The 72,089-nt window shown below is 41.3% G+C and overlaps 1 protein-coding gene across 5 annotated transcripts; it reads left to right on the forward strand.

The window, feature by feature from the left end:
- The first annotated feature begins 11,488 nt into the window (after positions 1-11,488).
- Positions 11,489-42,077, forward strand: Nuf2 (NUF2 component of NDC80 kinetochore complex). Of its 5 annotated transcripts, none has more exons than XM_048421103.3 (15): positions 11,493-11,621; positions 13,129-13,284; positions 16,098-16,235; positions 17,501-17,575; positions 18,553-18,629; positions 19,112-19,173; positions 24,623-24,720; positions 26,594-26,667; positions 28,768-28,864; positions 29,929-29,991; positions 30,675-30,812; positions 34,005-34,145; positions 34,997-35,172; positions 36,039-36,174; positions 41,592-42,077. In XM_048421103.3, the coding sequence occupies exons 3-15, from the start codon at positions 16,113-16,115 to the stop codon at positions 41,748-41,750; spliced, it is 1,419 nt and encodes a 472-aa protein (XP_048277060.1). In that variant the 5' UTR covers positions 11,493-11,621; positions 13,129-13,284; positions 16,098-16,112; the 3' UTR covers positions 41,751-42,077. The 5 variants fall into 5 exon arrangements, with proteins under 5 accessions (XP_048277064.1, XP_048277060.1, XP_048277066.1 ...); XM_048421102.3 differs by having other exon boundaries at positions 11,505-11,625; XM_048421104.3 differs by lacking the exon at positions 11,493-11,621 and adding an exon at positions 11,677-11,821.
- Positions 42,078-72,089: the final 30,012 nt, after the last annotated feature.

Consider the following 72,089-nt stretch of genomic DNA (forward strand, 5'->3'; position numbering starts at 1 on the left):
AAAGCTCACATGGAAGTAAGGATACAGGACTTAGAAATTTTTTTTGGAATATATAGTTAGATTTTATTTAAAATATATAACACTGAAGTATAATATTTGGATATTTTTAAAATTCAAATACCAACTGGAACATACTTGTATCGAAAAATCTTCATACCTTATCTGCGATTGAATTTCACCAGTCCAGTACTATATCTGGCAATTCACCTCTAATATTTTGAAGAATGCATTTCAAATGTGTACTTTCAATATCATCACTGAGAGCACTGTTATCTAAAGATAATACTATGAAAATGGTAATTTATTCCAACTTCTAGTTTTAGTACTGATTGTTTAAGATCTCCAAACAACATGACTAGCTGCTGTTCAACTACCTCATCACCACTAAAGCTGTTTAAACACAAGCATTCCAGGAGAGCTCTTGAAGCTATGAGAGAATGCAGACGCAATGTCCCTCTGCGTGCTCCTGTGCTCGTCTTGAGGCCAGCATCACCAGCTCTGTCAAGTCGTAGCCTACTGGCTGGCACGTACCTCTCTCTACAGGACTGTATATTTTGTTTCAAATTGTAAAGTCTTTACGAGTCAGTGACTGATCTGTTTGGTCACTGCTAAATTTTTCCCACTAAGTGCAACATCAACATTAAAAGGCCTGGTATGCTGGGTGGTGGTGGTGCACACCTTTAATCCCAGCACTTGGAAGGCAGAGGCAGGCGGATCTCTGTGAGTTCAAGGCCAGCCTGGTCTACAAGAGCTAGTTCCAGGACAGGCCCCAAAGTTACAGAGAAACCCTGTCTCGAATCCCCACCCCTAGAAAAAAAAAGCCTGGAATAAACTGATGAGCAGGGAGGGAAGATTGGGCAAAGGGACCTTTATCACTATCTCAATTCTCCACCTTCCAGCAGCGCTTCTCTCCCAGGATGTTCAGTCAAGATCTTTTCTCCAACTTCCTCCTTTCATCATCTACTCATTATGTGGATAAGCAACTGTACGAACAAGACTGAATAAAAGTTTAAAGACTGGCGTGCTTCCCATGGTGCTCCTTTAAAGACTAGTTTGAATGCCCTTAGGGCTTTCTGTAAAGATTCTACTGGCTTCTTGAGGTCAGTCACCCCCTCCTGTGGCTAACCACACTGCATAGACCTTCTAGTACGGTACAGCGGTGCTGCTGTTTATAAATGCACAATACACAAAATACCTCTTTTTGTATTTACACCACAAAAATAAGTATAAATTAGTCAAATAAATATTTCTGTTAGCTTTTAGATAGAGGATTCCTGGGTATTTAACAGCTAGTGCAATAATTGTTGAAGAATTAGAGAGTCAAACACTGGGGATAGTGAATAAGAATATTTTATGTAACAAGAAGCTTCCAACTCTGATAACACTGGATGTGGTGACTCTAGAGCAGTTCATCCTAGCCATTGGGATGCGGAAGCAGGAGGAAGGCTCTGAGTGGAGCCAGCCTGGGCTACATAGAGAGTTCCGGGCCTGACAGAGAGTGAATCCGACTCTGTTTCTAAACACACTATGTCTGGCATTTCACTCTGCTATCTCTCCTGAGATCAGGATGATCAGTTTCAAGAATGTTCACAGTGCACAGAATGTTACCAACCTTGTTTCTTCTAATTAGTCTTTAACTGTGCTACCTTACAGCTCCGACACTCATTTCTGTCATAACATCTTAGGTACCGTGACATTCTGGTCACTTTTAATTGTGAAACACAGGCACGTCTATTTTGAAAGCGATGAGGAAGTACAGCATAGCACCCTCTGCTCTTTCTCAGCCTTCTTTTTTCTGTTAAGCCAGGGGCAGGGAAGAGATGCATTCAACTCAGACCTTGTCACATGACAACATCCACACACTGGTCTGAGGTAGTAAGCACATTTCAGCTTTCAGTGGCTTCATTAATTTTCAATGGTTCCTTTGAGTTTGGTCTCTATAAAAACACAGATCTTGATTCCTTGGGGAGATGTTTACTTCTTAAAGAGGCCTCACTCTATTCCTACCTTCCCCACAGTCCTGTAGCAGTGCTTTTCTAGGTGGAAAATCCCTCTCTTGTCCTGTGGCATCATGAACTGCTCTAGAGATTTCACACCCTACCCTAAACATTACATGCATTCCCAGGGAGCTTTAGGAATGATTAGTTCCCTTTAAAGTATTTTTTTCCAGTAAGCTTCATTATGTATTTTAAAGGCCAATGTGCAGCTATGCTTTATTTTGATGATTTGAAACCCTAAAATTAAGCTATACTGGTAAGTTCCAGCCATCTAAACCAGAGTGAAACATTCCTCCCATACTTACAAACTTGCCCTTCTCCCACATTCTTTTATATATGTGTGTAACATGAGGGCCGATTTGTTGGGGTTTCTGTCCCACCCAGTACCCCACAACCGGCAAGTCCCAAAGAAAATCACACACGGGACTCCATAAGATTATAAACTGATTGGCCCATTAGCTCAGGCTTCTTGTTAACTCTTATAGCTTATATTAACCCATTATTCTGATCTATGTTAGCCATATAGCTTGGTACCTTTTTCAGCTGTCAGCTCACATGTTGCTTCTTCGGTGATCTGAGCAGGAATGCGGAAGGAGCTTCCTGCTTCCCAGAATACTCCTGGTCTCTTTGCTCCACCTCTACTTCCTGTCTAGCTTTCCCACCTATACTTCCTGCCTGGCCAATCAGCATTTTATTAAAATATGATTGACAGAATACAGACAACTCTCCAGCACCATTTCTCCCTCTTTTTTTTTTAACAAAGGAAAATATCAATAGTCCATTTTTGGGAATGTGGGCGTAGTTTTCCAGGCTACTTCCTGCTGATTGGGGGCATTGATAAGCTTATGGGGATCAAAAGAAAATTTAGAGTTATAATCAAGTCCTGACTGGAGTATCCTGTGAATCTTGATCATCTCAGGCTTGAATCTGTTCTGGATGAAGAACTCAGACATCTGGGCCATCTGTTCTTACCGGAGATTTCTCAGGTGGTCTTCCTTGATCAAACTGGATTTTTCTTAACTCAGAATGAATCCACAGCCTCTCATTTCCTGTGGAAAAGAAGCAAATTCTCTTCTCCAAAGTAACATACCTTTTGACTTCAATTTTGAAGCCAAGGTATTTCCAAAATACCTATCTTGGGTTAGTTCAGCAGTATTTATAAACAAATATCTTTTAGCAGCTGTTGCTCCTTCCTCACCATTCAAACAATTCAAAGAGAGCATAATAGCATACAGTATTAAGATTCTCTGTGTATTTTCCATCTTTATGTAGCTTTATTTTAACCTCTATTTCTTTTATTTTTACTTTTACTTTTTGAGACAGGTTCTCTGTATATCTTTGTCCTGGAATAACTCTGTAGACCAGGCTGTCCTTGAACTCACAGAGATCCACCTGTCTCTGTCTCTCCCCCCCAGTACTAGGATAAAAGGTGTGTGTTACCACACCTTGAACTCAGAGATCTGTCTGTCTTTGCCTCCCAGGCATTGGGTTTAAAGGTGTGTACCACCACATCCAACTACTCCCTTTTTTTTTTTACTTTTAAGAACTTTAACCTTTAGCCTGCATGTACTTTTAACACAGTGTAAACCATTTAGAGGTTTTTTTTGACTTTGAATCTCTCTTTACTGTATCTCTCTCTCTCTCTCTTTTTTTTTGACCACATGAATCTAAAACCATGGCTTTGATGGTTGGATCTAGCCCATTCTGTAGCTTTCCAGCCTCATGGCAGAGGTACTGCTGGAGCCATTTTTATTGGCATAACTCTGTGGCATTTCTAGGTTCCTGCCAACAAGCAAGCTACAGCATTCTGCTCACAGACCACACTCAGTTCGACTGCCTGCCTGAAAGAGTCAGAGTTTGCACTGCCAGGACAGCCCAGAAAGCTGGCATTTTAAAACGGTGCAGCTTTTTTCCTACTATGGCTGAAAACAGAAAAGCATGTGTTCAGTTTTTCATCAACACCATTTAAGTGTTTCATGGCAGGACCTCTTAAAAGAGCTGCAAGATTTTGCAGCTAAAGTTGAGTCAGGAAGCCTCTCTAAGATGAGAGCACTTGCTTGCCTCTAGCAAGCAGAGCAGACCTGAGAAATTGCTGCTACCAAGAAACCGAGCACAATGCTGTCCTTTTGTTCTAGAATTACTTCCCAAGCTGTCTCTAGCTTTATGTGGATACAGTTGTCCACACGTTGGCGCCATCTGTAACATGAGAGAATGTTGAGCACCAAAGATACTCCAACTTGAGCCATTCTTCTTGGCAGAACTGGCTTTTGGGTAAAGAAATGTCCATACCTCAACTACTGACAGAGTTACCGAGTATCCGTAAATGGATAAAACAGCACTGTCATATCCTGCCAAGACAGGGTAAGATAGTTTTGAAAAGTTTCTTGCCTTTGAAAATGGTATGTCAGTTACGTTAGGCCTTAGCCAAAGTTGGTTGCTTCAACACTGCAAACATGACTTTGGGTGTTTGCCCAGGTAGCCAGTTGTCTCTGTGATTTGTTACATGTTCTGAAAGTTGTTTGATTGCACTTCCTAATTACTCAGGTAACATTATTTCCCTTCTCAGATCTTCGATGGGGTTGAAGATTATATAAATGTAGTTACTTTCCTCTCATGACTTGGCCAGGTTATTTATTATACAAAACTTAAGCTAGTTAGAATAGGATATTTGTACTTATTCTATATAATTTTGTAGGTTTGCACTTATTGTATATAATTTCATAGTAGCCTTAGAACTCTCTTAGTTAAACAAAAGGGGGAGATGCTGCGGGAGCTCCTTCCGCTCCTTCAGCCAATAGCCGCTGAGATACCAGCCCACTGTGGCGTGGTCTCTCTCTCTTTAAAAAAAGCAGCGGCTATCCTCCATTCTCTCTCTGGCTTCTGGCTCCGCTTCCGGCTTTTAGTCTCCTTTCCTGATCGCACAGAGGGGCTGTTGTCTGGGATGGTAATCTGTAAATTTTTCCCCTTTGAATAAATAACCATTCTATTAATCATAATCCCAAACTGGTGTGGGATTGTTTGTGACTTATGCCTTCATATGTGTATGTTTTTCGAGACAGGGTTTCTCTGTGTAGCTTTGGAACCTGTCCTGGAACTAGCTGTTGTAGACCAGGCTGGCCTCAAACTCACAGAGAAGCACCTACCTCTGCCTCCCAAGTGCTGGGATTAAAGGTGTGCCTTACCACCGCCCAGCCTCTTCTCCATTCTTTGTGAAACTCTCCTCAGAACCTCTTACTGTGCTCCATTAGGAGCTCTGCAATGAGCCTAAAGATCTGGAAGATGAGCAAGGAGGAATATGACAGAGACACCTCTTGTTGGCATCCCTACCTACTAAGATTCTCTTGAATGCACTCCTTGACTTTACTGTCAATCACCTGTTCATAGCTGTAGATACTGGTCTTCCTTAGATCAATGCACAGTGCTACAAAACTGAAGCATATGGGCCCTCCTAGTGCTGCCATGTAAGCACCTCTGTAACCAAAGTGATGAAGAGCTGGCTATACATCTTAAATATGGCTAACTGTAGGATAACTCTTGTGTTATTCGAAGTTTGAGACTTGGGCACATATATTTTTTAACTGTTTCTTAACTGTTAATGCTGGCCCCCCACGTTATATCTGTGTGTTCTCTGTGCAGCTTTCCAATTCACAGCCCCTGCTGGTTAAGTAAGTTAGTAAGAGCCTCCATTTCTGCTGAAGCCTTTAATGTGCATGGGCTGAAGCGCCACTAATTCAATTAATTCCCATTTGTTCTCTTTGAATATGTCCAGACAGTGTTTTTAACGAGTCATTTCTAAGAAACATAAAATGAATCACATCTCCTCGGCATGTCAATGAGTAATTAGTACTCAATTAAAGAGGGAGAGCAAAAATTTGTTCTGTGGGAGGCTGATACATGTGTCCTGGCTTGAACCTTCAGACTATTTAGAGAATCAACCCAAGAAGACCTTTGGCTTATGATGTTGTCAATCATGCTTATAGATTCAACTGCGCCATCCTCAAAGAGACACGTTGGAGTTCTAACCTCCAAACTTTAGCGTTTGATAATACTTGGAAGTAGGGTCTTTGTACATAAAGTAAAAAGAGGTTGTTAGGGTGGTTTATATCTAATATGATTGATGTCTTTTTAAATGGCGAAATTTGGACACAGACACACATAGTGAAAGAATGCCATATGAAGATGAAGGCAGAAATGGAGGTGGTTATCAACAAAGGGATGTCAAAGGTTGGCAGAAACACACAAGAAGATGAAAAATAGGGAAAAGATTCATCCATATAGTTCTCAGGAGTAACTGATACTGTGAGTCAGTACTTCTTGCTGTGGGACAATAAATTAATGTTATTTAAGCCATTAATTAAGAATGCAATAGATGTTAGGATATCTATGACCATGGCCTTTCCCTAATCTATAAAGTTCAAAACCAACTTCAGCCACACAGGAAATTCTAGGTGAGCCTCAAACTTTCCACATTCCTCTTTCCATTTCTCAAGAGTTGGGATTGCAGGGATGCATCACCATGCTTGGTCCTGCATGTTTTCCAGTTCAATGATTTTTTTTTTCATTTGCTCCCTTGAGGGAAAGAATGAGAGACACAAACACCTTAGGAAACTGCTAGAATTTACTGGAAGGTGAGATGACCTTTGCTTCAAAAGTAAAAGTGGGTAGTATCACTGGATTCAATATTGAGACCTAGCCATGAGTTGTGTTCAGCACAGGTTCAGAAGTTCTGTATATGGGACTAGGAAACAGCTTCGTTGGTAAAACACTCACCACATAAGTATGAAGGCATGAACTTCACCCCCAGAACCTACGTAAAAAGCCAGGTGTGGTGACACATGCCTGTAGTTCCAGTGCTGAAAGGGTGAAGACACACAGATCTCTGAGGTTTCTTGGCCAGCCAACCTCGCCTAATCAGCCACTAGATTTACCATGCAAACTCTTTGTGATGTCTGCCATCTCTGGTTGGTTAGAGTGTTAGTTTGAATATCTCAGCTTGGCCTCCTTCCAGCTGTGTGGTTTGTTATTATGATTTCTGTCGAATCTGAAATGACAGCTTAAGAGGGGTGAACTATACTCATGCCCCACATGACTGTACATATGCCTGCTGTGGCCAGGTAAGAAAAGTGATCTAATATCCCGTTGTCAGGATAGGGACATTTGTAGCATAGCAGGCTTATTCCTGTGAAGCTAGATCAAAAATATTGTGATTAAGATCCCTCAGGCAGGGACTGGAGAGATGCTTGTCAGTGCAGAGCATTGCTGCTCTTGAAGGATCAGAACTCAGTTCCCAACACAGTCAGGCAGCTCACAACTGCTTTTAACTACATCCTTTGGGCATCTGTCATCCTCTTCTGGTTTCCATGGACACACACATACACACACAAAGAGACAGACACATAAAGAAAAATGAAATAAAACAACAAAAGTAAAGACAATTTCTTAAAATTAAAAAAACAAGAATTCTTCAAAGAAAACTGGTTTTCATAAGGGAATTATCCTTCCATGTGGAATAAGTGTATTATCATATGTCTTTGTCTCACATACTTTCAGAGAAAAGCTGTAAAGGGACTTTTAATGAATAGAACCAGAAGCAGGCACAGTCAACAAATGGCTAAAGCTGGAATGAGTTTAAGACAAAAACAGAAGTGAGGGAGCCCACAACTTCATTCTCTCTCTCTAGTGATGCTATGTCCTAGAGTAGGGTATGTTTTATATGACAGTCACAGGGATTTTAGGTCATGCATTAAGGTGGACAACGAATGGCTACTAAGGGTATTTAAGATAAACCAAGAAAATCTGGCTCAGAATCTAAAATATTCCAGCCCTGTATAATAAAGAAATTCTAAGACTGGTGGAGGTTACGTCTGTCAGCAGCTCAAAGTTCTCCTCTGGTGCACAGCAAGTTTGAGGCAACCCTAGGGAAAACAGAAAATGAAAGTTACTAATAACTAATACAGAAAGTCATACACTAAACACTTCAGAAGGCACAGGATATCCCTGTGAGTTCACCCAAGAGCCAGTGGAAGAAGAATCCCTTCAACAATATAGGGGAGGGAGATAATTAGATCAAAGGATCCAGTTAAACCCAATCCCCAGCCTATAAGTTCCCAGAATAAAGTACCCCTAAGCTAAAGATTCTACAAAGCTGATTAACTGATTGGAAACTTGTTCATCTTTTAATTTATTTTAAAGGATATAGTCTCATGCAGCTCAGAATGACCTCAAACTGCTGGGTACCAGAGGTTGATCTTAATGTCCCGATCCTCCTGCCTCCCAAGTGCTAGCATAACAGGTATGAGCTCCACACCCAGTCTAGAACTTGGTGATTTTGCAAGCTGGAGATGAGTCTTTTGAAATATAACCACCTCCTGAGGGTAAAGCCTTCATTATTGAGATGAATGGGAAGACCCCTTCCATCATGTAATCACACCCCTAAGAAGGGCCAACTATGAGTAAGGAAGCAGCCCACACCAGACATTGGATTCCCTGGCTGGTTAACCTTAGACTGTCTAGCTTTCAGGGCTAAGAGACTACACTAGCAGTAAGAAATAGAGTACTGTTGTTCACGAGTACACAATTTATAGGTATACAATATACTTTAGCTATAAGAGGTCAGATAAGGTTCACTTGTGAAATTTATGTAATAATTGATTACTCTATTGTTGTTACAATATACATCCTGAATACAAACACTGCCTAAAGCATTTCAAATGTATAACTATATTTCCACAACCTCCAATGAAAACGAACACAGCTGAGGAGGAAAACAGGTTACTAAGCATGGAATGATTAAAGAAAAATAAAATGCAGACACCACTTTGAATTCAATGCCAGTTAACTTCTTGAGCCGGGACGCTAAACATGTACTTTAAAGCCTATAAATTTAGAATCTACTTTTTTTTAATGTTGAACATTGTGTCCGATGTTTATCACTGTAGTTCTGATTGCTTATTTAAAACGAACTGGAATGGAAGGCTCAGTAAGGTTAAAATCAATACAGCAGCGCCACCCAGTGAATGTACTGACCACACAAATACACTACTGGAATTTTTCATGTTAAATTGTGCTGTATTTGTAGCGTAGCTATGCTTCAGCTATTTATATGCAATTACACGCTATAATGCTAATTCAAAAGAATATAACAAGGAAAGTCATGAAAACAAGGGGAGAAATCAACTAATTCAGAATAAAAGCTAAGGAAAGGCTTCTTGACGATCTCTTAAAAAAAGTAAGAATGAAGAGGAGCTTGACTGCCAACAAAGATGAGGAAATGCCTCAGAGTATATTTAAAACAGGGTCATAAATAGGTGGGTAAAATAGAAAAGAGTGGGCAGGTATAATGTCAAAATCATGGAGGTCCTATCACATCAGGCTATAGAGATGAGCTTTATGAAGGAGGGGATTTGGGATAGGATATTGTTTATAAAGTAACAGCAAGAAGAAAGGCTCAAAGGAAAATAAAAGGGTAGGCAGAGTATGTGTGTGGACATAGAGGAAGAGAAAAAAAAAAGCCATGCCAGTCTCATTTACGACTTTTCTATTCTGTAACACCAAAAAAATCCATTCGATAGAAACGACTTCAAATTTTAAAAGGCACCAATAAGCATGGCAATATTTTCTTTAAATTCTAGGGTGTGACAAAAAGCTACTGCTCCTGGTCAGTCATATGATCAAGGGGACAACAACTGATACTGTGAGGATAGTGTGTTCCTAGATTATGAGGTTTAGTATGTTAAGAGCATCAAACCCACTTATTCAGAATGTGTACTTTTGATTATAGTGATGTAATTCCATCATTTGCCAAGAAGCATCTTGGTACTGGAATTTACAATAGTTAGTGTCTTCATGGTGACAAATGAACCCTAGATAGCACAAGAGCCCTGCAGTTCCATATTTCACCTCAAAAAGACAAGCATTCTTCTGCAGAGTTCGGTCAGTAAAGTAAAAAGGGCTTCACAAGCATGAGGCCTGCGCTAGTTCAACAGTACTCAGAGATGGGGGTACACACTTGAAATGCCAGCACTGGGGAAGGGGAGGTAGGCACCCCTAGAGCTCACTGGTGATGCAGTTTGGTCTGATTGGTGAACTGCAGGCCAATTAGAAAACCTACCTCAAAGAAAGGAGATGGTGTCTCCAAGGATGTCACTCAAGGTTTTCTTCTGCCCTACATATGCTCATGTACATGTGCCTGCACACAGTCATTGGTGTGCACGCGCGCACGCACACACACACACACTTTTTTAAAGAGCCAATATTAGGTAACTAAATTTTGAAAAAAGTTTTATCTTTGTAATTAAGAAATTTGAACAAATCATAAGCTTGTTTTATTAACAGTTTAAATTCTAACATACTACCAACTGCTGAATATATAATAAAAATTATCCCTCAAATAGCTTTGACCACACATTCATCTTCGTTTTCTTCTGAAAAATACTATATAGTCTCTCTATTCTTGGTCTCCGTGTAGTTCATTTGTTTCCTGTTTGGACACATAAATGTTTTAAATATTTTGAGCACTTGTCATTTGTGGTAGGTTTTGTTGTTGTTGTTGTTGTTGCTGTTTTCGTTTTTTGGTTTGTATTTGTTTTTTACTACAAACCATGTACAAATAGATTAAAATACAGCTAATACTTATTGGGCACTCACAATTTTGCCGGACACTTTATTTAGCATGCTCTATGAAATAACTCCCTGAATCTTAACGCGACTCTATGAAGCAGACAGGACTGTTACGTTGGTCTGTAGAAAGCACTTGTGGTCCCTGAGTAGGGATTATTGGAGACAGAAGAAACAAAGATTCAGAGACTTAGTTTTACTCCAGATCATTCCAAATTACTTCTTTCAGAGCAGTGTTCTTAAATGTGAGGGAGGAGCTGATCAGATGAACTATTTATTAGGTACCTCCTATCTCTCCAAGTCTTGCTTACAGAGGACTCTACCCAAATTCCAGCTAGACTACTTTTGAACTACGGTGGGCGGCTTTGGGTCACTTACGCAATCTCTTTAACGTGGAGCGTTCTTTCTAAGGCAAAATAGCAATCCATCCACTCGCGTTCCCATGCCAAGCTTTCATGAATCTTAAGTGAAATGATGTGTACAAATACCCAAGGCAGAACCTGACCCCATCAATGTTTATCGGATAGTGACTCTGTTATTGTTACGCCAGGATTCTTAACAATGCTTTTGATTCAGTTGAGAACAAAACATCCTTTACCGACTGTCATCTCTGATACTACTATATGAGACGGAAATCGCCTGCTCGCTATCCGGGACGCTGGCGATTAAGTTCCGGAGGAAGTCACTAAAAACCGCGTAAACACCTCCCGGAACTACGTCCCCTAGCTGCTGCACTCCACTCCGTCCTTCGGAGTAGCAGTTCCGACTAGAAGCTAGTTCCCTGAATGATAGTTCCGCCAGCCTGGGGCCAAGCTTGCTGCGCAGCAAATCAAGCCCCACCCACTGCGGGTCTTCTGGGCCCTCCGGGTTTCCGTCGCTACGGAAGCGTGCTCTGCGGAAAGGGGCGGGCCTCGCATGCGAAGGCGGCTGATTTGAAAAGTGTCAACGGTTGGTGTGTTTTGGTTGCTTGCTTGTTTTGTATCTGCTCTTCCGGGACCGGCTGGGAAGGTAGGTAAGTGCGAGCGGGCGTCGGAGGACGGCCAGGAAGACTAGGATCGGGGTGCCTGGGCACGCTGACTTAAGCTTATGTGTGTTGATTTGAGACGGGCTGTAATGTATCCCCGGTTGGCTTGGAACCCACCGTGTACCTGAGGCTGGTCTTGAACTCCTAATCCTATTGCTTCCACCTCCAAGTGTTAAAATTACAGGTGTGAGCCACAAGAGTGGTATCAGTGGGACTTGTTTCGTTGTGAATGCTTGCCAGTTTTCTCTGTATCTTCATTGCTCCACCATCTCTTGATTACACCCAGAACCATGCATCGAAAGGCAAAACATCATTCTTAATCCAAAAATCAGTTAGCTGCGTGTATATGGCTCTACTCGTGTATAATACAGGGCCATCCCCGTGGTTTTGAGGAAGTTTTTTTATTTAATTCATTAAAATTGGGAATTGCTTGCTTAGTTTTGTGTTGCAAAACTAGATGTATAAAATTTAAGTTATTCCAGTACACGCTGTGTTTAACATTGTAGTGTTATAAATAAAGGAGAAACAGCCATTAGAAATAATCTGTTCTATTTGAGCTAACATGTCAGAGAGTCATTTTAATAATATATAAAGTACTTTAGTCTGAGCTAAGAGGTCAAACTAAAGGCCTATTCCTCTATCTGTACACACACACACACACACACACACACACACACATATGAGTTGGAACTGAAACTGCACTATGAAAGCCTGAGAATTTGGATATGAGAAGAGGTTATTATACCCACTAATTGCAGGTGTAAGCCTCTTGGTAGGGAATTCAGAAATTCCCAGGCAGGTATAATGAGACATTGGAAGTTTAGGGGAAGTCTTGAAGGGATTGACTTGGACCAGAAAGAGCATTAGATTAAAGGCTCTAGAAACTTCAGTAGAAAAGATTGAAATCTGTGTGGTGCATAAGCCGATTGCACATTTGTGAGGGTTTCATGTCTTATAAGGATTAACCCCCATGGCAGTGTATATAAATAGCATCAGCAGAGGGGTGTGCTAATAATCATGAAGACATTTTATACCCACTCCAGTGTTAAAATGACTAATCTCAGTGTGGCTTGCTTTAGCAAGTACCCTCTTTGTAATGTTCTTATGAGCACTTTAAAAAACTGAGACTTAGATGAAAAATATTGAATGTTTATTTACCTTTTCCCCCTCTGAAAGCATCATTTTAAACCATGAAATAAACTGACCTCAGGATATTGAGAGAAAATCCCCAGAATCTAATATCTGTCTAAACACAAAGGAGGCCTGGACTAGATGATTATAAAGAGATCAATCAGGGGATAGGGGCTTGGGCTTCTGTAGGGAAAGGAAGTGACTGGGGATTTGGAATGCAGACAGAGGAGGTACACAGTGAACGAAGGCTGCCTTGTTCTACCGACAAAGTCTCTTATGTCATTGCCACCTGTAGTGATCAGTACCTGGGCAGGGATCAGAAATACAGCCTTTTCTTATGCAAAGTACTTTCCTCTGCAGAAAAGGAACTGTACTGTGGAGAAGCCTCTGCCGGCATCTACACATTTCTAATGGAAACATCTAGAAACTTCTTTCTACAGAAGGACCTTGCCGAGCCTTTCCTGAATCTGCAGCGGTCTGTCGTTTTTTGAAACACATCAAACAACTATACTTGGGGTAGGATAATTTACTGCCCCATACATTTATAATTTATTCTGAAGTAGATGACTAATGTGTGAGAGGCCCAAATCCAGATTTGAGATGATCTTATCTCTGAAAAAAAAGTTTGTAATTATGAGATTCAGTAGTAGAAAATGAAAATAGTTTAAAGTTTGGGGTTTTTTTTGTTTTTTTTTTGTTTGTTTGTTTTTTCGAGACAGCGTTTCTCTATAGCTTTGGAGGCTGTCCTGTAACTAGCTCTTGTAGTTACAGGCCTCAAACTCACAGAGATCCGCCTGCCTCTGCCTCCCGAGTGCTGGGATTAAAGGCGTGCACCACCACCGCCCGGCTTAGTTTAAAGTTTAAATACTGATGTAAGAAGAGTGTAGGGAAATCCAAACTCATGTAAGTGGGCCACGTTGATGCTCTTAGAGTTTCTTTCACTGGGTCGTAATGCATTTCTACATGAGTGCTACAGTTACCCACAGTCAGTAGAGGTGGTTCCTTGCTGGATTAATTAACACTCTGCCCTAGATTGATTGTATCTGGAGTGTTGAATTCTTTTGGTATTAAGTTTTCAGAAGATATTGACTGTCTGGGGAAACAGCTCAATTAGGAAAGGCAGGACCCAAGTCAACCGCTAGAACCTACATATTTTTCTTTTTGAAGTTCTGGATGTGGTTCAATGGTTCTCAGCATTGTGGAGAGAGACAGGCAAATGCCTGGTGTTAGTCAGTCTAGCCTACTTGGTAACTTCTAGGCCTGTGAGACCATATCTTTAGGTAAATAAATATCATATCTAAATAAATAAGTAAAAAGGTGGATGGCACCTGAGAAACAAAATCATACTGTCCTATTTAAATTACCCCTGAAATATTATTTTGTCTATATGTTCCCTTGTGTTAGTCTATGTTTGTATGTGTGTGGGTCCATGTGGACCAGAGGCAGTTTCTAATTTTGTTTCCAAGTTCCTCCCTTATACTTGGCACTGGTTGTCTCTTCATCTGGTGTTCATCCCTCATAATACCTTCTGGTATTTTCTTAGCCTTAGCTGCTCTAGCAGATGAATCAGATCCAAGGAGGGCATGATAGGAACTCCCGTGTGTAGTATACAATCAGAAGCATAAGTAACACAGCCTGTACTTAGGACTATCATGTCAACGGGGAGCAGTGTGAGGATTAAACCCTCAATCTGTGAGTTGTGATCTTCTTGGCCTGGAAGTAGTGTTAGAACTTTATGATCAGATGCCTAGTGGTGTCCACTACATAATTAATTTTCTGCCTGCTTGATACTTGCCAGTAACCAGTTCCATTTTAGTAACAAATCTGTACTGATTTTTGTTGAAGGAGTGGGAAAAGATGTATTCTTCTCTCTCAAAAATAGTAAGGTTTCCAAAAAATAGTCTCATAAAGTAGTGGTCACATGTAAGGAAGTAGTCTTTAATTGTGTCGCGGAGAAAGCTTAGAAGGGACATCACAGCTTTGCTCCCGGTTTTGGAAGAAATGTCCTGTAAATAGGGATTACTGCATCCTATGCAGTAGTTTTCTCAGTCGCTTGTGCAGATGCCTTCCAGTTATTAGGGACACACTAGACTGAAAGTTCCTGCGCTCTGATGTTCTGAAGGGTTGAGAGCCGGGACGTTATTTAACAGTTGTGTTTTGGGGTGGCATCCTCCATTTACTGGGAGGAGAGGCAAATTGTTGGGGCTTCTTTTTAAGCCGTAATTGTTCGAAGAAACAGTGAGAGCCTAAAGTAGATTTCAAAACTTGTAAATCATTTCAGTTTGTTTGCAAAATTGAATATGTTTACTCTGGGTCTCTGCTCACACTGGGAAGTAGTGACCTCTGGACAGACAACTCTGCGGTGAGAGACCACCCGAAGCATTGCAGGGTATTTGGCAGAATGCCTGGCCCTGGCCATTGCATTCTTGTCCTGACAACTGAAAATATCTCCAAACATTGCCAGCCATGCTCTGGGATGTGTAAGGGAGACAGAATTATGACAAGTGCTATTTTAAGAGGACACTGGTAGGAATAATCTGTTATCTGCACACATTAGGACAAATAGGTTTTTGCTGTTTTATGTGTTTTGAGTTCTTGCTTTGGTGAAAGGGATTCCTGCCTTAAATTAAAACCTCTCTGTACCGCTCTCCCTCTACGTCTTCCCTTCCCTCTGCCCCAGCTCTCACCCCTGCTTGCATCTTAAATCTTATTAGCCTTTTTACTGTGTGTGTTTGAGTGGGATATCAAATCAGAATGCAGCTTTATTTCCTGCCTTGTGTTAGTATTGCTTATATCTAGCTGCTGCTGTCTGTCTGTCTTGTGCTTTGAGAAATAGTTCTCAGCATCTTGTTAAATGCTCTGGCCCTTGTTTAAAAAGAAAACAACATGATTTTCCTCCTGTGTGTTAACTCAAAGCCTCTATTCCTTATGGAATAGGACATTAGGAATATTGGCAAAAATGACTTATTACTTTGTGATAAAAATTATTTTAGGATAAAACATCACCTTTCTTTCAGTGTGTGTTTGTATGTATGTGTGAATAAAATTCATCTTGTTCTGTTTTGAGACAGGACAGAATCAGGTTGACCTTGAATTTTACATGTAGTTGTTACATTGAATTTCTGCCTCCACCTCCTAGAGTTGGGGGTCACCAGTATGCATTACCATGCCTGGCTTAAAATTCTTTGCCTTATTCCCATATTTGATGATCATACTACTGTGAACAGTTCAACCATAGCCTGTTCATTTTTTCCCTATGTATCAATTTCTAGATAATGAGGACTCTTCATTATGCATATTTCTGATCTTCGTTTTTTCTTTCTAACTAGGAGGAGACTCCCATCATGGAAACTTTGTCCTTCCCCAGATACAGTGCAGCTGAGATTGTGGTTCATATCCGCAATAAACTACTAACAGGAGCCGATGGCAAGAACTTCTCCAAGAATGATCTTCATCCGATCCCTAAGGTAAAATGTGGCTCTCTTTACACGGAGACACTGATATTTAAGAATAAAGTAGCTGCTAGGTCTGTAGTGTGGGAAGGAAGGCAGGTGCCTTCATATTTGTTGTAGGCCAGTCATTTTTAATCTAGAGAAAAATTCCTCACCTGGTGTAATTTTAAAATAACATTAAGTTTATATGTAGGGCAACTTCTACAGGCCCAGTGGGAACTCAGTACTTTAATACAGTTGTTTTCCTTAAAAAAAAAAAAAAGCTTTAAACCATAGATATATTAAAGTATATTAAATTTTTATATTACTGAAGTGGTGGTATGAGGGTATCATTTATTGGAGACCTTGACAGGATTTATTCCAAGTGGCTTCCTACACACGCATGCTTAAAAACAGTCTTCTTTGGAAGCACACAGATTAATTTTCTTGCATTATGCCCCAGGCGGGAATTGACTTATTCTGACAAGTGTTATTCTTTATATGTTTGGTTATTAAATGCAAAAATGAGCTATTTATGTGTCTCAGCAAAATCCCAAATCTCCCTCCATTCCCTGTTTTGACCTTGAAGTTATAATATGGGAAGGTTTATTTGATCATATTGAATTAAAAATTGTTTATCTCAGTGTTCTTTGGTTTTTTAAAATGGGAAGAATGGCCTCAGAGCAAATGATTGGTCTTTGAGGTGAGTCATGTAGCTTTAGGTCAGCATTGCCACGTTCTCACCATGTTTCAGGCTTTCTGTTCCCCTAATAGACCTGAATACAGAAGAGCAAACAGATTCCTGGGCCCACATTTGGGATCTACTAATGTAGAAGAAAAGGTTTTTAAATCTTGCTATTTCTCCATTATTTCAAGCATTGCAGCTAAACTGAAATCTGAGGTGACCTTCTGGCCGTAACAGTGGGCTAGTCTGAATGATCTTTCTTCAAAAAGTGAAAGTAAAATCTTGAGGTTTCCAGCATTTCCACATCCCTGGCAGAGTCCTGGAAGACCCGCCCATCTTTCCTATCTGGGCTGGGTTAATTGATTGGGTTGGATTTGGATAAAATAATTCTCATTCATAAGTAACCAATTTCCCTGATTATTCACTACATGTGAGCAAATTATTATGTAACACAAAGTGTCTTAGAATTTGAAGAAAGTATGAGGTATTTTGAGGGAAAGTGGGTGATGTTCTCTCCTTTTCTTTTTTTGCATTCACCGACTGCAGCATTTGATGGTGAGGATGGCAGTGGCTCAGCTCTCTGCATGAGACATTAACAGTTGTTTTTCTGTTGTAGCCTGACGTCTTGTACATGATCTACATGAGAGCCTTGCAAATAGTGTATGGGATGCGGATGGAGCACTTCTACATGGTGAGTTAAGAGCTAAGACAGTGTTTGGTTCCTGTTTGTAAGCAGGTCTGCTCACAGTGCATTCTGCTCAAAGGGTTAAGAAGTGCTTGACTTTATTTCCAGCAAATCTAAAGGATTACAGAAAAATGATCTCACTTACAAAGGAATTTTAGACATCATAATAGCTTACATTAGACTCTTTAGTAAGATGCATATGATAATGAAAGACCAAATGACATTTGGAAATTGCTAATTCTATACAGTTTGTTTACAGGTGTTTGGCTTCAGAGACTTTAATAAACAACTGCCAAGCCTTTAGGAAAAAGATTGTTTTTGTAGGAAGGACTCTAAGATTAAACTCGGAGGTAGTAAGATTGAAGCAATTGAAATGAAACAAGCCACATAGTTCTAGTCAGAAGGACTGCTTTTCTTGACCGTGTTTTGTGATGACATTATCAGGGTCTTATCTGAGGATCCGTGACGATATCATGTCTGTGGGTTCTCATCAGGTTCTTTTTTTTTTTACTGTTTTGACAACCCAGGCTGTCCTCAAACTCATCATCTTCCCGTGTACTTGTGTAATAGACACATGCTGCCACTCTTAGCCTGTGATTGGAGGTTTTTAAAGAGCAAAGATTTTGCCCTCTGTTTTCCTATGGAGCTTTGCAAAGGTTTAGTTTCTTTATGAAATGGGGTATCCCTCTAAAGTAGGGTTGTAGCAGTTAAAGAGAACAACAAAGTCAAGTGCCCAGCATAAGGCCTGGTGTCATTTCCATGTACTTCGGAATCTTCATTAAATGCCCCCTGGGAACTGAGCATCGTGTATGTGTATTCCTGTCAGCTCTGGCTGTGCACTACGAGTTGTGTTGTTTTCAGACTTGGTGGTAATGAACTGATATCGTTAGACCGTTTCCTGTGTTTAAGGTTTCTTATAGTAGAAGATTCTTCTCATTTCGTCTGATTGACTTGATATAGATTTAATGACTTATTTCATGCAGATGCCGGTGAACATAGAAGTCATGTATCCACATTTAATGGAGAGCTTTTTACCAGTCATGAATTTATTACTTCATCTGTGAGTAAAGGGTGATTTTTTTTTTAATCTACATTACATTAAACTTGTCTAATGGTATGGTCTTTGTCCAGAACCGCTCCCTCTACTTTATCTCGTATGTGTTCAGAGTTCTCACATGTATTCAGTCTTCCCCTCTGGCACTTTTCAGGATGCTCTCAGGTGACATTCTAAGGTCCTCTAAGTCTGGAATTGTTTGGTAGCTTTGCATTTTTGAAGAGTCTTAGAATCACCAAGAGTATATGCTGTTTATTATTCTGTAACTACCTTTATACTAAATCAATGTTGTAACGTGTATAAAAACCAGTACTAATGCATTGTAGAAGTAGAGTTCATGCTGCAGGACAGTGCACTGCAGGAGACTGCTGACCTGCCTTGGCCCTGGAACACTGAGCAATGGATTCAGAAACATGTTTGGAACTAAGATCTTTGTGTTCATGGGTTAGCATCTAACGCCCTGCTCTTCACTGTTCTGCATCCCCAAGGGACTCCTTTATGCCCATCTGCCGAGTGAACGACTTTGAGATCACTGATATTCTGTGTCCAAGTAAGTACATTTCCAGTCATTTAATTCGCCATTTTCCCTTTCTGCCAATAAATGTAAAAGAAAATTATAAGAAAAAATTTTTAGAAAGTTATTTCTTTTTTGTCCTTTATATCTTTATAAAGCTGTTTTTAAATTGATTTTTCTTACAATTTCTTATTTTTTAAATATTCCTAAAATTTTGGAAGATAACTTTATTTCTGTGTTAGTATCACTCTGCCAACCCTGGTGGATGCTCCTAAAACTTATGGACTTTTTGTCAGAAATGTGGCAAGCACCAACCCCACTAAGTGACGTAGTACAAGAAGGACAGAGATTTTTCTGCCTGCCTTGGGAAGGTGGGTTACAGTGAGAAACAGACCAGACCCAATTCCCACAGAAGGCTAAAACTACAAAGATGGTTGAGCTGAGGCTGGAGTGTGCTGAGCCCAGCTGCAGGTCTAGGATGCTGGCTGTGAAGGCACGAGCAGAGATAAGAAGGAAAAGGGCCAGGTGATCCAGTTCTAAGCCTATTTTGTCATGAAGACAATGCAACATGAGGTTGCATTTAAAAATTGGAAGTCCATATACAAATGATGCATGGGGCTTATGTTGCATAGTGAGTTAATCTGGCCAAAGATATCAAATTGCCAGTTACGTTTTTATCATGAGAAGCTTGTATTGCAGCACTGATACTCCGCTGCTGTAGCTGTGCATAGCATTTCCATGACCTACAGAAGAGTCTTATGTTCATTTGTAGTCAGTTCCCTGTGGCCGCCGTCTCCGACAGCACTGATGTGTCTTCTGTCACTTTGGCTTTTCATTAGATTTCATATAATAGAGTCATAGAAGAGTACAGTCTTTTCTGTCTGGCTTATTTAAACAGTGCTTTTGAAATTTATTCATATTATCTTAATTTATTAGTCATTTGTTTCTTTTGCTTTTGCAGTATTCTCGTGTATGTGTGTGACCCAATTTTTTCACCTATTAACCAATTAGTAAGCATTTGAATTGCTTCTAATGTTTGGTCATTATTGGCAAGCAGCTGTGAAATGATCATGTTTATAAGTGTGTGGATATGATTTCATTTCTCTGTTGCTGAGGAGTAGAGAATCTGGTTTGTGTGGTGAGTACATGCCTCACTTTTTAAGAAGTGGCCAAACTCTCTCCAAAGTGGCTCTGTCCCCATCAGCAGTATACTGCAGTTTCCACTGAGCCATGTCCACTGTGGTTTGAGTATTATGTCATTTTAATTTTTGCTATTTGCTGGTTGTATAGTGGTTTTAGTTTACTTTTCCTTGATGACTAATAAAACAGCATATCTTTATATGCTTATTTACTGTGGTATGTCTTTTTTGTCAGAGTTCTTTTCAAATCATTTGTCTATTTTTAAATTAAGAATAAATTATTTTATGTGTATGGGTATTTGCCTGTCTGTATACCTGTGTACCGTGCGTGTACATTGCCCAAAGAGTTCAGAAGAGGGCGTCAGATCCCTTGGAACTGGAATAACAGATGGTTGTGAGCTGCCATGTGGGTGCTGGGAATCAAACAGGTCATCTGGAGGAACCATGCTCTTAACCGCTGAGCCATCTTTCCAGCCCCTTGTCTATTTATCTTACGGTGCTTCAGATATTTTTCAAATAAATTGTCAGCTGATTATGCAGGTATGTTCTTCTACTCTGTTATTTGCCTTTTCAATTATATAGTTCTACAAAATAAATTTCAGTTTTGAATATTTTAATTGATTTTTAAAAAATAAATTTGTATGTCTTTTTAAGAAACCTTAGCTTGATTTGCTGAGGTTTGCATCCGAGTGGTTGGGGAGATTTTCTTGCTTGTTTAATGTTTCAATTATTGTATATGGTGTGAGTTGCTGTTCCTGTCTCTCCTTTTGTACATGTTGTTATAATCTTCCACTACTTGTTGAAACATTACCTTTTCCATGTTAAATTAATTTGATAGTTTTTATTTAAAAAAATCAATGGACATACTCCGCATACCTATTAAAACTGACAATATTTCAAGACTCAGCAATCTGAAGGGTCAAGAAGGACTTGGGGCAGCAAGCACCTGAGTTCTTTACTACAACAGTGCACTGGGGTGTCACCATTTTGGCAGTTTCTGACAAAATGAAGTTTGTTCTTACCAGATGATCCAGTAATTGGGCTTCTTGGTATCTATACAAAGAAATTCAAACTATATTCATGCATAACCACATACAGAGAAGCTGATAGTAGCTTTGTTCACAGTTTCTAAACCTTAGACACCATTATGTCTTTCAGTGGGTCAGTAAATAAACTGCATCCAGGCAGTGGAATGGGATTTAGTGCTAAATGGAAATGAGCTGTCAACCTACGAGAAACCACGGAGGAATCACAGTGCATATTATAAAGTAAGGGGAGCCAATCTGAAAGGCTACATAGCTCTATGACATGTCAAAGAAAATGATGGAGACAGGAAAAGACAACGAATCTGTGATTGTGAGGCTTAGTGGAGAAAAAGAAACAATTAACCAGAACAGACAGCTCAGGACAGTGAAGGACTGTGTGCCCTGCAGTGGGATGTGTGTGTTCTCTGCAGTGGCCACAGCGAGCACCTCTAAGTGTGAGTGACAGTGATGTCGCACCCCTAACAAAAGCACCACTCACGCAGACCGGAGAGCGGTCCGGTGGAAGGGATCTTGAGAACTGCTTAGTCCTTACTCTGATTTTGCTGTGAATGGAAAACTACTGAAAAATAAAAATGTGTGGAAGACATCAATTGACCACATTCCTGGGGTTGCTATTCTCTAGACTGTGGATATCCAGTTTCCTGGCACCGTTCATCGAGATGCTTATCTTTACACCAAGTGTACTGCCTTAGGATAAAATCAGGCGTGGTTCACACAGCCAGTTTTCTTCACTCATTCATCTGTTGGCATGCTTGAAGCCGGGGTCCTTATTTTTGAATGTGTGAGATGGACAGCTGGAGCCCTGTGCTGTTTACTTTCTGTCAGCTCCCTTTCTCTTCCTTTGTGCTTTCTGATGCTGTTCTCCTCTCTGGAACAATCTACACTTTGTTATCCCTACTGCTGTTACTCACTGTAGCACATGGCATCCCACAGAGGACACAGTGTCACACTCTGCCACTGTCCAGTGAAGTCTTGTGGTGCATTACTTTCGAGTCTTAGGACCTGCATGTGCATCCACAGGGCCTGCAGTGCTGTTACACAGCATGCATTTGCGTTTCTTCGCTGGGCAGGGCACTCCACAGTTTGCACCAGTTGGTTAGTAACATTCCTTCAGATTTTCTTTCAGTTGCTGTGTTAAATGATTAATAGAGATATTGAAATCTTTTGTGAATTCATTTTCATCCTCACTGCCCTTTAATTGGAGTGCTTAGCTCATTTGTGTTTAATGTTACTGATATGATCAGACTTAAATTTACCTTTAATGTTTTTGTTTCTTCCTTATAATATTTACGTATTTCCATGTTCTCCAATTCTTGCCTTATTTTGGCTACTGAATTTTTTAAAAATAGCTTTTGAAAGATTTATTTATTTTTGTGAGTGTTTTACCTTCATGTATGATATATACCATGTACTTGCCTAGTCCCCTTGGATCCTCTTGTTGGATCCCTGGAGCTGGGGTTACATGTGGTTGTGAGCGCCATATGGCTGCTGGGAGCCAAACTCAGGTCCTCTGCGAGAGCAGCAAGTGCTCTTGGCCTCTGACCCATCTGTCCGGCTCCTTGTTTGTTGTTTTTATAAACAGTATCTTACTATATAGCCCAGGCTGACCTAGAAATTAAAAGCCTCTGGCCTCAGTACCGTGAGTGTTGGTTCCTGGTGTGTCCTGACATGCCTGTTTCCCCTTAGTTTTGAAAGCTAATTTTCTTAATTACCGAGTTCTAAGTTGATGACTTTTCCAGTGCTTTAAAGGCATGCTGGCACTGTTGAAAACAGTATCTACAAGGAGAACCAATAAAGACCAATAATAAAATCCCTTGAAGATACAGAAAAGGAAAAGATTTATTGCTGTCATTATTATATAATTATATGTTGTATATTATATAATGACTTACTTTGTTCCTGATAAGAAAACCTACTCCTATTCTTATCTTTATTCCATCTAATGTGTCCGCTTTATTTTCTTGCCCTTGCTTTTAAATTTTATTACTACTTCCTAGCTACATAAATATATTTTGGGGTTCTGGGGAATTTTTGTTTTGTTTTTCAGCTTAGAGTTATTCACTATTTATGGTTTTTATGAGGTTTAGAATTTACTCTCCTGTTAGGCAAAAAGTAGTTTTTATTCCTCCTTTTTGTGGGATTTCATCACAGTCTTTGGATGCTGTCAATCCTGCCTCTGCTCATAGGTGGGGTGGCTATGCTCCTGCTGGCCTGCATCCCACGAGTTTCTCTGGCTCTGAACTTTTTCTAATCATTCCGGTACAATTTTTTTTTTCAATGTATACATCTGCCTGCATGTAGCCTGCAGGCCAGAAGAGGGCTTCAGATCTCATTACAGATGGTTGTGAACCACCATGTGGTTGCTGGGAATTGAACTCAGGACCTCTGGAAGATCAGCTAGAGCTCTTTACTACCGAGCCATCTCTCCAGCCCCCAGTACAATTCTTATTTCAGATATCTTCTGTTTTCATCTCTTTGAGTTGGAGTTGGATATTTTTAGGAACTGTCTTTATCGTCATAAGACTTTGTTTTTGAACAAATGAGACATTTTCGTGGCCTGTTTTACTGTATTTGTCATTGGTGCTATTTCAAGGTATTTTGGTATTTTTCTTTTTATTGATCATATTCTGGTTTTGCTTTTTATTTTTCTTAGATTACATATTTTATGCCATGTAATACTGATGCTTTTGTTTACTGCTTTAGATATTTCTGTTTTTTCTCTCAGCCTTTATAATTTCTTCATGTCTGCATGCTGATTAGAACCAGCTTCTCTGAGACCGCCAGAATTCTTTAACTCTCCACAGCCTCTGTCTCTGAGTTCTTAGTCTCAGCAATTCTAGTTGCTCTGGCCCCTCCAACTCTAAAATCTTATCATCTTGCCTCCATAAGACCCATGCCTGCTCTTGGCACTCTCTGTTAAGAGCAAGTGCATTCACAGGGCTCCCCTCTTTCCGCTTTGAAGGTGGTTTCTGTCCTATATTGCATGTGCTCTGCTGTCTAAAGGTTTTGCTCCATTCATTCATTCATTCATTCATTCATTCATTCATTCATTCACTTTCTGTTTTAAGATTAGGATCGGTCATGGTCTCTGCTCTCCTCTATAGCTCAAACTAGCTTGCTTTCCTCCTTCTCTCTCCTCCTTTCTAAACACAAAGGTAATTCCAGTCTTAATTAGAACAGATAATTCTGCACCTCGTTAAAGCATACTTTTTCTATGCTGTGAGCCAAGTCATATGGTAAAAATGATATATTTTTGCATTCTGTTGTTTCAACGGTTTACAGTGTTATTTTCTTTTTTAGAATCAAAACGAACAGTTCGGTTTTTAAGTGGCATTATCAACTTTATCCACTTCAGAGAAGCATGCCGGGAGACGTATTCAGAATTTCTTTTGCAAAATGTAAGATTTAAGTATATTTTCTAGATACATACACACCAGATCAGCAATCTCATATACAAATTATGAGTCTGCTTTGAAATTTTGTCACAGGTCAATTATTAGATAATTGTTAAAATTGGATTTTGTTTTATATTTATACAAAGTAGACTTTAGTTTGGGGATGATATTTTGAAATGATATATTCTTTTTAATACAGAAGATAGAATTTTTTTTAATGTTGTAGTTGAGACATTAAGAAATAGGTTTTTTTTCTTTCAAAGTTTGCAAAGGTGCATAGTCTTCAAATAACTGAGATGTTTGAAATTTGCTTGCTTTTTAAGCAAGGTCAGGTTGGACTGTCTGTTATTCTTCTGCCTGGCCTTACAGATGCAGTTCAACACCATCACTTTAACAGATGGATTTTTTTTTTCATTGTACAACTGGTATACCCTGTGGAGATTATGGACGATTATTGGGGGCCTCATTCTCATTGCTCTTTATGTGCGAGTGCTGACCTCTTGGAAAGTACCAGGTAACATGAAACACATCTGAGATTCAGCTACGTGGAACTGGATAGACCCTTAGTTCAAGTAGGCTAAGCTCACCCTCCTGAACCTGAAGACTCTTCAAGCATACACACACACACACACACACACACACACACACACACACAGACACACACAGACACACACGCGCGCACACACACATACACACACACACACACACACACACACACACACACACACAAACACGGGTGCATATACACTCACATCCATGTATACATACACTCACACTTTTGTTTGGCTATTTACTCTCATTTTTTACAGACACAACACAGGCATTTCATTTCTAAGAAACCTGAGGGACTGTCCTTCCTGCCAGCCACTGCCTGTGCTGGGACAGGTGTCCTGGTCTCTGTTCCTATTACATTCAGTGCTTTAGTTAGTTGGTTTCATAGCTTTCCGTTCACGACTGATGGCTCGAAGAAAAAGAACCATGTTCAAGATCAAAAAGATTCTTAAAAATTACCAGCATCTAACAGTGTTTAGCCGTAGTAAGATGTGTCTAGCAGCAATTGTGTCAGGTAAAGAAATTCTTGGGAATAATATGCTCAGAGGTTGTACCTAACATGCACATGACCTTGAGTTTACTGCCCAGCATTTTTAAAAGGAGAGAAAAAACTGTTCCTAACTTGTTTGTCATAAATGCCTAAACTTACTGTTATCTTGTGTGTTGGGGGACAGGTGTATGTGTGTGGTCTTGCTCCTGAGTGTGTGGGTACATGCCCAAGAGGGTGAGGCCAGAGAGCTCATTAGGTGTCTTTCTCAATCATACTGCTAGCCTCTCTAGTTATTTATTTGTTTATGTATTTATTCATTTATTTTGGTCTTTCAAGACAGGGTTTCTTTTTGTAGCTTTGGAGCCTGTCCTGAAACTCACTCTGTAGACCAGGCTGACCTTGAACACACAGAGATCTGCTTGCTTCTGCCTCCTGAGTGCTGGGATTAAAGGCGTGCACCACCACCCCGACTTTCCTCTCTACTTTATTGTTTTGACACAAGGTCTCTCTGTGGATTAGAAGTTTGCAATTTGGGCTAATCTAACTGACTAGAGGGCTCTCTGGATTCTCCTGTGTATGTGTATGCCCACCGGTCCTGAGGTTACAGGCATGTTCAACCTCTAGGTTCTGGGGATGCACACTGAAGTTCCTATCTTATTGTTGCAGATCAAATGCGTCCTGGCTCTAACTTTTTCTTTTTTGTTCTTTCTTTTTTTGTTTTGTTTTGTTTTTTTGGATAGTGCATAAATATTTTGCAGTCTGTTTGTAGTTTTTTTTTTTAATGCTTTCTTACCTGTTAAAAAATGCTGATACAAGATTAAATTGCATTCATAGAAATCCTCTATGGACAAAATGCAGCAGTTGAACAATGTGAACCAGGAAGCCATGATGAAGCTGGAGAAACTCAAGTAAGTGGGAGCTTTACAAATAAGACGAATCCAGTTTCCGGGTGCGAACCAAGCAGTGAGTAGTTGATTTCAGTGCCGCCATCCACAGCCAGTCTCACTGTTGCCTGAGTAAATGGGAGGCTGTTTCAGTCCCCATTTCTAAAAACAAATCTGTGTTTTCCTTCCCTGGCTCTGAGTTGTCATTGGTTCTTTCTCATTAGTGCACTGTCCACCTGCCCCACTGCATACAAGAGTGCACAAAGCTTGCCCTGTGTGGAGGGTTGTTCACTCTCCAGCCAGGAGCTCCAGCAGGGGTCCCAGCATCACCCCTACTGCTCGCTGTGGAAAAGGATCAAGATCGGAAATACAGCCTACTGAGTGTGTGCTGGTTTTCGCTATTGTAGAATTAAGGTGTTCTGTGGAGCCGTCATAGATTGAGGGCTGCCTGCACTGACTGTGAGCAGTCAGATTTGGTTTGCTTGATTCTAGTCTATTTATGTCTTTGAGGTTGTCTGTTTTAAGTCTCTGGTAAAATTGCATTTATAGGCAGCAGTAAACTAAGAGACTGGGAGTGAGGGACACATATTACAATTTAGCATGATAAAAACAAATCCCAAACTAAATCTCGAACAATGACAGCTGGGAGAGAGTGTGTACAGCTTACGACGCAAAGCATTGCTAAGCTGGTGGCAGGGCTCATATTATGTTCCTAGTATGTGAAGAGTTCTTACAGACCGAGAGGATAAATGCTAACTTTATAGAAACACAGGCAAAGGCAGAATCAAAATAAATGACTAAAACTGTTGGCGAGCCTGCTTGTTCGTTCCCGGCTGCTCAGAGCCGAAATAACCACACAGAAACTATATTATTTGTAATATTGTTTGGCCAATAGCTTAAGCATAATTTTAGCAAACTCTTATATCTTAAATTAACTCATTTCTATTAATCTGTATATTGCCACTTGGCTGTGGTTTACTGGGTAAAGTCCTGTCCCTGGTGGGGCTACTTGGCCTCTCACTGACTCCACCTTCTTTCTCCTCTGTGTGCTAGGAACTCCCGCCTTGCCTTATTTTGCTAAGCCACTGGCCAAAAGAGCTTTATTCATTAATCAATAAAAACAACACGTAGACAGGACTTCCCACACCACTTCCCCTTTTTTTGTTTAAATGAAAAGGAAGGTTTTAACTTTAACAAAGTAAAATTATATATAACAAAACAGGTATCATTTCCGCCTAGCTCTACTCTGCCCCATCTCAGGCCAAAGCAGCTTCTTTATTCATTAACTAATAAAAGCAACCCATATACAGCAGGACTTCCCACACCATAATACCTTAGGTAGTCTAAAGTAAAACTTAGACCTTTGGGTATTGTTGTAGTTAGGGTTCCTGTTGCTGCAAGGAAACACCATGACCAAAGAGCAAGTTGGGGGAGGAAAGGGTTTATTTGGCTTACACTTCAGCATTGCTGTTCATCACTGAAGGAATTCAGGACAGGAACTCTTAACAGGGCAAGAACCTGTAGGCAGGAGCTGATGCAGAGGCCTTGGATGGAGTGCTGCTTAATGACCTGCTTCTCATTACTTGATCAGCCCGCCTTCTTACAGAATTCAGGACCAGCAGCCCAGGGATGGCACCACACACCATTGGATGGGTCCTCCCCCAATGATCACTAAATGAAAAAATGCCTTACAACTGGGTGTCAAGGAGGCATTTCCTCAGCTGAGGCTCCTTCCGCTGATGACTTTATAGCTTGTGTCAAGTTAACACAGAAACACTAAGTACAGATATGTAGTTGCTGATGGAAAGGATGGTAGCATAGGAGAGTGGCTGGTCCCACACTGGGAAGGCCCAGGTAGGGAAACTAGCACTGACATCATAGGAATACTGTGGACTTCCTAGTGGGAGGGATGGTGGATGGGTGTGTGCATGTGGGGCCAATGAGATGGCATAAAATTGAAGGCTTTCGTCTGATTATAAAAGTTATCTATTAAATGGTTTTCTTGAAGGTATATAATTCAGAAACAAGGAATCAGACCCTTTAATTATCAAAGGCATAAGTTTTATTTGTACATTTCAAATTTAAGAATGCACACACTTTTTTGATCTGTTTCTTTGTGTTTAGTTCGGTTCCAGTTGAAGAGCAAGAAGAGTTCAAGCAGTATATGGATGACATTCAGGAGCTGCAGTACTTGCTGAACCAGGAGTTTAGGCAGAAAACGGTGTGTGCAGGCCCTTTAACATGTGGCCGGGGAGGGGGGGCACAGCTGGTTTTCAGTTACAGAAGAAGCCATCAACATGTTGCTGTGCCCGTTTGTGTTGTCAGTGCTATGTGCATTCTGGATGCATAGAATTCTTGAGAATTCTCCTGTGTTTGGTTTTGCTGTGTGGCAGTGGTACCCTGAGCACTGCAGCAAACGCTCAAGGGGCGTTGGGTCAGTTTATGTACTTATGGGAAATACGGTAGTGTTCTCCATCCAGCCTGCACTAGCTCTAAATACTTAGTTCCCAGCTTCAGGTCAGCTTGTGGTACTTTCCCTGTATTTCGGGGAAGCTAGGGTTTAGGGGGTTTGTCATGATTTAAAAAGAAAGCCAAAAGGTGCAAATCAATGAGAAAAAAATGATAATTTCCAGGTCTCAGCTGACTCTACGCTGTCTGAGGTTTTGTGCTGCTCAGTAGATCCCACACACACCTAATGAGTTACTGTTTAAGAAGGAACTTTCCCTGCCAATTTGCGTATTAATTTTTGAAGTGTTACAGTGATGCTAGGACAGATTATGCAGTTCTTTATTTTTTATGGCCAAAGTGTTAGCGTTAGACAAGGGGAAGGTTAATTTGGGCTCACTCAGAGGTTCAGTTCATCATGACAGGAAAGCACAGCAGAGTAGCTTATTGAATGGGAACAGGAAGCCGAAAGGAGTGCTCAGATGCCAAGGCAGTGCGTATCCTCCCAGGGCCTGCTTTCTCAGGCAGGTAGCTCTGCAGCCTCCTGACAGCCTGTTCAGGTTTGATCCATCCGTTAGGTCAGAGTCCTCATTTGTTAGTTGTCTTCAGAATCACCCTCACAGGCACAGCGATGAGCAGGCCTCACCAGTCCAAGGCTTTCTTAATCCATTTGTGCTTCTGTAAGACTCCCCATCAGGCCTAAGATAAAGAAAGTTGGACACCATCTGATCTTCTTAGTCTTCTCATTCCTCTTCTTCTTACCTTTATTGGATGAGGAAATAGCTAGTGGTTTAATTTTTGGGTTTCGAATCATTATAACACAATTGTTTTTTCTCTTAGACAGTGCTGCAGGAGGGGCATGCCCAAAAGAAATCAGATATTTCAGAGAAAAACAAGATTTTGGTAAGCATCCCCTCTGTCCCCTCATGTCTGACGTTTGAGTGTCCTGCGGTGTTGGAGCTATGTGGCTGTCAATAGTTCTCGGTCGCCTTTTTCTTCAGAGGTGTCCCACCACCTGGCAACTGTTTCCAGCTTAATCCAGAAACTATTTTAAAAGAAAAAAAGAATAACATCAACACATGGAAATGTATGAAGAGAATTAAAAGTACCCAAAGTTAACCGTCTAGGAATGCACTTCACACACACACCCATTAGGTGCTATTGCTTTGGGTACCAGAAGAACAAAAGTAACTTTTTCAAACTCTAGCCAGGTCATGCAGTTAATATGAAAACACATCAAATACATTATGACTAAATACACATAATATTATAAGTACAATAAATACGTAATTAAAAATTATGATTTTACCATTGTGTGTACTCGTGCTGCTTATGGAAGGGATGTAGAAGATGAGAGGAGATTGTCAAGGACCCATGGATATTCTTAGGAACAGGATGCTGATCTCGAAGATACCCCTGAGGGTCACACAAAGGAGCTTGATCTGTAGCCTGAGCCATTAAGCAGGCCAGGGTGGTCAGAATTAATTTTACCCAGTTACAGCAGGCATGGGCAACACTGTTGGCTTATTCAAACAGTAGTAACCAGTTTTATTGTCTGTCCTGATTGGTGAAATGTCTCTCAACAGAATGAACTAAAGTTGTCACTGGTTTCTTTGAAAGAAGCCCAAGACAGCTTGAAGAGTAAAATTGCGGACTCGCCCAAGAAGGTAGAGAACTGTAAAGAGAAGATGAAAGACACTGTCCAGAAGCTCCGCAACTCCCGGGTAGGGCCCTGCGTCGTGTGTTACTTTCCGAATTGTCTAGTGTTTATACAGATTGTTCTCTTTGGTGGAGTGGAGAGGAAGGACATACAGCTCCAAGGTAACTGCTGACTCACTGCAGCAGCTACGGCTTTACACTGGTGGGCCTGGTGGACTATGAAATCATAGAGTGTGTCCGTGAGCACAGGGACGTGAGAAATCTTTGTTTCTCCTGATCATTTTTGCTTTAAATATAAAACCGCTATAAAAAGTTAAGTCAGTTTTCAAAGTAGCATTAAAATAGCGGATGCTTGATATAAGGAAACAAGAGAGCTCAGTGGGAGTATGGTAGGAGAGGGTGTGGGAATTGTTTTAGCGTCTGATCACTCAAGGCAGAAGAAACATTTTCAAGACCAGGGGCTCCTGTGAGAGGAGGGGTGGAGTGAGAAGGGACAAAGTTAGCGGTGGGCAGACAGCTTGACTTCTGTTTTGAATCAAGATTTTAAGTTATCATATCCAAGTAATTCTCAGTAGTGAAAATTGCCACTAATAGTAGAGGAAAAAAATCATCAGAACAGAAATGGAGCCCGGGAATAGATTTGGCAGTTTCTGGAGCATGGCTGCCGTGTGGAGTTTATCTATTCACGCGGTCGGGTGTCTTACTCAGGCCCTGGACCTGACCCCACCCTCCAGTGAGAAGGGTTGTCTGTTCCTCTGGGAGAAAACAGCTGGCTATTTATGAAAATCAATCTTTATGTCGATTAGAAGTTTAAAATTTAACAGATTTAGAACATGTATATAATCTTTGACCAAATGAACACACACCCTACCTCCACGTCTGACTTTTTAGCCGAGACTAACCTAGAACTCCCGAGTCTCCTGCCTCAGCCTCCTACCAGCTTAGACTATAGGCGAAATGTTCTTAGACTGACATGAAAACCCAAAGCCTAAGAGAGACAGGACCTGCTGAAACAGTGTCTGTGCCTGTAAAGAGTTTTGTTTAGGTTTCATCAACTGGACACAAACCTGGACATATTTGGGAAGAAAGAATCTGAACTGAGGAATTGTCTCCATCAGATTAGCTTGTAGGACATTTTCTTTCGAGTGATGGATGTGGGAGGGTCCAAATTCACTGTGGGTGGTGCCAGCCCCAGGTAGATAGTTCCTGGGTTTTATAAGAAAGCAGGCTGAATAAGTCAGTAAGCAGTGGTTCATGGCCTCTCTTTCAGTTCCTGCCTCTAGGTTCCTGCCCTGACTTTCTTTCATGGTTGACTGTAAGATGTAGGCTAAAATTAACTCTTTCCTCCCTAGGCAAAATAAATTTGCCTTCAAAATTTATTTATTTGTTTGTTTGTATTTTGTGTGTTTGGGTGTTTTGCCTGCATGTATCTCTGCATGTGTCTCTGTGGACTGTGGGTCTGGTGCCTTTGGAAGCCAAAAGAGGGCATCAGACCTCCTGAGATTGACATTGCAGACAGTTGTGAGTCACCTTGTGGCAGTTGGGAATTGAGTGCAGTTCCGTTGGAAAAACCAGCACTCATACCCACTAAGCCATGTCACTAGACAATCCCAGGATGCTTTTGATTGTGGTCTTTATCACAGCAACAGGAAGCAAACTAAGACTTGAAGGAGTATTAGATCCATTATACACAAAGAGTGTTTAGAAATTCATAAAGTAAATAGAAATGAAAGGTGAGCAATATAATTAGGTCCTTTTCTGAGGAGTAATTTAACTGATTAAAAAGGTAAGGCAGGGAGTTGCTTAATGGGGATAAGGAAAGATGTCTGCAGTGGTATGTGGTTTGAGTAAATATACATTCCTTTTGTATTTTAAATGAGATTATCTTTTTAAAGAATCATCATATGCTAATAATAGTTATTATATAAACAAATACCACCATGCCAAAACAGATGGGAGCAAGGGGCACGATGAGATTCCATAGGAAAGTATCATGACACTTCCTGTAAGCCACTTGACCATGGTCACAGGAGACCGCCAAGTCTTAGCCACCTTCTTTCTCTCTTGTTCTTGCACTCACTGGCCTCAGGAGCCTCCAAGCAGCATAAAATCAGACTGTTCTAGACCCACCAAGAACAACGGGGCAAAAGAATAGATGCAGGTTTATTTTTAAAAGGCAAAATATGTAGGAGATAGGAAAAAAAGAAGGCTATACTTTGTATTAGCTGGGCTTGGTGGCATACACCTTTAATCTGCATTCAAGAGGCAGAGACCGGTGGAACTGGATCTCTGAGTTCAAGGCTGGCTTGGCCTTCAAAGAGAGTTCTAAGGCAGCTAGAGCTACACAGAGAAACCCTGTCTCAGAAAAAGAAAATTAGGCTGTATACTGTATATTAATTAATAAAATGCAAGCAGGGCTTAGAGAAGCCCCTGGAGCACTTCACACCAGGAGCCCGCTGGCCTACTTCACTAACAGCGAGAATGAGTTCATGGTGTCACCTGTAAACATATTTCTACGTTGACTCTGGAGCCAAACGTGGTGCTGACAGCTCAATAGAAAAAAAAAACAAATAGAAAGATATTAATAGATAATGTGACTTCCCTGAAGTATCAGAAGTGGTTAAGAATTATCAGAAGATACCTTCGGATTGTTTTGGTGGTGCTTACAGACAACCACAGGGCTTTGTAGGCACTAGGCAAGCATTTGCAAGCTAAGCTGTACCCAACCAGAGTGAGCTCTTTCCCACACACACAAAGAATCTTTGGAAAATTAATAGTGAGTGATCAGATATTAAAGTAGTGCCAATTTTCTTTGTTATGGGTATTTGCAGTTTTAAAAGCATCTTTAGGGATGTGGAGAGATGGCTCAGTAGCTAAGAGCCCTGACTACTCTTCCTGAGGAGATGAGTTCGATTCCCGACAATTGTATGGCAGCTCACAACTGTCTGTAACTGCAGTCCTAAAGGATCCAATGCCCTTGTTTGGTCTCCTGGGCACCAGGCATGCCCATGGTTTACAGACAAGCATGCAGGCTAAACAGTTATACGCATAAACTAAATAAATAGAATGTTTTAAAAGAGGCGTTATTGTTTGACACCTCAGTAGTAGTGCCTTGCTGCTGATCTGGGAACTTAATTGTTGTGTGTTCTTGAGCTTTCAGAGCCAAATGTAGAAATCACTGAAGAGCAAACGAATTAAACCTGCAGTCTCATAAGAGACCATCAATCTTGTCTCTTTTTTTAATCCCCCTCCCAAAGCAAGAAGTGATGGAGAAGACTGAAGTCTACAGAGATTCTTTGGATTCCTTGCCTTCCTGTCAGCTGGAGGTGCAGTTATATCAAAAGAAAATACAGGACCTTGCAGATAACAGGGAGAAGCTAAGCAGTATCTTAAAGGAGGTTTGTACTGGGTGGTGTTTCTGCCGTTATTATGTGATGGGCAGACAGCTTTGGATGCACTTTCACTTTTCGTTACTGTCTTCCTGAAGACAAGCTAGCCTTTCTGTAGTCTGGTGTGTGCTGAGGAGTAAGCCGCTTTCCCCTACATATCAGGATGGCACTTCAGATGAGATGAATAACAAATTAATATAGCACAGGTTGGTATGTGTTTGGAATAGAGTAATGAATGTTTTAGCTTGTCCTAATAGATGTAATCACTTATCGTCAGTGGCATAGAGTCCACCTTAGTTCCCATCACTGCACCTGTGAATTGAGATGCCCAGCTTACAGCAGCATTCTCCATCCTGGATACTGAGAGGCAGCTCTGCCATTCCAGTTTCTCCGATGTTTGAGATCATTTTCACATCTTAGTCCAGGCCACTCCCTGGACCACTAACATTGCAGTAAAAGTTGGTTGTTTTTGACAGAAGTGCGGGAGCTAGGAGGTTTCCTTTGCCTAGCACATTGTCCGATCCACCATCTGGGGCCACAGGACAGATCTGCTTTTGGTTCTGAGGTCTGCCTCTGCCCTTCATTCTTCTACCATCTTGGTTCCTATGCCAGTACTCAGCTGTAGGGTCTGGCTGTTGTGTGCCTGTCCCTCATCAGTTCTGGCAGACAGCAGAGGCAACTCTTCTCTGCTCCCTGGGCTCCTTCCGCTTGCACAGCCGTGGTTTTCTGTTGAGCTTTCAGAGCCTGAAGACTTGCTCCAGTTCAAAACTGTGTTATTTTAGCTCACCCTCAGAAAACCTTTTGTTTTCTTTGTAAGTCCTGTTTGCTTGTGTTAACTTTAAATATGCTTCATAAAACAGAGCCTAAACTTGGAGGACCAGATTGAAAGTGATTCATCAGAACTAAAGAAGCTGAAGACTGAAGAAAATTCCCTCAAAAGGCTGGGTATTGTAAAGAAGGAGAAGCTGGCCACCACGCGCTTCCGAATCAACAAGAAGCAGGAGGACGTAAAGCAGTACAAGCAGACAGTAATCGAGTACGGGCCTGATGCAGGACAGGGGCTTAGGACGCACAAGGAAAGCCGAGAGGCTTTCAAAGTAAAGAATTCTGCTTCCAGTGACTATGATGTTATAATTCTGTCCGGGTTCTTTCGCTTGTTTGGTGTTTTTCTGCTTGTTTGCGGCTTTTTGACGCACACACTTCCACTTCCTTTGTGTTCATCTTTGAAGGAGTTGTGGTACTCGTATTCATGTCAGTGTGTTTGAGGCATAGTAATCTAGAGTTACATTAGGAAAAGAAATCTTAATATTATTCAGGTAAAAATTAATACTTTGTTAATTTCTTCTGCTTGTATGTTGAGGTATTTCACCACTAGAGTCTTCTCGTGAGTCCCAGGAATGCATTCAGCATGCACGCCACAGGGATGTTTGCGGTGTCACCCGCTAGTCCTTAAACGTGGCACTGGGACCGAGTGTTTTCGTGCAGATGAAAGGAAAAGACAGAACCTAGGGATTGTGTATTCATTGCCAAATGTGCAGAAAGTTCTACTGACCTGCATTTGCACTAATGGTGCATGGATGTGCACCCCGAGGCACTGTAGCCGAGCCTTCATCTGGTGGAGCACTTGCTGGGAATGTGCCAGGCTCTGACTTTTATCTCTAGCTCTACAAAATACGGAAACAGAACAGCTCTCGAATGAAGTAGTTCCATACACCATTGTGTAACTATAGTGTGCCACACTGTGGGGGATTTGTGGGATTTGTCTGCTTGCTTTTATATCTGGAAGGGTTCTAGGCTTGTTGAGCAAGTACTGACGCATGACGCTCTGAGTTCATTATTAGAGTCTTCGGTTTTTTTAAAATGCTTTAGAGAAGTTATGTTGGTGTTTCTGTTCCCCTTTAGAGACTGCAATAAAGTTCAAGATAAAAGAGGTGCTGTCTGTGAGCAAGTAACCACCATTACTCTGGAAATCCAGAAGATTAAATCTGGGACTCAGCAGCTGAAAGATAGTGCGAAAAGGGAGAAACTGAAGTCTCAGGTGCGTGCTCCTAGGACAGAGAGTCCAGAGGTTAAAACGTAAATGATGTCACTTATGACAGGGTTTTGAGTTCTCTGGAGCGGAACTTGACCCCGTGGGTCTTTTGTGCAGCACTCTGGATACCAGTTCTGCAGATGCGCGTCTCTATGCCTTTTCTCTTAGCTGCCTTTCAGCACGTCACAGAATAGAAGCACAGTTCTCAAGTCCTAAGTACACAGACTTTCCCCATGACTTTTAAATTCAGTTTACCAAAAGCTACCCCAAGTAGTGCAGCTCTTCATTCATAGTCTCAGGCCTCCTTCTTTGTTCTACTCCGTCTTCCCGCTTCTGTAGCGCCTGGTATGTGACAGCCAGGCTCTCGCTGCCACTCTCAGCCACTGTCCATACATACAGTCTGCAAAGATTCTAATACAAAAGAGACTTGAGGAGAAACTTCATCCGACTTTCTTAAGGAAACCAGAGACTGCTGTCACCTGTTCAAGGTGTAGAGAATCAGCTGCTTATTAGCAGCTTAGAAGTAACACCTGGCTCAAATTTGAACTTGGTTAGTCACAAAAGATGCCCAACCTACCTTACCTGTTGTCTCTGTGCATGTGTGTCTCACCAGTTTATTAGATGTTCCCTGGCAATACCTGTTGTTCTTTAAACCTTAGCATGTTGTGTGAAACCATTCCTAGAATGGCCCTGGGTATAGTCTGCTTTCCATAAATATTTACACAGTTGAAAGGGCACTGAGCACTGTGTCTTAAAACTAGCTGTGTTAGAATTCAGTGAGGGATTTTGAAATGACCAAGTCCTCTCCCAAATACATTAAATTAGAATCTCAACAATGGGTCCCATGTCTTAATTGAATTGTCTGTTTATCTCTAGCATAGGATGGCACTTGAGAGCCACTGACGGGCTCTGTGTAATTGTGACTGTTTTATGTGGATGGAGCTCATAACCACACAAGCTGTTCTAGTACAGCTGTAGTTGTTAAAATGTTATTTCCCATTCTGAATTTAAAATATTCAGTGTCTGTACTCTGGCACACTCAGCCCTTCCTTCTGGAATAATCTATACTGTGCTTTGTTGACTGGCTCATAAGATGGGAACCCTGTTTCCTTCCGTCTTCTCTCCTTTGGGTGTAGCAGCCTCAGCTGTCCAGCCGCTCTTCACATGCTTCATTTTCAGACTGATCGTATCCTGTTTATTGTTAGTATTTCTTACCTGTCGTTATTCAAAGTGTAGAACCTCGTTCTTACCACGGTCTTCCCAATCAGTGCTGTGGCCCCAGAAGCTTCTGTTTACAAAGCCTTGGGGGATGGGTTGTCAGCAGTCGTGTCTCGCCTTCTGACTTCAGACTATGGTCAGAGACTCCTTCTTCAGGTGCAGCTCTGCTGGGTTGTTCCTTTCACCATAGTATACAACGATGAAATGTTTGCTCTCAATTCAAGAGCTTATTGTTAGATTTTGTAGGCTTACTTGTCTTTCTCTCAACCTAGATTCTCTGTTTAAATCTCGTCTATACCAATTATGTCTCACTGTGTGGTGCTGGGAGCAAATTCGGGCAGCATGCCTTCTTCTCCAGGATGGAAGAGACTCTGGCTGCATTGTACCTCTCCTCCAGAGCGTGCAGCGTTACCAGAGCTCCAGGCACGGCCATTCAGCTTTCTATGTTGTCCTTCCTTTACCCAGTCCGCTGACGTCCATTTGTTCCTCAGCAGCCCAAGAGTGACTATGAATACATGGATGAACTCAAGTTCATTTGCTCAGAGAATTCTCCAGTTCTTTTATAGTCACCCTTCACGAAGATGCAGCATGCACAGGTTGTCAAAGTGGTCTTCACTCAGGGCTGCTGGACCCCAGTTGTCACTGACCCTGCTTTAAATGTCCCCTCACATCGGTAGTTCACCTGCTTCTAGCGTCTTGTCCCTCTTCCATTTGAGCAGCAAATCTGTTTCCTGTTCCAGTCAGTCACAGCAAAAATGATGTAGAGTTCAAAATCTTTCCCATCTGTCCTCTTCTTCCCCTTCCCCCACTTAATCTCTCTGTTCAATGTCTTCATAAATTTCTTTTAGAATATTTGAGATATTTCTAAGATGATATAATTTCTTATATTTCTCATCATCATTTTATATCACAAAGGATTAACTCATGTTGAAATTCTGTGGGGATAACCCTGGCCTTCAGACTCATAAAGTTAATTTCATGATTTCTTTTCCTCAGTGATACTTTTCATTTTATTCACACATTCGTAACATAATTTTATGTCTCACAAATTGTCGCAAAATGCTAACTTCCTTCCTTGACTCTAATTTTGCTATTTTAAATCTGTACTGAATACTAAGTAGTGCCAATTTTATCTTTGTAAAGTAACTTTTTAATAGTGTACTTTCTTGTTAAATCAGGGCCTCCCTATTTTCCTATAGTTTATGGATTCATTTATAATGAATGGATTACTTAAAATTTCTAGTCAATATCTTCATAAATAGCATATGTACCTACTAGGTGTCAGGTCCCACTTGGCTCAGGAGTCAAGTTGAGACAGCAAAGTTCTGACCCCTGCCTCTAAGACTTTAGGTAAGCAGATCATTCCCATCATTTAAGGTCCAATAGAAATGATGCCTGACTTCATGTTATACTACAGTGTCAGGAACAAAACCAGTGTGGAACTGTCAAAGACATATAGATGGGCAGACAGAATAGATGATCGAGACACAAAACCATGTAGCAAGAGCCAGCTGGCTTTTGTTTTTGTTCTTTACAAAGGTGCCACAGATTGTTATTAAAGAAAAGTCAGCTACAGTTACAAATGGTGCATGGGAAACTAGATCCGTTCCTCTCACCCTGCGCCAAAAACAAACTCCAAACACCGTAATAAAAGATAGGAAATCCTGAAACTGCTGAAGGAAGCACTAGGAAAAATTCCTTATGATACAGGCCTAGGCCTTTTTGCTTAGGATTCTTCTTGCTCAGGAGTAAGACTGACTGTCCACAAATCCCACCTTGTGAAGTCAGAAGTCTTCCACAGAGCAGAGGGAATTGTCCACCAAATGAAACACAGCCTGCAGAAAGAGATAAACTTGTTACCTGTATACTGTACAGAAGACATAGCGCGTATGAGGAATTTAAAATACTAAAGAAGAAAACAAACACCCATAGGCCAAGAAACCAAAATACGAATAGCTAGTAAATATTTTCAAAAATGTTCAACATCGTTCACCATCAGGAAAATGCAAATTAAAATTGTGAGATTCCGTCTTATCCCAGTCAAAATGACCATCTTTAAGAAAATAATTGACACCAAATACTTGGAAGAGTGCAGGAGAAAGAACCCCTTTTTAAAATTACTTATTTATTTCATTATTATATGTGTGTGTACATGTCACAGCTTATGCTTGGAGATAGATCAGAGGACGGCCTGGTGGGGTTGGTTCCCTCTTGCACTGTAATGTGTTTTGAAGATCAAGCTCAGGTCACCAGGCTTGCATGAAAAGCACTTTACTGTTTTACTGGTCGGAAGGTTCTCTATCCGCTGTTCTTGGGCCTGTAACATGGTATAATTACTATGAAACCAGGGTGAGGGTGTCTCGGCTAAAAATAGAACTACCCTCTGTCCCAGATGGACACTCTTGTTCAAACAGCCTATTGCTGTGGTTGATACTTGTTTGTCCAATGTTTATGACTTCTCTGTTTAAGTCACCAAGGATCAACCTACAAAATAATGGATATTGAAAATGTGGTACAGGTACACTAAGGATTCTTATTCATCCATAAATAAAATGAAATTTGTAAGAAGATATATGTTCGTGGAAAATCTATATTAAGTGAGATGACCCAGTCCCAGGGAAACAAAAACCACATGTTCTAAGTTTTATATATGTATGTTCGTATAGAGTGGTTGAGTGTAGATACCAAGAACCAGAAAAGGGTCTATGAGAAGGCAAAAGGCTTTAAGGGAGAAGGTTATTAAGTAGGGAAATAGAACACATGTGATATGAGAGTGGAGGGGAGACACCAACAGTGGAGGTTTTCAGTAGGAGTGAGGGGAGTTGTCTAGGGGACAGGGAGGGGACAGAAGCAAGATCAACAAAAATGTGTTTGTGTGAGTTCATTAAAAATATAAAGTTTTATCTTCCATGTAACTTCCTCTGAGCCATCTATGTGTCTGGTTTCTGGCTTCTCATTTGCTGTGGACTTTTAATAGGTAGCCTAGTTCTGTGCTTCCCGCATGACACATGTGCATTGTGTGTTCATTGCGCTGTAGGTCAGATGTGTGGCCATACACTTGCATGAGCCTTGTTTCCAGTGCTCAGTACTTAGTGTAGTCTGTGTGTTGTGGGGTGGAGAGTGATTTCGTCCACATTATCTTATTCACAAGGTACTTGGAGAAAACGATCCAATACTATATTCGTGATCGATGAACAAAAATTCTTGTGGGATCAATGGTGATGCTGCGTATAAAAGTCTATGAATATTTTATAATTTTTAAATTCCTCAAATTTCAAAAATGAGATAATCAGGTCAACACTGTCTCGCATAGAGCATTGCTACAGTCATACTCTGCCCTGTAGCTACTAGGTAGGTAGGCACCGTGACCTTGAGCTTTTGACGTACGTCTAGTTTAATTGAAGGGCTAATGGAATTTTGAATATAACCTAAGTTCTTATGCATTTGAATAGTGGTATATGGCTGTTGCTTCTATGTTGAACAACACTTGGCTAGCCTTAGATTTTTCTTTGCATTCCCAGCCCTATGCTTTGACTTTAGAAGTATTTGAGTGTGCGGTAAGACTTTTTTATATGTGAGCTATTGTGAACTGGTGTAAATTTCCACTTGTGTATAGACTTTCATTGGCTATTCTAAACTACGTAGCATTTGAGAAGGCTATAACCCACCCGCATTAATGCCTACCTGTGTTTTTCCTTCAGGTGGGTGTGCTGCTGGATTTGGGCTTCCTGTTCTATTTATGGTAGCTCTATCTGTGTGACTAGTTCTTCCTTGGGACCATGTTTATTGTCAGGAAGAAAGCATTGCTTTGGTGTATTGAAGTGCTTGCCTGTGAATTTGCAGGTTGTGTTTTATTTTAGCCATACTTGGTTTTGATGGTTTCTCGAAGGTGATACCATTCTTCATGATGTACTCAGTGTTCTTGTCCATGGGAATGAACACATAGCCCAGGGGAGCTAGGAATATGAGTTGATCTGTAGCCATCCAATGTGATGATTATTTAGCATTCACTCAAGTTAGTCGCTAATTTATCTGGTCTTTCTTATAAGATTTAAGAAATAAAGCTTTTGGAAACTTTTCTTGATGGTTCATAGTCTATCATAGTTGTAATTTTAGAATTAACATGAATGACCCTTGAAATGTTTTTGCAATTCAGCGTTTGGCCTGGCTGTCACATGGAGTAATTCTTAGTCATTTGTCTTCAGGAAATCTTTGTAAACTTGAAAAGTGCCCTGGAGAAGTACCACGAGGGCATCGAGGCGACAAAGGAGGAGTATTGCTCTAGAATAGAAAGGAAGACGGCCGAGCTGAAGAAGAGGATGTTCAGAGTGCCGCCCTCGTCAGCACAGGCAGGCCTCCCATAAATGGCTGACCACCTTTTTGTCTCTGTTTATGTAGTTATTGTGATGCTAATAGAAGTGCCGGCTGTGTCAGCCAACTGACATGGCTACCGCAGCTTCCCGTCTGTCATTGGTGTTTTTTTATGTGATGCTGTGCTCCTTGTGTCTTTCTCTCGGTGCTGGGGAGAGAACTCGGGACCTTGCAAGCTACCCGGAACTGCTTCTCCAAGCTCCAGCATACCATGTATTATAGGCTTTTATTACAATTTAAGTAACTTGTACAGCTTTTGTGTCCCCCTCTTAATCTGTCTCTTTTTATACTAGTTGGAATAAAGAGGAATAGATACTTAAGTTTGCAATGCCTGTTGTTACTTTGTTGACATTGAATTGCCACATCGTTGAGCCTGCTTGTGCCCTCCACATCTAGAGTTCATGCTCCTTTGATTCTCACTCATCCAGCTCTAGCTAGACATTTTCTTTCTACCATGTAGGTAAAGAATTGTGGAGATGTCTGAAGATTTATACAGTTGAGCAAAAATTTGAACTGTGCTCTCTGGCACCAAAATTGGAATAGTTCTTTCTTGATATAGCACACTTTCTAATGTGAAAGAGTAAGTTTGATTATAGGGCTTCATTTCTTTATATGGTAGAAATAAGACAGTTGTGGACAGAAAATTCAAACTGGACCAAAATAATTTGTTGTCTTCTTTATCAATTGATTATCCTGAGGACTTTGATCAGTGACACAAGGATGCTTAGTCACACTGTGACCACATGCAGTATGCCTTGGCTGCTACAAGGATCTTAGCCATACTGTGACTGCATGCAGTATGATGTCTTGGCTCCTCCAGCTGTCCTGGCACAGTGCCATAGAGAACTCTCAGGATCCAAGGAACACTGTGAAGTTCTGAAAGGAAAAAAGCAAGTGGCCCTTGCTAGCAGGCACCCCCAAGTGTGAACTGCTAGCTCAGAGTAGTTCAGACTTTCAGCATTCAGCTGCTCTGCCTTCGTTCCAGTGATTTGTCCTTACCAAGCTGGGTAAAGTGCGTGCTGTTTTAAAACCACATATCATCTTGGCATGGTGGCACACACCTAGCGTCTCATCACTTAGGGAGCCAAGATAGGAAAATCACAAATATAGGGCCAAACTAGGCTATGCAGCAAGATACTGCCTTAGAAAATATGTACTAAAAAATAATAGGACATAAAATAAAGGTCGAAATACTTAATCGAATACAATTTTGAGAAATTGTACAGTATCCACTAAGCAAGATGTCTAATAATTGATATTGAAAAGCAAAATGAAGAGATTCTTTTGGTTGATGTGATTTTTCTTAAACACACATTGCAAAATGACTACTAAGGCTTTAGGATCAAGCTATGTCATAAGCAGAACTGTTAAGCTGTCCTCGGGGAATGCTGGACCCCCTCCTGCCCACTGAGTCCAGTACACTTCCATGGGCTTGCGTCCTTCTCCCCATGGTTTATTACAACTAGACTTGGTTCTGTTGGAAAGCATTCATCTTCCAGCCTTAGACATAATACTTTTTAAAAATTAGATAATTTATTTTTATTGTTTTAAATTACGTCAATATGTACATTTGAGGTCACAGATTTCTGATATTTGGGACCTGGAGCTGCCAGTGTGGGTGCTGGGAACTAAACCCCGTAAGAGCAGTAAGGACTGTAGCCCACTGAGTCATCCCCCGTCCTTAAAATTTTAATTATACTTGTTTGTGTTTGTGGAGGGAGGTCATGTATGTACCACAGTGCACATGTGAAGGACAGCGTGCTGGCGTTGCTCTTTCCTCCCACCGTGTGAGACCAAGGAAGCGAACTCTGGTCATCAGGCTTGGTGGCAAGCCCCTCTGTGCTAAGCTGTCTCACTGGCCCACTTTGGGTTTTGTAGCTTTCAGTTTTTTCTATTTTCTCTAACATTTATGTTGTTTTATGTAGTTAGTGTCTTAGGCACTTTTTTACAAGCCTTTTCTGGAGGCTTGTGGCTTCTGTTTAGCATTTAAAATTTAGCTTATACCATTTATGTACTTGCTCATCACTTGAGTGTTTACTTAAGGAAGAAACCACGTGTGTGTGTGTGTGTGTGTGTGTGTGTGTGTGTGTGTGTGTGTGAGAGAGAGAGAGAGAGAGAGAGAGAGAGAGAGAGAGAGACCAAATAATACAGCCACTAAAGCACTCTGACGTTTCTTCCTACCAAATACATTTTCTAGTGACTGTCTTTAATCATTCCCTTTTGCCCCCAAACAGTTACAGTTTAATCAAAGGCCCTCATCACAATCTACTCAAATCCATTTGGCTCTACTGATTAAAGAATAAATTCTGAAATTTAGCGATTTTCCTCAAACCATCTTGAAAATGGCATCGTTGGAGTCCAACTGGTTTGTAGCATGGGAGTTGCATACCCCGACGAAGCAGGTGACGTCACGTGTCTGTGGCACGTGCTGCCCTGGTGGCAAAGGAAAGGCTGTGCACTCCTCTGCTCAGCTCCTTAGCTGGACGGAGAGCAAGTGTCTAATTTCACATTGAACTGACATATTTCAAGAAGCTAATCCATTTTGTGACAAAGCCAGGGGAGCTGAAATATGCACCTCGCAGGCTGAAGTTAATACATCGGATTTTAGTTTTAACGGGATGTTTCCTATTTTTAGTAAAAGCAGAAAAGTTTGATATGAAATTCCATTTCAAATTCAGGCCTGCCACCTTTTTCAATTAAGTCGGCATGCCCGCTCTGATTGAAATATGCTTCTCATCTTCCAACCCAGATTGCCACCAGGGGGCACAACACGGCTTGCATAACCAAGGCAAAAATAGCTGTGGGTTTTTAGGTTGGAAAGGCAAAAGCTGCAAGTTTTAAAGTGACAGCTCACAAACTGAGAGTGGCAGAGAGAACTTAGAATCTTCCTAGCGGAAACAGGGTCTAGATAATACCTAAAGTCTTTGAAGGTATTCATTCTGACCCTACGTTTATCTCTAAAATTTCCTAGGCTATTATAACCAGCTCAAGATTTTTAGCTCAGATTCTATGGGACTGTAAAAATTGAATTCTCCCGAAAGAAGAACTTGAGGCTCTCTGCCATGAGCGAGTCACTTATGGACTGAATATGGACCATTGTGGTATCTTTGTTGTTTTTTATTTTATTTCCGGTAATATCATCAACCTTTACCACCAAGAGCTTCTTCAAATCCTTCCTTTCTGCCAACATAAAAATGTCTCTAAAAGACTATTTGATCCTGTCCATACAGCTCTCTACACAAATCTTTGGTGCTAAGCCGTTTCAGGACAGGAGCTATAATCAGTTAAGGAGCAGTAGCTGTGGAGGCAGAGAATATGGTAGTGCCATCGTTCCCAAACTGAGTGTGTGCGGAATCTGCTTTTGTTAAACAGGCCACTCCCTCAGGTGTGGATCTCTGAAATTCTATAGTGTCAAACTCCCCCACTGAAACATCTTTATTCTATAGTTAAAGTGATTGTAGTTTTCGTGTGTATGTGGGAGCATGTTCGTGTGTATGCACATGCTTGTGCAGGTGGGTGTTCACATATGTGCTTGTGGAAGCCAGAGGTCATTCTCCAGTGTCATTCCCCAGGAGGTGACCAACACATTCATCTAGTCTATCCTTCCTTCCTTCTTCCCTTCCTTCCTCCCTCCTTCCCTCCCGTTTCTTCCCTCCCTTCCTTCATTTCTTTCCTTTCTTCTGTCCCTCCCTTTTTCCCTTCCTCCCTCCCTTCTTTCCTTCCTTCCTTTCTTTAAACATAGGCTCTGGAGATCCAAATCCAGGTCCTCACTAAGGACATTTTACTGCCTGAGTCATGCCCCCAGCCCCAGAGTGGCTTTAATAATTATCCTTGGGGATTGCTTTAAAAAGTCCCTATGTGGTTGTAGTTAGGAGCCTAGACTGCAGTCTTCACACTCCTTCTTAGTAAGACTGTAACAGCAAATATGTCCTAAGCACTGAAGGATTGAGGAGCTTTAGGGAAGTAACTGTCAGAGAGCTAACATCCGACAACAGCCAATTCTGTTGTCAAATCAACAAAATCAAACTTCCTCGGTATCTCTGAGAGCCAGTTTCACCTTGGTATCAATGGCCCCTCCTCCATCACAAACCTTTAACACCTGGACCTAGATGAATGCATAAGTGTGTGCTGGCTTAAAGAATCTAGTCTGCATGGCCCACATTGACATGGATCCCAAAGCAGCTAATTCGTTGGGCCCGGGTGGGGGGTAGTTTTGTATTTTTAATACAAAGAACTAAGAAAACAGATGTTTTATTTCACCAAGGCAGGTAATCTCACAAAGGAGGTGATGCCGCAGATGGCAAACTTCATTTTGCTCCACAGGGTGTCGCTTTTGACTCTTTCTCAGGTGAGCCTAAGTGTGAGGATTGCAAGATCTTCCCAACCGAATCTTCAAACCTTCCCATTCATTAGCATCACTTAAGACCCCCAGAGGGCCTGAGTCAGTAGGTCCAGAGTTTGTATTTGTGGGCTCCAGAGTTTCTATTGCATTCAGGTTTTCCCCAGGTAAATCGGCTGGCTGGGGGGATCCCCCATGAGAACAGCACCATGCCAGAGAAGCATCCTGGCTGGGGCGGAAGTATCCTCAAATTCTGATATGCTTCCAAGCCACCTGAAATCTGGAATCCCCCATTTCTAAAACATTCCCGATGTTGCTAGAAGATAGCTGGGGTTTGGAGTAGCCTGGTGTGGTCCTCATTACCTCCTGCCATGGATCCTACGTTTGTGTCTTCAACTTCTCTGCCCTGTAAGACCAAGCATGCCTGTAAAATGGCACAGGAACAATTATGATGAGTGATTCAGAACAACTAGGGCGAGTGGACTGCTCTCCTGCACGCTTCCGTTACCACTGCGACTGATTAGCTTCAAGCACTGAGACCCAGACATCACTCAGGTCCTCTTTCCATTCGTAGACCTCAGGAGTCTTTCCGTCAAAAGGCTCTTGCAAGGGTTAAATCAGATGATAAAATAAACTACCTCTTACTCCGTAAATGACTGCCATTGCTAGTAAAACCCAAGAAACAGGGGTGGCAGAAATAGCTGTGGCAGCCGTTACGTGAGCTTCTGCATTGGAAATACAGCATACACGACCGTGACCTCCCTGTAGGGCCACTAATGCTCATTTGCTGCTGTCTGGGATGTCACCAGGCGAAGGATGAAGGACTCGGGAAGGACTGCCACGCTGTTTAAGGCTCCTGCTATAGGGAAAGCTACAGAGGCGTTGTCTTTACCAAAGCTCTCAGAGAACAGGTGAATTTTATCAGGCAGTCAAATTCCTCCTTTGGTTATCAAGATCAAGGTGACTTCATCAGTGCTCTTAAGGTGGTGGGACTTAGTGTGTAAATAGAAACAAAACTCAAACAAAATAATAAAGGAAGAAAATTTCCATATTCGAAGGTATGTTAGGTGTCCCTTCCTGGGTTCTCCCATTCTTTTCTCTCATTTTCTTGGTGATCCCCCACCACCACCACCACAGGACAGGGTCTCTCTGTGTAGCCTTGGTTGTCCTGGAACTCCTTCTGTAAACCAGGCTGACCTTGAACTCAGAGACCCACCTGATTCTGCCTCCCAAGTGCTGGGATTAAAGGCGTGCACCACCTCCGCCCCGGCTACTTTTCTGTTTTTCTTAAATGGGTTCTTTTATTTTTTTCTTCACTGCCCTGCAACACTTCAAAGACTCCGTGAATCCAAATACCACTGATCTTCATTTCTGCCCAAATCCCTGTATTAGTGATCCATTCTTGTATAACAAACCATTCCAACTTTTAGCTGCTTAAAATAAAAATACGTCCTTTATTATGCAGAATTTTTGAGGAAAAAAGAAGCCAGGAGCAGCTAAGGCCTTGAATGTTCCCCTTTTCGGGGCACCCTTTCCTTCAGTCAGTGTAAACCTGAACAGCGGTTCTTTTCAGACAGACATGTGCCTCATACTAGGCTCCTTTTTGACCCATTCTTTCCTTGCCCGCTGTTGGGCTTCCTTTTCCTTGGGATGATTTAGGCCTGCTCTTCTCCACTCAGTGACTCGGAATACATTTACTAAGATTCTGCTATCCACAAGGGCCAGTTCTAATATATTAAAAATTGAGACCAAAAGATAATTCCTGGGACTGGAGAGTCAGCCCAGCCATCAAGGGTGCAGTTTGAATCTCAACACCGTCTAACTACCTGTGCAAGATCCCACGTGTGCCTGTAACCCCAGCCCTGGGCCAGGTAAAAAGATAGGAGGATTGCTGGAGCTTGCTTGTTAGTAGTTAAAAAAAAAAAAAAAAAGATTCAAGCCCCAGATTTGTGGAGAGACATTTCATCTAAGGAATGAGGAGGGAAGTGATAGCAGAAACTGAGGCCTCTCTTATCGTCTCAGATCATGCTCAGTGTGTGCCACATGCACACATGAGCATAGACCATGCATACATGAATCCCACATGAATACACACATGCATAACAGATTGACAGTTGTAGTGACATATATAGATATGTAGAAGATAGATAGATAGATAGATGATTGATAGATAGATATAATCCCTTCTGTCAAGAAGTATCTACAGACACTGTCAACACTTCAAAGACTCCATGAATCCAAAATACTACTGGCCTTCATTTCTGCCCAAATCCCTGTATTAGTGATCCATTCTTGTATAACAAACCTTTCCAACTCTTGGCTGCTTAAAATAAAAATATTTTTTTATTATGCAGAATTTTTGAGGATAAAAGAAGCCAGGAGCAGTTTAGTGGGGTACGTGCTGGCGTAGGGGCTTTCATGAGGTGGTAGCCAGTCTGCCTGCCAGGACTTCAGGTCCCTGAGAGCTTGATGAGAGCTGGGGGCTCTGCTCCTGAGATGACTCAATCAAGTGGCTTTGGCAAAGGTCTCCATTCCGGTGAGCACTGCTGGAAAGCCTTGGTTACTTACCACCCAGGCTTCCTAGGGGAGCTAGATGTGGCAGCTGTCTGTTCCCGGAGCAATGGCTGGCTATATATAAAATAGAGAGATACAAAACAGAGAGTGAAAGAGCAGGAGAGAGAGAGAGTGGTTGAGACGGCAAACTGCAGCTGCCTCTTCTGTCACCTGATCTCAGAAGTGATCTGCCATTGCTTCCAGAAGTTCTTGCTGATCACATACCCATCCCTAGTGCCGTGCGGGAGGGAGCCATGCAAAGGCGTGGTTTCTTCACTGGTCTACTTTTGTTGTTGCTGTAACAAAATATTTGAGGGTAGGTCAATTATATTAAAAAAAAAAAAACAGGTTTAATTTTGCACACAGTCCTGGGAGTTCTAACAGGGTAGCACTGGCACCCTTCCAAAAGGTGGTATCCCAAATAACCCAGTCACCTGCCACCTGTCAACATTGCTATACTGGGGACCACACTTCCAGTATGACTCCTATGGGGACACAATCAAGCCATTTCTCAACCTTAGCAATTATTGAGAGGTTAAATCCTTCAGGATCTGCCTGTGGGGTTGGCTACTGTCATCCCAATCCCTGTATTCGAGGTTCAGATCAGCACAATTCAGCCAGGATGATTCAGGGGGTTTTGCTCCTTTGATTGGCTCTTAGACTGATAAACACCCCAAGGCCCTGTGTAACCTGCTCATCTCAAGGCACGAGGTATCCAGTGCAAACTGCCTCCTCCTCGATTGGAAAGTTCTACCTGTGTGCCGCCATCACAGCAGAACATAGAAGAAGGCTCATTATCTCACGTGGAACAGATGGGAAACCTTGGCTCCAAGAAGCTCTTAGTGGCAACCAGTTGATTTACTTGCCTGGAAAACTAGACGCCTGCCAGTGCCCTCGTTAGCTCCACTCTCAACTTCTTCGCTGCCACTCAAGCGCCCAGAAACCCGGACCCGATCTTCTCGGATGGGATAGTTTCATCATTGGTTCAAGTATTTCTTAGGATCCTGTGGATTGCTTCCAAACAAGATCTTGCTCTTGATTTTTTAGTATGAAGCGAACAGACATTTGCTAACCGTATTTTCAGAATTTAGGAGCTCCTTGCTTGAACAGTGAGCCCACTGCAGTCGCAGAGATATAAATCCAAAAAGTTCAGAAAGTCCGGTTTGACTGCTTTGGCTCCTGCGTGAGAACAAATGTGGGTCTTCCCCACCTTCACTTCTACTGTGGCTTTCTGGGAGCCACTACCAATCTCCTTGCCAAATATATCTCGGCTGTCTGCAATTTTTCTTCAAGGATTTGAGACTAATACACGGTAGTTCCAATGATTTAATATCTGTGGACCATATTCACAACAGTTGACTTTCCTCCCAAAGGTGACTGCAGTAATAAAGAAGTTGGCCCGACAAGAGAGTCCTACTTCCCTCCACACGGGAGACACACAACCTCGGAGCCTTTGTAACCAGTAATTGTCCCATGAGGCTGGATGTTGTGGAATTGTGGCTGTAATGGACGAGGACTGGATATCACAGCCCAGATGTCTATGTAGTTTCTGTGAGCTTTTCCAAACTCCCTCAGCTATAATTCCTTGCTTTCTATTTTTCCAGAGCATACCATTTTATATATATATATATATATATATATATATATATATATATATATATATATATATTTCTAGTTAGAGGTGAGCTTTAGAGAGTTGAACATGGTGCCCAGCAGCCTTGTCTAGGAATGCCTATACTCTAGCTAAGAGCGGCACTTGAATTGCTGTACTAGCATACCACTGCCACCACCACCAGTTTGAGTGCAATAAAAACTGTGTAACATATGTAGCTTGTGATTGGCTAGTTGAATCGTGCTCCTGCAGGAAACCAGAATGGCAAACAGACTCTTTAGTTTGATGTTTCTTAAATCTGGTTGGCGTAGTGATCAAAATCTTCACATATTGATTGAATTAAAAGATTTTTTCCATTTTCCTTCACAGATAGAATTATATTTCAGGAACATACAAGACGACTCCATTGTGGATAATAGTGACTTAGTCACATCTTATTACTTAAGAAAGAAACCATGAGGGCAACAAGACAGCTCAGAGGATACAAGTTCTTGCAATAAAGCCTAATGACTTGAGCTCAGTCGATGGTAGAGGGAAGAACCAACCCTTGAAAGCTGTCCTACACACACACAACGTGACACATATGTTCGCAAACGCACACACACATGTGCGCACACACACACACACACACACACACACACACACGGCCATGCATCTCTTAAAACATTATAATGCACTGGATTGTGAGCTCCATCAGGCAAGCTATTTGCTGTTAGGGACCGAGGGCCTCCTGTGATGCAATGCGCTTCCTGGGGCTTCCGCTGTGAGTCTCTCTTCTTCAGGCAACGTAAAATCTGGTAGAAGCGAGTACAGAAGATGACAAACCACATCCCATGGCCACACAGTCTGGTGTTGACGTTACAGGTAAAGCTTTTCTTGAACACGGCCACACTCATTTGCCTCTGTTTTCATCTGTGGCAGTCAATGTGCCAGAGCGGCATAGATGAGTGTCTGTGGCACAACCTCCTGGCCCACAAGTTGAGAAGTATTTACCGCTCGGCCCTTTGCCAAGGGAGCCTATGATTCATGCCTAGGAGATAAGGAAAGGCTAGTGGGAAGCACTTTGTGTGCGCATACACATTACCTAGAAAAAAAACTCATCCAATTTCTCTTCTGCCATTTTCTTAAGATCGGCCATTCATTTTGTAGCCCTTTGCCTAATTCTATCTTAAGAGAATAAATTACAAAATATACAGGACAATTAAAAACAACTTGAATTAATTTAGGGTACACATACTGCCATCAGCTCCTAAACACTGTCGTCATTCTGTCTTTAATCCACAGAAATGAATCTATTTTTGTAGGACCTTCTTCCCAAAATAGCTCCTCCTGGATCTCCAAGTGCTTGAACTGTCTCTGAGTTCTTTTGGGGCCCCTCCCCCATCCTTTCTTACGCAGTGACATCACTCTGTAAGTTTTACTTAGGGCTTCAGATAACACCGTGTGTTATTTACCTGGTTGTACTTTGTAGGAAATAATTGGGGTCGACAGAGAGAGACTAGGAGTGGCGTGCGCAAAGGGAGAGGGGGAAGTAATAAAACGGCCCTGCAAGCCCTGGCTAATTTATAACTTCTGCAGCTGCTGAAATGGCTTTTCAGTTTTGCACTCTGACATTTTTGCAGTTTTTCCATGTTCCTGCTGCTGTCCCAGAACCATAGATAAGAAACCCTCAAATCCTTGCTCTGTTCTGGAATAATGAAATTGGGAAAGAAAAGATCTTTTCCATCTTTTTAATGTTAAGAGGAGAGAGAGGAAAAAAAGCACCAGCTAGTCAGAAAGCCCAGCGGTTCAACAAATATTACTCATGTCACTGGTGAAAAGAAAAGGAGACTTGAATAGAAAAATGGAAAAGATGAACACAAGAGGCATTGTTTGCATATCAGAAAAATTAATCTACACAGGAAAGTGTAAGAGCCTGCAATTCAGAAAGCAAAGAATTAGGACAGCCCAGCTGAGAATAATTTTCTAGCCAGTTAATTTAATTGCATAAATCATTCCTTTGTTAGCAATAAAGAGATATAATTAAAATGAGATTGCCTCTAGTTTCTATTCTCTGGAAGCTAAAGGAATTGATTTTGGGCAACGCATTCTTCCAAATACCAGATCGGCAAATTGCATTTACCTTTTTTAGAAAAAGCTAAATTATTTTGTGATAATATCATGTTGAGTTTAATTAATTATAGATCTGCCATATGATCTTAAAGAAATTATTTATTTAGTGTCCATAGAACAGAAGTTTTCAATCATGCGAGCATCCCCTTTGGTAGATGGTTGTGGAGATTTTCACAAACAGGTCAGAAGTTTAACAGGCGGCTGTCAGGAGGGACTGGAATCAGCTTAACCGTTGTTTGGGGTTTTGGTTAGCTGTCCTTATGTAAAATAATATTTAAAAAGTGCTACTATTTGGTGTTGCATAATTTAACTGAACTCATTTAAATTGGCTTTTTCCTAAAATTGCTACTGGTAATTATTTGCTGTCTCTGAGCCCCTGGGATTTAAAGAGCCTATAATTGTGTATTAAATAGGGGGAAATCAGATCAAAGAGGAATGCAGACGTTCTTCTGCTACACAGCACAGGTCCGCTGATCCATCAGTTGAGTGTCAGGGAGAATTGCAGGCCATGAAAAAGGAGAGGTTCATTTTTATGGTAATGAACTTGAATTTTTTTAAAAAATGTACTACGCTGCACCGGCTTGCTCCAGATTTTTGAAGTTTGTTGCTGGCATTTATTTTGTAACAGGGATTTGTGCAGGGAGGGATCCTGCCAGCTTTCAAAGGGCCTGGTCTAGGAGGAAATCCTGCCCCTAGTGACTATGGCTGCAGCATTTACACAATGTGTTTAACCTTAGAGGGGCTGGTAAGAATCAGTTTTGTAGTCGATGAAATGTGCAGTTGAGCTGTAGCTTAAAGATTATGTAAACAGGAAGTGTACACCACCAGACGATTATGTAAACAGGAAGTATACGCCACCAGACGATTATGTAGAACAAGAAGTGTATGCCACCAGTTGGGCATGTTCCTGTGCTTCAGCCCAGGGTCCTGAAAGAATTAATATAGGGTTCGTGGGGAACTGAAGTGGTTTCTATAGCTCAGTTTGGATCTTTTACCAAATGACCCGGGTACTGAGGACAGGTACTTCCCTCCTCCAAACACCCTCCTTAGGAAGGACAGAGGGCTCCGTGCTTCGTAGAAGAAACCAGGGGCTCTAGGCTTTGCTGGGCAATAGCTACAGAGCCATTCAGTGGGTACTGTCATGGCAGGGGTCAATCCTTTCAACCCGAGTGTCCTTCAGAATGTGTACCTGATGATTGTCCATAGAAACAGCAGGCCGGCCACTGATCGATGGACTGAAACTGGAGCCAGAATAGATCTTTCTTCCTCTTAAATTATTTTGCCCGAGTATCTGTTAAGGGACAAAAAGTCTAATGCAGTCTGAAGGCTCTTAAATATCTGTCCATGTATCAGTGTTTTGCTATTATTTGCCTATGACCCCACCATCATCCAAGAACTTCTTTTTTCTTGGGAGCGGATGAGATAGATTAATTCTCTCTCTCTCTCTCTCTCTCTCTCTCTCTCTCTCTCTCTCTCTCTGTATATATATATATATATATATATATATATATATATATACATACATACATATATATGTATATATATAAAGATTTATATAAAGGGGAGGATGAGATAGATTAATACTCTTTATATATATGCATGCACATGTATGTGCACGACAAACACACACACACACACACACACACACACACACATATATATATATATATATATATATATAAATAGTTTTTTAAGAGAAAGCTATGGGGTTGTGCAGCGCTCTGAGGAAAGAGTGACATGTTAATATCAAACGTGTAGGAGACATTTTCTAAAGACATAACAGTGTGCTGAGTGGTGGTGACGCACACCTTTAATCCCAGCACTTGGGCGGCAGAGGCAGGTAGATCTGTGAGTTCGAAGCCAGCCTGGTCTACAGAGCAAGTTCCAGGACAGCCAGGGCCACACAAAGAAAGGATTTCTGAAACAAACAAACAAACAAACAAACAAAAAGACAAAACAGTGGAAGAGAAAGATTTAGAATGATACGGATTTAATACTCACAAAGGAGAGGCAAATCACAAAGAGGAAGCAGGAAGACTTAGTCCAAAACAATGCCTGGGAGAGTTTATCCAAGACAGTGAAGAATCCCATGACTAATAGTCCCAATGAAAGGGGTCCTGCACGCCATGTACACTATATTGCCTATACTAGCGTTCTCATCACGTTCAGATACAGCAAGAAAGCAATGTGTAAGAAGAGCGGCTTCAGTAAAAATGTGGTTGCGAGTTCTAGAGAGTGAGAAGGTCTTTGGTCAGTTACGCTCCCTGCACTCGAATAACTGAGGAGGGCAGGTTTGTGGCCCAAACATTTCATTGACAGGCATAAATAACAGATTTGCAAGTAAAATGTACTACTTTGAGAGTAAAATTCATCTTTAATAAGGAATTTAATTAGTTCTGAATGATGGTTTCTTAAGAACTGGGAAGTTGTATTATTCTATACAATGATATAACTTCTAAATTCATAGTATTATATCTTGTCATAAGAAAATAGAGCAGCAGAACCAAAGTCATAAAGCACAAAATGGAACAAAGAATCATAAATGTGCTTTGTAGAAATAATAAGGAATAGAAAGTACTAGAGAAAAGTGACATTTTATTTTCAAATTTACAAGTTAACAGAATGGTACAAATGCATAATCATAATTGAAAGCAAATTAATATGGTGGCTCTTCAGAAAATTGGGAATCGATCTACCTTAAGACCCAGTTATACCACTCTTGGACATCCACTCAAAGGATGCTCCATCCTACCACAAGGACCCTTGCTCTGCCGTGTTCACTGCTGCTCTAGTCATAATTGGAAGAAACTGGAAACAACCTAGATGTCCACCAACCGAAAACTGAGTAAAGAAAATGTGGGACATTTACACAATTGAGTATCACGCAGTGGTAAAAAGTAAAGACATCATGAAATCTGCAGGCGAATGGCTGGAATTAGAAAACATCATCCTCCCGAGGGAGGTAACCCAGATCCAGAAAGACCAACATGGTATCACTCATAAGTGGATACTAGCTGATAAGTAAAGGACAATGGTGGGAATTGCTGCCCTGAGTTACATTTCTCTGCCCCCACCCATTTGAGGTGCTTATCTGCAAAGAAAACATAATAACTTCCCTCTGCTCCTGGAGTTGGATAAGGAAGTTTGAGTGCACACGATCATTCCTTGATCCCTGCTGGGGTCAGGTGACAGTCCCTTCTGGGGTCAGGTGACAGTCCCTTCGCAGCCCACTCCTCTTTTGGTGCCGTGGTATAAAAGCTAGCCCCAGCAGAACAATAAATGAGCTGAAGCCGTTCCACCTCAGCCTCCTGCTCTGTGGATTCATTCAACCTGGACACCCTCTGCCTAGACTCGTGGTTTCAGACCGTGCTGGAGCGGTAGACAGTCACGTGACAACTTACAGACCCAGAGAGGTTGAGGAACAAGGGGGGCCTTAAAGAGGGGAGGACACATGGATCTCCCTGGGAAGGGAAAATAGAGTCGATTTTGTGGGTGGACAGGGGATGGGTGGCGATGGTAATATGAGCTTCTCAGACTCAGGAAAGAAAGCGCATGCACAGTTTGCCCACAATGACTGGCCAACACCTCCTACCACGACACTCTCACTGAACTGCTGTGTGAGAAAAACACCCCCTATCTCTGGCTTCTCTGACATCCTTCACACCTTACACAGAACACATCAAAAATTATGTGTATGCATTTTACTCTACTAGCAGAAAGCATGCTCATGAGGTAGTCACTAACTTTTGCAGGATGAAAGTCTTCATGCAGCTTAGAGAGTTTCAAAGGGGACACAATTGGACATGAGAAACTATCATCGCCCAAGTAACCACCGCTCGCCATTCCTCAGGCTGAATCCAAGGCCCTGTTTATATGATTCACACTTCCCCTGGGCATTAGTTACCGATATGGAGAACTCTCCAGTCCTAATGCCCAAACCAGACCTCTCTCCTGAGATTCAGACTTCTGTCTGTGGCTTTTTTTTTCTAGAAGCACCATTTGTTTAATGAACTGTTGATACCTCTAACCTGACATAGCCAAGAAAACGCTCACCGGTTTGACAATGAAACCACTCACCACCTAGTCTGTCCCCTCTCTTCCGCATCCTCGAATATGTCAACCAACAAACCTGTCCGCACTGCTGTCCAAGTGCTTCCTGAACCAGTCTCTTTCCTGTGGCTTAGCTCCATCCAGTACACTCTGTCTTATAGCAAAACAGAAGCAACCAACTTTTACAACCAAACAAGCCAAGACACGCCTATCTCAAGTCTCCACTGCAGCTGCGGCCTGAACTCCTTTCAGAGCTCTTGGTCACATCTTTGGATCATATCCTTGCTCCCCCAAACCTTCACATGGCTGTTGCTCCTCAGCCTGTAGACCTCAGCACGAAGGTTGCCTCGGAAACAAGCTCCTCGACCAGATGGGCTGAGTAACCCTGCTCAGACTCCACACTCAGTCTCTGTTCCATTACTGCATTGTTCCAACGCGCTTGTCGACACCTTATTTCAGTGCTTCTGTTTCCTGTCATCTTTCTCCACTAGAATTAAGCTCCCCTCGTATGTGTCATATTCCAAGCTCTGTCCCCAGACTCTAGAGAAGTCCTGGCGTAGAGCAGGCACCCTAGTGTATTTGCGAATCAACCAAAGGCTCCTTTATTCTATGGAGATTTCCACAAATTTTGTATATGTTGTTTCAGCTGTACACAGACACACACACACACATATACACATACATACTACGTGCACACATATACATATACGTGAACACACATGAACATATAAACATATATGCACACCTGCACATAAACATATATACCACATACACATATTACCCCCATATATATATAAAAAACATAACATACACACATATACACACCACACACATAAGCACATATAAATATATACGCACAGATGCATACACACTACCATATACCACACACATATGTGTACATATGCATATACACACATATACATAAAACACACACACATTGTCTTAGGGTTTTGTTTTGTTTTGCTATGAAGAGACACCATGACCACAGCAACTCTTATAAAGGAAAACATTTTATTGGGGCTGACTTTCAGCTTCAGAGGTTTAGTCCATTATTGTTATGGTAGAACATGGCAGTATACAGGCAGACATGGTGCTGGAGACAGAGCTCAGAGTGATCCACAGGCAACAGACAAGACCGTGTATCACACTGGGCATAGTTTGAGCATATAAGACCTCAAAACCCACCTCCACAATGACACACTTCCTACAACAAGTCAGAACTACTCCAACAAGGCCACACCTCCTAATTGCGCTGCTCTCTTTGTGACAAACATTCAAACACATGAGTATATGGGAGCCATTCCTATTCAGAACACCACACACATATACAGGTATATATGCACATTTACATACATAAACACACACTACACATAAACACACATATACACATCACATACAAATATACACAAATATGTGCACACATTTATATATTATACATATACACACATACACACATATCAAATGTATATACACATGTTTACATACATACACCATTCACACATTTATACCTCACAAACATATATACAAACATACACACATATACTCGCACATACATAAACACACCACGCAATACGCAAACATGTATATACACACACTCCCCACACCCACTTTCCTTTTAATCTTGCTCACCACTCTGCCACTTAAAGATAATTGCTCCAGAAGCTGTCTCTATGCTAATCTATGCTGATCACCTCTGACATCATCACAAGTCATTTTTTTCCACCTCCTATATCCTACACTATCGGATCTGCTGAATGAATACGTAATTTCCACAGGAGCCAAATCTTTGGTTCAGTCTTTTATTCCTGGAGCCCGATCTGGTGCCTGGCACATAATAGGAACTTGGAAATGATTTGTGGAGGAAAGAAAAATGGAGAGAGGGAGTCGGTGTTTCCATGCTGCGTGAGGAATTTATTTTCCAATCCAGTTCCAATCAGCACATCCCCCTGAGAGAATGGCTAAACGCCCTGCTGTCGCCTGAGCATGGAAGCAGTCCAGCCAGGCAGAGTTGTGGCATCACACAGACAAACACAGAGGCTCTTCCTAGGGTGGGAAGTAATTAGCACACATTTGGCGGAATGAACTGGAAGAAAGCGATGTCCTGAGGGGTACTCTTGGAACACACTCAGGGAGGAAAGCTAACACACAATGAACAATTTCTGATGGGTACTAAGGAAGATCTTCGCATAGTAACAGGGACACCTAGGGCTGGTCCAGAGAATCATCATCCTAAGAGGGCCCTAGCCGAGCAAGAGTCTATGTGACAAGTGATGTGTAAGCAGGTGCCTAAGATTAGACGCCTAGACAGAAGAGGAGAGACCTGTCTGTCCCTACAAGAGAGACTGTGCTGTTTTGACCACTCTAACAACTGATTAATGAAAAGGTATTGAGTGTGAGTTTCCAAATCGTATTTTAAGTCACTCTAGTAGATATAACGGAAGTCCTTTCTTAGTCATGTCCTTGACAGTAAACCTTAATTTCTGTAAATCATTTTTTTATACTTTCTATTTTTTTTAAAAAAAAAGAAACTCTGACACATTTGGACTGGGTAGCTGCTGACAGCCCAAGTGTGTTAATTAGCAAATTAAGTCATCTTATTCCTCTCTGGGTATACTACATACAACTCCACGGAACCACTGAGAAGATAATGACATTCATTCCAACCCTAAGCATGCTGGGGCTTGTGAGGAAAGAGACTCCAGCTGGGGCTCGGGAGAGCTCGGGTTCTGTCTCTTTTTCTGACATAACTGTCGGCTGCAGGCAAATCCCTTCAGCTTCTCCTCTGCCTAGTAACTAGCCATCCCATGTTGTTTCTAAAGATGGGCCTCATACGCTGGCCATGTGGCACACACCTGCCATCCCCTCACCCCAGAAGTGGAGGCAGGAAGATCAGAAGTTCAAAGCCAACCAACCTTGGCTACATACTAAGTTTGAGGCCAGCTTCGTGGAGCTTTGTCTCAAACAACAAAATAAAAATAAAACAAAAGGGAAAAAAAGGAAAAGACTCTATAATCCCTGATAAGGCTTAAAATGATGCTTACCAGATGAAACACAGACATCCAGTGAAATTTGATTTGGGGATGACACACACATCTTTCATACCGTTTCAGTTTTCTCTGCTCATAATTATATAAAGCCACAGACAGTTGGGGAAGGGAGATGTGCAGGCTCACATAGCTCTTTCCGAGTGCCAACCACTTTCCCACTGTACATAGTATGAAGGGGCAGGAGCTTCATAAGGAAGAACAGTGGAAAGCTGGTAGGATACCGGGCAACCCCGTCCCTAAGCTGGTGGCTGAATTTCACCCTTGATCTTTTTCCTTCCCTTCTCCGTCCACATGGCAGACGGCCGTGACTTCGTGTTTCTTTATCTTTTTGACACAGTCTTGTCCAGATGAAGCTGGATTGATTCTCTTCCTTTTGTTAGGATTCACAAACTATATTCTACACCAGAATAGTCTTGGGGCAAAGAGGACCTTTGATAAGTCAGAAACAACAAGCTGATTGATTGAATCCAGGGAATTACACATCGAGACATTCATTTTAATTAAGCACCTCATTGGAAAACACATAACACAGGCAAGAGTCACTGCAATTGTGACAGCTATATTGCTATTTTATAACCTCAAATTTAATCATCAAGAGCTGAGCAATCCCGCTCTGAAAGATTCCCATAGCACACTTGCCTGGCTTCTCTAGGCTTTGAAACAGGGAGGAGAACACTGGGGTAGCAGAGATGCCAGACCGCCAGCCTTTTATTATTGTGCTTTAATTTTCTGGAAGTTTTTGCCTCAGCTAAAAGTAAGCTCCACTCTGGCACCAGTGTCCACATGATCTTAATAGTACTGTTAGAACTTTCGAAATTATCCAGCTCTGAGTTAGTAACAGATTTTGTGTGTGTGTGTGTGTTGACATTTGAGCACGTGAGGGAGCGCACTCAAGTGTGTGGTACCTGTGCAAGCCAGAAATCAACCTATGACATTATTCCTCAGAAGCCATCCGAGACAAGGTCTGTCAGTGGAACTCAGGGACGGTGGATTACACTAGGCTGGTTGGCCAGTGAGCCCCAGGGGTCAGCCTATCTCTGCCTCCCCGGGAATAGAATGACAAGCACAGACCATGGCGCAAGACATGTGAAGTGAGTCTGGGGATTGACCTCGGGTCCTCAGGCTTGCATAGAAAATACTGTAGGGGCTGAGCAGTTCCCTAGTTTTGGGTTCAAATTTTTGTGCTTACTTTCAGCCAGTCAAACAAAGGTTCCATCTGGGACGCCACTCTCTGCCTCCTTTTGGAATTCTTCCTAAAATTGCACGGGGTGTCTCTGCTCAACCCATGCTGCAGTCTCAGGCAGTCCCACTCCGGGTTGTGTGCTTGACCATTATTTCCGTCTTCTGATTTTACTAAAAAGCATATTGCCTCCTACATCCTTGTTCTTCCTGGGATGCCCTTATCTTCCCTAGATGAGCCATGTTCTCCCTGTGCCTCTTTCATCACCCAGATCAAACATCACCCTGTTTAGTCTCCTGTCTTCTCACCCAGGCAAAACCAAAGTCCCTTCCTCTGTGGTCCCAATTTACTTTGGTGTGTTTATATCATTAGATGTATGCACAGGAGATACACATTCTCAAATATTTACTTTTACCTGCTAATAAAAGGGAAGCTTGCTTTTTGAAGGTGAGGTAGAAAATGGAAAATTATAACATGCTAGAAATCACCAATAATTCTACCAATACAATATAAATATTTGGCGCTTTCCAAATTTTATTTTTCATGTACACTATGGATGATTGATCATAAACATTACTCGAATTTTCATTTATAATATTATTGTGGGTTCTCTGTCATAAGAAATGAGTTTTTATTTTCCTTCTACTTAGTATAAGTTGATCTCATGAATCAGTTTGGGAAACTGAATACTGTAAGTGACAGGATAGAGTTTTGAGCCTTTTAGACACCTATGTATCTCTTCTGATAAATTATTAAAAGAAACAACCCCAAGATTAAAAGAACAAGTGGAGAACAGATAAATTACAACAGCCAAAGTCATACTCAACCATCCCAGTGAACCAAAGTCCCTTGCAAGCCTGACTCGATACAACCAAATGAGAAACCCTGCCCGATTAAGCCCAGTCTAGTTTTGCCTGTAAAATTATGAGATTAATAAATGGTTACTTTAAGTTAATAAGTTTTGAGCAACTCTTTGTTATACAAAACTAATGTCCTGATGTATATGTATTTTCATGTAGTAGAGATTCTGTTAATCATACATATGTTCGTTTCCTGTTTCATCCTTAACGGTTTGATCAAAGTCAAAGCATTTAAAGAATTATTAATGAACATTCTTTATAACTTTATGATAAGTCAAACTATTGATACAGCACAAGACTATTTTTTCAACATTTTCATTATTTATAAAGTTTTTTTTATTCTTTACAGAGAACTACAGCTTAATGAGCTTCTTAAAACTTGAAATATAATTACTGGGTCAAAGTCCCCATCAACATTTTGAAAGCCTTTGATAAATTTTGACATTTTCTTTTTTTCCAGAAAGACTACATGTTGTCTAAGATGGCTAACTTCTCCACCGTCTTTCTATGGTTAATTAATTATTAATTATGAATAAATCATAAAGTTGGTGATCAAGAAATTCATCTCATTCTGTTTTTTATTCATGTAAGTAAATTTGGGATGATCTTTTTAGCGCTTACTCTTGAGTCAATGGTCTCTCTATGCCTAATGTTAATTTTTCTTTTTTGTTTAAAAGTGTATTAGTGTATTCTATTAGCAATACATGCTATCAATGAATTCTGCTTCTTTAATGACAATTAAAAACCAAGCATCCCATTAATGTACCTCCCGTGAATTGTCACAGGAATTTTTCAAGGCAGGTTCCATATTGTTGGAGGACTGGAGGACTTAAACATTTTGCTCATGGCTACACATACAAAACTCAGGTTCCACAGTCTGGTTTTATATTTGGGCTGCCACATTGCAAGTTTTCCATTATTTTAATTTTGTGATTTCATTTTGACTTAACATATCTGCACTCAAAGAGTTTTCTTTATAGAAGTCCATCTATATGTGCCATGAGACTGCAAACCTCTTCTGGTTTTCACCTAATACGTATAATAACTACGTTATCTCTCCCTTCCATTTTCTCTTGCTCTTTCAAATTCATGATCTCTTTGTCTTTCATTGTTATTTTTGTTGTTGTGTGTGAACAAGGACAACGCCAATAGACATGTTAATGTGGACAGAGGAAAGCTCAGGAGGTCTCAACTCCAGACCATAGAGTGAACCATAGACAAGCAAGGAATGCTGAGGGTGGGAGGAATATCTCCCCCAGGGAGGACCATGCCAATTGCTCATCCAGTATCAAATGGTCAGCCCTGAAAACATACAAACTGAAATCTTCACTGTCATGTTTGCACCAATATCTTGGCGGATGAAGTCTTTGTCTCCCTGTAATGTGTAATAGAATTTGCCCTCCCCAATCAAATATTATAAAAAACCCGGCTGAATCCATTCAGTCGTTTTACTTTGTTGAATTATTTTTCTCAGAAATCAGCTGAGATTCTGAAGAAGTGGTGCCAAGAGCACTGTGTGTAACAGTGATTTAAAGCAAGCATTGGTTTCTAGCCCTTCTCAAAAGCCTAAGCTCCCTGATCTCCTGAGACAGAAAAACACAACCCTGGCCAATTATACTTTGTATAACTGGAATTTGGCCAAAAGTACATTGGTGATCCCTCACCCCCCTATACACTAAAAATTGCTGGCGGATCATCCAACTCTTCCTTCAGAATATATCCCCAAGGGTGTGTGAAGGGGACAGAAAAGGAAAAGAATGGTAGAACCAACTAGTGATACATTTCCCAGTGTCAGCTGTGAAAGAGGTGCACTGTTCTCTGCTTTTAGATTGCTCTGGGGTCGGGGTGTGGCTCGGGAGTAGAGCATTTGCTTACTGTGCCCAAGGACCAGGTTTGACTTCCTGTCCCAACAAACAAAAGACAAACCCTCTCTAACTTGGTCCAGTTTTAAACTTTTTAAATTTTCTGAATGCCAAATTGCATCTGTCCTCCTTTGGAAGAGTCGTGGAATCCCTGATTACAACAGAAATAGTTCTAATTGTGTTTATAAATGGGAGACTTTCTTGTATACATGCATTTTATCTATGGGGTACACCGCTATCTCCTTGGAAACGGGAAAAGATGATGTCCAGATATATTTGCACAGTGAAAGAGTTACTAGGTTAACAGCCGAGTTCTCACGGGCGCTTACTGAAATGTGTGTATATGCACTCTAAAGCAAATTGAAATTAAATTAGCAAGACTCCTTCCTTTCCTGGTGGGATTTCTAGCTAACTTAGGGACAGACTGACAGAACTGCTAGCCTCAGCCTGGGGACGGGCTGGAATAGCCTGGAAACGCTGAGCTGTGCCTTTGCTGGGATGTAGCACCTGGCACCAGTATTTTAAAACCCTCCAGAGTCGCCAGGTTTTTGGTTCTTTTTTTTTTTTTTTTTTTTTTTTTTTTTAAGCTGAGCAACAGCTCTCTGGGCTCCAAACTAGGTCAGTGAACACGGAAGAATGGAGCTTTCTGTTAAGATCAACTGCGCCTTGCATTTAATAACAGTTTCAAAAACCAGGCAGGTGGTGGGCATGCTAGCAGTGAAGGAATCTGCTTTCTTACAGGCATCTACACGGGATTTCTCTGGTGGAGAAGACCATCTGGCTTCCAAAAACTGAAGGGTGTTTCGTGATATCGATATTCTATAATTTAGCCTTTGTGTTTCATAAGAAGATTCACCAGCCAGTAGGTTGGAATCCTCTAGAAAATATTTTCTCAAAAATGAATATTTTACCAGCACATAAATAAGCAACCAGATCAGGGGCAGAGTATAAACAACTTCATAAAATATTCAGATTTACTGTATGATAAACCTGGTGTTTTCATAAGGAGTAGCTGGAGAGATGGCTCAGTGGTTGAGAGAGTTTGCTGCTCTTTCCAACGGCAGCAGTTTGGTTCCCAGCATCCATGTTGAGCAACTCATACCTGCTTGTACCTCTGCTCCAGGGGATCCAGTGTCCTCTTCTGGATTCTTCACACACACACACACACACACACACACACACACACACACACACACGTAAAAACAAAATAAACCTTTAAAAAGATCTGATATGGGATAGATAATGTAAATACTGCCATCTGCATTTTTTTCTGGATACTTCTGTTCATGTGCATCAGTTGGGTATTTTTCTCCTTTTTTTATTTTTTAGTAGAGGTTTGATAAACCTCCTATTTGCTTTTATTTCAAAGAAGCGACTTTTAGTTACATTGATTCTACACACAATTCTTGTCATCTTCAGATAGCCAACTTTAAATGGAGAGAACCTCAAGACGTTTTTCCTAAGATGGGGAATAAGACAAGGGTATATCGACTCTCCACTTCTGTTCATTGTAGTGCTTGAAGTCTTAGCTAAAACAGTAAGACAAGAAAGTGAAAGAGCTCCACACAGGAAAAGATGGAGAGTGTCTTCCCTGTATGTCATGGGTGGAGATGAACTTCTATGGATGAAGTGAGTGCTGGTGATGGAAAGGGACTTTCACGGATGCAGGCAGTATTGGTGATGGGAATGAGACAGTAATAGTTATCCCAATAGGACAACAGGACACCTGTGATCCACTTCAGCTGCAAAGGTTTGTGGTCTTTAAACTGAGATTCCATGTTTATGGCAGCTCCCAGGAGCTGCTGGTGTCTGTTCTTGTTTTATTCTGTATTCACTCCTCAGAAAGACAAGTTTCATTTTGGGGAGGGGGTATGTGGCGTACAGCTGCTATAAAATTGGCATACCAAGGACACAATAGTGTGTATCAAGTTGACAGGAACTTAGCAAATCCCCTCTTTTCATTCAGAAATTCAACTTGTCTGCCCATCATTGAATGTGCTTTTCCTAGAAATAGTCTTGCTATGTAGCCCAGGCAGGCTTGGAATTGCTATGTAGTACACGTTGGCCTCAAAGACATGACCCTACTGTTTCGCCTCCTGAGTATGAGTACTATTTCCTCTTAAATTTCCAATATGACTTTCCCTAATTCCCTTCCCCTCAGGTACCCAGGAAGTGTACTCTTCCATATCCATGTCTCAAAGAAGTTTCTGTGTCTTTTAATCTAGCTGCACTAATGACCATTCACCTCCAGACTATCACCAACCTCATGATACCAAATATTGTGGATTTTCAACCCAGAGGCTGCTTCCAAGGCCCAGGCATCACTGATATATTTGTCTAACCTGATTAGGCAAAGTCACCGGTTGTAATAAATTATGTGACATATTTAGATGTTTGGGGTTTTGACGTGACAATCTTTTAGAAGAGCGATTCCCCATGGTTTATTTTTTTTCTGGAGGCATGCTTCTGCCGGGGTTTTCAAGATTAAAAGCCCATAAAACGTTGTTGGTGCTGGGCTATAAGGAGAACGCAAGTTAACTGCAATGACAGACAAATGATCAAGGCTTTTCCCTCTTCTCTATCTAGAGCAGTAGAGAGAGAATATAAATGTTTCTTTTCGCGTTTTCAGCAGAAAGATCTATATTGGCACCTTGATAGGACATTAATGGTCAGAATGATTTTAGTATGAAGAACTATCCTCATCATCCAGGAAACTGATGGATTTGTCGAAGTGCCTGGTCTCGTATGCATTGTAGGAACACCTATTGAGGATCCCTTGGGGTCAGCCTCAGTGATAACAGTTTGGCTTTCCTACTTAAGTTCACTTTCGGGGTCTATTTCCTTAATGTGAACAGTCAGGGATGTTGTCATAATTTTTGCTCTTATCATCCAGACTTCATAATTCTTTTCTATTTTGTCACTGTTAATATTTATATGATACCTAGTGAATGATTGATCTTCCATAGGACCCTATGGTCACTCACACTTGCTTATCATCTGCACATAGGGGCCGGTTCTCAGATTGATGGTGGTCGTAAATATTGTTAACAAAAGTACAGCTTCTTCTTTTTTTCCTGTGGGCTAATTTCTAATAAGTCTTGTGCATGAGAGCAATTACTGACAAAAGTCAGCCTGTGTTAATAGAGTTTATCACACTTCATCATATATCCTTTGTCGTTGGGAGCATTTTGACAAGCCCAGGGTTAATTAAAACCAAGAGGACAATAAAATACACCTAATCAAACATAGCAGGTACAGAAATCAATTAGCAGATTTATAGCACTTTGGAGCTTTCCATAATGTATAAAATTCAAAGAAACCGTCGTTTCCATTTCCTCAAGACAGTGTAATTAAATTTCTAATTGAAACTATTTTTCAGTAGGTAATGTACAATCTACTCAAGTTTCATTTGCATTAAAGGAGGGTCTATCGAGGTTGAAAGAGCTTGGGAAATTAGAAAAGATCATTGAGTCATTTCCACTATTGGTATCTCGTCTAACTGAAAGTCGCGGGGGAAGTTCCACCAATGAAATTGGGGCGACGGGGAAGGTGGTGATTTGGGTGGTAGAGAGAACAAGCAGGGCTTTCCTATATGTCAAGGTCCTACGCCCTCATACAATACAAAGATTATCAAAGGAGAGTGCACCAGATGATTCTCTAGATTTGTAAACATCCAGCAATCATTTATTTGACTTATTTGCTTTCTTTGTTTGAGCAATTCTTTTGACTTGACGGACTGTGATGGTCCATTACTTCGGTATCACCACTCCTTCTGGAAAGTTATGTACCTGCCAGTCTGAGATGGTTCACTTTACTTTTGTGTGTGCATCGTTCATGTGGTGTGCATGTGTTGCACACACATGAGAGTATGAGTGTACCACCTCTGCATGTACATGTGGTTGCCAGAACAGGACATGGAGTGTTTTCCTCTACTACTGACCTTAGTGCCTTGATACAGAGTCTCCTGATGAACTGGGAGCTTGTTATTTCAGCCAGGCTGGTTGGCCGCCAAACTCTCAGGATTTGCCCCTGCTTCTCAATACAGAGTTACAGGTACAAGCATCTATGCCTGCCTTTATGTGAGTACTGGGGATTCAAATCCCAGTATCTGCATGCTTTCAGAGAGCACAATCTTTCCCACTAAATCATCTCCCCAGGTCCTGATTGTTAATTTTGGCTGCCAATATGACAGAATTTGGAATCACCTAGAAAGCAAACCTCTGGCGTGCCTGTGAGAGTGTTTTCAGAGTTTTAACCACGATGAGAAGATCAAAGCCTAATGTGAGCACCACCACTCTGTGGCCTGGGGCTTCAAATTGAGGGAGTAGAAGAAGTGGGCTGAGGGCTGGTCAGCCTTCACCTCCCTGCTTGCTGACTGCAGGTGCAACCTGGCCACCTTGTTTGAGTTCTCAACACCATGCTTTCCTTGTCGTGCTAGGCTGGACAGCCAAAGCAAGCCCAAACAAACCTTTCCTCCCTTAAATTGCTTTTGTTAGATCCTTCATTACAACAATTTAAAAAAAAAAACTAACTAGAAATCTGCCTAAGTGAAATACTGTAGTAGAGAAGGAGCGGCCTGCATCCCATCTCCCGGCTAGCTTAACCCCCGAAATAACCACAGAGAAATTGTGTTAATTTAATTACTGGGGGGCCCATTGTATCTAGCCTCTTCTTGGCCAACTCTCACATCTTGATCTAACCCATTTCCGTTAATCTGCGTATCACCACTAGGTCGTGGCTTACCCGGAAAGATTCAGTGTCTCTGACCTAGAGACTTCATGGTGGCTCTCTCTGACCCAGCTTTCTTCCTCCCAGAATTCAGTTCTGTCTACCCCACCTACTCATGTTCTACCTCCTCAGGCCAAGCAGTTTCCTTAATAACCAATTAAAGCAACATAAATACAGAAAGACCTCCTACACCAAAATACGATGTTAAGCTCCTGGAGCAAGTTCTAGTGGGGCATGGACTGGATGACCAAGTAGACTCAACACACACTGTGGATGTGCAGGACAGGTTCCCACCTGACAGCCCCAGGGGACTTCTAAGTCCTGCTCCCACTCTGGACCCTGGATGTCTTTGGCTCATCTTTTCTGAACTATGAACAGACTATCCTATTATTTATATATAAAAATGATCACAATCTTTACTCTTGTCTCCAAATTATTGTTTAAAAAATTTATGCTATTGACATTGAGTTTAAAGATAATTTTGGTTTTTGGATCTTCTGATTTTCTCTTCAGGTAAATGCATATATACCCCAATATCACAACCAACAACAGCAACAAAATCATGCGCCAGTTTCCTAAACCCAGAACTAAATCACACCTGTTATGGGACTGCTTCTTTAAAACTCTTGAGCAAAGCACACTCTACTGCTCCAGAATGGTCTACTTGAAGATCAATCTTCCAGCATATGAGGCCATCTCTGAAATTTTGCTCCCACAACGCCAATGAAAGCCAGATTTGTGGAGACAAAAACCCAGCCAAACACTATCAGAACTTCCACAGACAATAGTGAGTAACAACAGGGCAATCATGTTGTGCTGTATAAGAAAAGATATCCTGGTGGCAATGAAGAACAAATGGAAGAGGCAAATGTATATAAACACATTGTTTTAGTAAGATAAAATTAGAAATGTTGATGTTCTCTGTTTTCTGGCCAATCTTTTTGTGTGTTGCTGGGTGTTAGAGGAATATGAAGGAGTTGAGCAAGGCAGCAGCAGTGTCTGACTTTTGCTGCAGCATGTCCGCAGGTCAGGGTGGGTGCTGACACCTCGAATTTCTCTGTGTAAATCACTGGAAGATTCTCCAAGATTTAAGAAATGGTATTTTACATTTGAACTTTGATCCTTTCCTGTGGGCCGATGTCTCCTCTCTAAATTCTTCACTAGCTCTCCTTCCTTTATCAGTACTTAATACGAGCCTATATTTGAGTCCCAGGCCTCAACTCTTATGTTCTTATACTCTATTGATCTGAATATTTGCCTGTTCCATTGAATCAGCAAACTGATTTTCAAAGAACCAGTCTATGTTTCTTCCAGAGTTCTCTCCTTTTGCTTTGATTTACCATGACACCAGCGTCCTATTAGACTTAGTGTTCTCTACAACTCCCAAATAAACATTCTCTGTCTATGTAAGTATTTCTGTTGGTGGTGCCATGATTTTCTACATAGGAGATTTTTTTTTGTTCTGGCCTAAGAATGCTCATAGTCTCTGTTTGCCCTCTTGGTCTTTGATGACGTTTGCTTCTTTATACTCCCTTTTCATCTAAGAAATTTTCATGAACCTAGGACCTTCTGGTTTATAAGTAGGCATACAAGTCAAACAATTACTGATAATAAATCATAAAGATGTTTATCTTAAGACAATTATTAAATATATATATTTACTACCACTTAATGAGAAAATAAAATTTGCATACTTGTGGTGGTTTGAGTGAGAATGGCCCATATAGGTTCATATATTTGAATGCTTAGTCAAGAGGTAGTGACACTACTTAAGTATTAGGATGTGTAGCCTTTTGAAGTAGGTGTGGCCTTGTAGGTTGAAGTGTGTTACTCAGGGGAGGACTTTGAGAGTTCAAAAGCCCAAGCCAGGCCTATTGGCTCCTATCTTCCTGCTTCCCACACATCTGCATATAGAACTCTCAGCTATGTCTTCAGCATCGTATCTGCCGGCATGCTATCATGCTCACTGCCATGATGATAATGGACTTAAGCCTCTGAAACTGTAAGCAAGCCCCAATTGAATGCTTTCTTTTATGAGTTGACATAATCATGTTGCTTCTTCACAGCAATAGAACAGTAGCTAAGAAACTTGGCAGTGAGTGGAAATGTTTGGAAAGGTTAAGGAGGTTTGTCATTGTTGGAGGAGGTGTGCCACTGGGGGCAGGCTTTAAGGTTTCAAAAGACTTATCACATTTATAGTATGCTTTCTCTGCCTTCGGCGTGTAGATCAAGATGTGGGCTCCCAGCTTTTCTTGTAGCCACGCCTTCTATCTGCCACTATAATCTGTAATCCCCTGAAACTACATGCCCAATGAAATGCTTTCTTTTATAACTTGCCTTGCTTGTGATGTTTTAACAGAGCAATAGACATGTTAACTAATACTATCCTAATGAAATGAATATGCTTAGTTAGTTTTACACAAAACATTAAATCTTGGCTAGTGTTATTGAAGGATACAGAGTGTCTACGGCATTTTTCAGAGTTGATCAAATTTTGATTTTATAATTATTAATGCTGTTTCACATAAATGCACATCACACAATGATATAAATTTAAAGTCATTTCAGAAATTATTGAATTTCTGTGCTGCTCCCTGGCCAAAATCCATTTAATGTTGTTTATGAAATTCAAGTCAGTAACACAAACAGAGATGTTTTAAAATCAACATGATGCCATCCAAAGCTCTAGCAATTTCTTTATATGCTGAAGAATGACAGTAGGGAATATTAAAAACCTTTGTTTTCTGTAATTAAGTCACTCTGTTTCTTAGAAAACAGAAAGCTTTGTACGTACAGTAAAACAAAACAAAACAACACTGCAGTTCCTCCCATGTAATTGTCTCATATCTGAGCTAACATATTCTGGGAAGCGTGTGCTGCAGTTGTGCAGCAGCACACCAGTTTAAAGTGCATGTGCATGTTCGGCCTCAAGGCTTCTGTGAAGTCTCAGGATCTAACACTGATGAGTGCTTCGAAGAAGACCTTGGACTCATTATGTGCTTGAATTTCAATTAACTTATGGTTACTGTGCATCCATAAACCTTTTACTACTGCAATTTTGTTTTTGAAAAGTCTGCTTCAGTTGCATGATCCCATCCATGAAGGCTGCAAGGTGGGACTAGGTTCTGGTGCCTTTGACTACATGTGATTTCTACTGAAGCAGGGAAATATCATCCAGCCGTTTTGCCAGAAAGGAAATGGCTTGGGCAGCTGAGGAGAGGGAGCCTGAAGTGGCTCTATCCTATAGCCACACTGATGAATATCTTGCATAACACCATAGAAGCTTCATCTGGCGATGGATGGAGATAGAGACAGAGACCCACATTGGAGCACTGGACTGAGCTCCCAAGGTCCTTATGAGGAGCAGAAGGAGGGAGAACATGAGCAAGGAAGTTAGGACCACGAGGGGTGCATCCACCCACTGAGACGGTGGGACTGATCTAATGGGAGCTCACCAAGGCCAGCTGGACTGGGACTGAAAAAGCATGGGATCAAACCTGACTCTCTGAACGTGCCTGACAAGGAGGGCTGACTGAGAAGCTAAGGACAATGGCACTGGGTTTTGATCCTACTGCATGGACTGGCTTTGTGGGATCCTAGTCTGTTTGGTTGCACACCTTCCTGGACCTGGATGGAGGGGGGAGGACCTTGGACTTCCCACAGGGCCGGGAACCCTGACTGCTCTTTGGACTGGAGAGGGAGGTGAAGGGGAGTGGGGGAAGTGGGAGGAAAATGGGTGGTAGGGAGGAGGTGGAAATTTTTTAATAATAAAAAAAAGAAGAAAAAGAAAAAAAAAGGAAATGGTATTGAATTTTGAAGTACAGCTATCAATCGCTATCACAGCCTCCTAAATTAAAACCTATAGATTTCAACTTTGTTTTAAAAAGTATAGATTTTAACTCTGTTTTTAATCTCCTTATTAAGTAAAATTCTGGATCAATTCCTTTGACTATTTAATGTGTGTCTTAGTGAGTCTTCATTCTATCCCT

The sequence above is a fragment of the Myodes glareolus genome, chromosome 5 (assembly GCF_982192425.1).
Source record: "Myodes glareolus chromosome 5, mMyoGla1.1, whole genome shotgun sequence".
Taxonomy (NCBI): Eukaryota; Metazoa; Chordata; class Mammalia; order Rodentia; family Cricetidae; genus Myodes; species Myodes glareolus.

Bases quoted from the DNA above. Each gene is read 5' to 3' on its own strand.
- Nuf2 (XM_048421107.3), top strand. From the start codon at position 16,113: ATGGAAACTTTGTCCTTCCCCAGATACAGTGCAGCTGAGATTGTGGTT. The intron at 30,813-34,004 runs GTAGGGCCCTGC...CCCCTCCCAAAG, and splicing joins AGAAGCTCCGCAACTCCCGG to CAAGAAGTGATGGAGAAGAC. The intron at 34,146-34,996 runs GTTTGTACTGGG...TTCATAAAACAG, and splicing joins TAAGCAGTATCTTAAAGGAG to AGCCTAAACTTGGAGGACCA.